Raw genomic sequence first — 67,086 nt, 5'->3', positions numbered from 1 at the left:
CAAAAAATTGCCAAGCATATATTTAATAATAGTTTAACATCAAGAATACATAAAGAACTCTACAAAGTACTGATCACCAATTCCACCACAGGGGTGGGGGAGCTTTCTTAACCAACCATCCCACATATGACAAATAAAATACAAAGAGTAACATAAAATAGAAACAATGGCAAATATAAAAGACAATCATTTATAATGCATACAAATATTAAAAAAAGGAAAGTAGCTATGCCTTGAAAAAACACAAATGATGGTTCATCACTGAAGTTGTCACTCCACTACATAAGCTCTGTCATTAAGTTGCTACAAAATTAAGTGTGGAGGCAGAATGATCAATAGCACCCAGGTGACAAGCATGTAGCATCAGCAACAGTTTAGTCAACAGCCTCACGAATATGAGGCTGTGAACCTGGACAGTACCCTTGTCAGGAGAAGTTCCTACACCTCTTGGTGAGGCTCAAAGGGCATGGTGATAGTACACGTGAACACCACTATCACGGTGCCCTTCACGCAGGCTTCTCTGACATCACTCAAAGCCAGGAAAAGATGTACAGGTCAAGGTCTTCAGATACTTTCTCATATCACAGAACACGCTGACCTCTATACTAAGTAGCTTCAAGTGGTAATTCTGTATGCAGCAGGAAAATATTACAACCAATAAGGGAAAGTATTCTCCTTTAAAAATTTTCTCTTACCCAGTAAACCCGCACCACAGAGTCCATGAGGAGCTACCCCGTAAACACAGGCAGATTACCACAGCAAAGAAACTGGACATGACTTCAGACCCTAGAGCCACATACTTCCAAATCAAATTTAAAAGGAAAAATTATACAAACTAAGGAGAAGGCAAAGTCAGGAAGAGTCTACACTCCCAGACTAGATAGACCAGGACAAGAGGGGAAAACTATGAGATGTGGGGGTCTCATAGCCTAAGACCTTGAGATGGGACTATTTGGTCCACCCAGAGATGCCAAGCTAAGAGCCTGAAAGATTCACACATATTCCCTTTGTTGGACTGCTGTCCTTACAGTTTTCCCAAGCAACAGGCACAGAAGATCCAATCCACCAGCTTATTCCACACACCCTGACATGTATGGCAGCAAAAGGAGAACAGCAGAAACGGCTGAGCGATCTCAAGAGGCCGACAGGGACTAAGACAGTTCATTACAGGTTCTGAGGTGCCAGATAAAATTAAAGAGCAGCCAGTACTTTCCCATTTGCCGATTCTATCTTCCAAATATGACAACTGTGATGAAAGCAGCACCGGATCAGGCATTAGACACTTGGGGCATCAGCTCTGATCTATATGGACTAAGAATTGAGTAACCAATACATCCAACCCCACAAAGAGAGAAGAGGGGGCAAGGCAGCCCACCTTATGCTCCTCACACTCAAGAACAACCAGCTCATGGCAGGGAGATGCCGAGTGTTGTGGATACAAACCTTGCCTTTGTGTCTGATGGAGCTGCAGCACCACTGGCGGGTGAAAGAACACATGATACATGTTGAAGGACAGGCTGAGGACTCGGGGAAAGGTTAAGCTTCCTCTGGGACTTTAATAAACAAACTTCTCTGTGGCCAAAGAGCTGAGAGAGTCAATTCTGAGGTAGGTTGAGAAGTCCGGGGTACCCGAGGAGGAGAAAGAGGTCTGGGGCTCTCGGAGAGGATAGAAAGTGGTCTGGAATTATCAAGGAGGAGAAAAGGACAAACTTTTTTCTTTAAGCCCAGAGCTGATGATTACACAACAAGACAACTCCACTGAAACTCTGTACTAAGCAGAGACATTACTTTGCCAAATAAGGTCCGTCTAGTCAAGGCTATGGTTTTTCCAGTGGTCATGTATGGATGTGAGAGTTGGAATGTGAAGAAAGCTGAGCCCTGAAGAATTGATGCTTTTGAACTGTGGCATTGGAGAAGACTCTTGAGAGTCCCTTGGACTGCAAGGAGATTCAACCAGTCCATTCTAAAGGAGATCAGTCCTGGGTGTTCTTTGGAAGGAACGATGCTAAAGCTGAAACTCCAATACTTTGGCCACCTCATGTGAAGAGCTGACTCATTGGAAAAGACTCTAATGCTGGGAGAGATTGGGGGCAGGAGGAGAAGGGGACGACAGAGGATGAGATGGCTGGATGGCATCACCGACTCAATGGACATGAGTTTGAGTGAACTCCGAGAGATGGTGATGGACATGGAGGCCTGGCGTGCTGCAATTCATGGGGTCACAAAGAGTCGGACATGACTGAGCCACTGCACTGAACTGTAGATATTATAACAGCAATGTTTCCTGCTTGAGAACAGGTTTCTCCTTCTTGAGAACCTTCTGACTAATCCTGTCATCTTGAAATGTAAATTCAGGGCATGGGTCTTGTAAGACCTTTATGACCTTGAGACAGTGTTTTGACTTACTGTAATAACTAATTGAGAAAGTATATAGCTCCCTTGCTAAGACTAGCGAGGGGGGGCATTCTCCATCCCCCTTCTGATGTCTATGTCAGAAGCTTTCTCTGTCCCATTTCATACTTTAATAAAACTCTGCTGCACAAAAGCTCTTGAGTGATCAAGTCTGGTCCCTGATCCCAAAACTATATCTTATTCTTCAGAGATCATGAATTTGATGTTGTTCACCATAAGCTCTCATCTCTATGTACCATTACAAGAGGTTTCCAACCACTATTAATGTTGTGCTTTCCTCTCTGCCCTGAGAGCTCATCTCTGTTCACACTTTTGATACATTCCCGTCCATTTGGAGGTTTTGTTTTGTTTTCAAAACAAGTATCTCAAACTAAAATATATGATGTATGAAAAGAGCACACCTAACATTGTTTTCAACGGTGAAAGACTGAAAACTTTTCCTCTGAGATCAGGAAGAAGGCAAGGACATGCACTCTGCATCAGTGTTCAACAAAGGACTGAAACCGCTAACCAGAGCAATTAGACAAGAAAAAGAAATCAAAGCTTCCCAAAGTGAAAAATTAGAAAGTTATCTTCTTTCCCAGAGGACAAGGTCTTTTGTGTATAAACTGTAGATTCCACACAGACACAAAAAACCTCCTGCCACATCAAATAGCAATTGTAGCAATCTGCAGGATACAAAAGTCAACGTGCAAATCAGCTGCATTTCTATACACAATGAACAATGTTAAAAGAAAATCACATAATTTTATTTACTATTGTATTAAAAATGGATGAAATATTTAGGAATAATTCACCAAGGAGGTGAAACATATAACTGAAAACTACTTAACCATTTCTAAAGGAAATCCACAATAAACAAATAAATCTAGTAGTCATGGACGGAAATCTCAGCACTCTATATTTCCAAGTTACTCAAAGTGTCCCACAGATTTAATGAATTCATTATGAAACGTACAACAGAAATGTTTATAATGCCCAAGAAGAAGCCTTTGAAGCCAGCCGCAAGGCAAGGCTTAAACAAAAAGCCAAACTCCAGGTTAACCCCCTTGACAGACACACCCAGGCACTGGTAGCAGCCCTGCGGCTGGCCACAGGACAAAAGGTGGGTCCCCAGAAGTCACCACCGGGAGCCTGCTTCAAATGCGGTCATGAGGGCCCCTGGGCCCGCCAATGCCCAAACCCCAGGCCCCCGACAAAGCCATGCCCTTGTTGCAAACAACCGGGACATTGGGCGAGTGATTGTCCCTGGGCAACTCAGGCCCTGGCCTTACTGGGCCGAAGTCTGGGCTCCCAAAAGGACATTTCCTCCCCGCACCCCGCCTTGGAACTTCTCTCCTTTGATGAAGATTGATGGCGCCCAGACTCGGGGACCCCCATAACCCAAGCCGAGCCCAGGGTAATGCTTCAAGTGGCAGGTAAGTCTATCAATTTCTTGATAGATATGGGGGCTACTTACTCAGTTCTTCCCTCCTTCGGGGACACCTTACATCCTTCCCAGGTCTTCACGACCCTTACAGACTGGGCCACAGCCCTGTCAGCTTGACCACTTCCTGTTCACACACTCTTTTCTGATAATCCCTTCGTGCCCCACTCCCCTGCTGGGGCGGGACATTTTAGCTAAGCTTAGGGCCACCATTCACCTACCTCTCTCATTTTCCCAATCTCTCACCTTGCCCCTACTCTTCCTTTGCTCCCCTGAGGCTCCAACTGTCAACCCTACCATCTAGGACAGTGAAATCCCTCTGGTAGCAAACCATCACACCTCCATCGTGATTAAACTACATGATCCTTCCCACTTCCCAAGCCACCCTCAATTCCCCATCTCTCAGACTCACCTACACGGTTTTAAACCAATCATAGACCGTCTCTTGGGCCAGGGCCTCCTAGTCCCCACGGCCTCACCCTGCAATAGCCCCATTCTCCCGGTGCAGAAAACTTCTGGCAGCTACCGATTGGTCCAGGACCTTCAACTGATAAACGAGGCCGTAATCCCTGCTCATCTGATTGTCCCCAATCCCTACGCCTTGCTTTCTGACATCCCTAGCAGTACGGCTCACTTTACTGTCGTAGACCTCAAAGATGCCTTTTTCACTATCCCCTGACACCCAGACCGCCAGTTCCTCTTTTCTTTTACACGGACCGACCCAGAAACCCGACAGTCCTCCCAGCTAACGTGGACAGTCCTCCCCCAAGGGTTTTGAGATAGCCCCCCCCCCTTTTTTTTTTTGGCAGGCTCTGGCCCAGGATCTGGCTACGTGCCCTTTGGCCCCTAGTGTCCTCTTACAGTATGTGGATGACTTTCTGCTCTGCAGCCCCTCACAAGCTCTCTCTCTGATGCATACCACTACTCTTCTTAACTTCCTTAGCTCTAAAGGATACCGAGCATCTCAACAAAAAGCCCAACTCACCCAGACCTCTGTAACTTACCTAGGTCTAACAATTACCCCAAGAACTAAGGCTCTAACTACTGACAGACTCAGCCTTCTCCGAGACCTCTGCCCCCCTTCCACTGGGGAACAAATCTTGTTCTTTTTGGGGTTAACAGGATTCTTCTGGCACTGGGTACCCAACTATGCTTCACTGGCTAAACCCCTCTACACAGCCACAAAAGACACCCCTACTGGACCGCTCTCTCAGAAACAGAGGTCCAAAAGGCTTTCTACAACCTCTGCTCAGCTTTGCTGTCCTCTTCCCCACTCTTCCTGCCCAATCCAACCTCCCCTATCACCTATATACTGATGAAAAATGGGGCATAGCCTTTGGAGCCCTCGCACAGCCTGCAGGCCCTGAAATGCTGCCAGTGGCATTTATCTCCAAACAGTTAGACCCCACCACCCAGGGATGGTTCCCCTGCCTACGTGCCCTGGTGGCAGCAGCTTCTCTATACGCAGATGCAAAAAAAAAAAAAAAAAAGGCGAATTTTAGATCAACCCCTAACTATATTCTCACCACACTGCCTGGCCAACCTCCTGACTTCCAAATTCCTGTCAGATCTTAGTGACTCTCGGCTCCAGCAATTCACCATTACTAAGACACCCCTGCCTCCTGCCAGTGAGTGACACGCCCTGTCCAATGCTTGTCTGGCCTCATCCCCTGTGGCTGTTGCCAATCACAACTTTGGCTATACTCTTCTCCATTGGACTGGCTGTCATGGCTCCCGCCCCCCCAGGACTCGCCAACCACACTCTGACTTTCACTGGCCCTTATTTACCTTATCATCTGTTCACTACTCCTGGGGTGCTATTCCTTTGGAACGGCCTGACCTGGCCGTAAGTCTCTAGCCTGCCTTGAGGACTTAATCTTGACCCTACTACAAGACCTCTGGCTGGCTACCCTGATTATTGACTGTGACTCTTTCATCCAGCAATTTCTGATCTGCACTTACAGGAGACCTTCCTCCTTTTCACAAAAGCTCAAATTGATTTTTTCTCCTTTATCACTCTCCTCCTAATATCATAGCTAAACATGCTCTTGTCACTATTCCTCCAGGCCGAGATAACATGGGTGGGACAACCTACGCCCTGCCCCCGGGGCTACACCAAACAAGACCACTAAAAAACTGGGTTCACAGCCTACATTTATGTCCACCAAGACTCTTATGTCCCACCTGCCCAGCCATGCTCCCATGGGGGTAAATGGTATTGGACGGCCAAGAGTCTTGGGACTGCCAAATCAAACTCAGCCTCTAACTGCTATAAAGCTAGAGACAAAGACCTCTGTTTCACCATACAAACCTACTACAGAATGACAGACGGAAATGGGGCCCAAGATCAGAGACAAAAACAAATCCAAAATAAGCTCCAACAGGACTTAATAAAGTTGACAACTAAAGCCTCTAATCCACACCATGAGCCCAATAAACTCATACCCTGAGTTGTACATACAGCAAGGTGAAAAATGCAGAGTCAACTCAACATTCCATCAGTATTAACTTTTATCGATATCAGGTTCCTTCCTACAAGAGTCTTATTTTTTGTACATTATCTTCTGGCCCGGAGGCCTGTTGATATTTTATGACCGCTTTTTGATAAAGGTTGGTCAGACAGAACAATAATTTTCCCTTAAAGTGTTTCTTCTTAAATTCCTAGCCTGCGTCACCCTTAAAGTACAGAGTTACATTTTTATGGAGCAAAGATTCAGTGGGTTACAGCAAAGAAAGAACTTATTAACTCAAAGTCAAATGTTGCTAATGCTAAAGCTGCTGCTTGTTTTTTCTACACCCTGACTATATGCACTCCCAGGAACACAATGGATAAGGGATGTGAGAACTTGGCAGCAAGCATTGGCTCAACAATGTGGCAAGAGTCTGGATAAACCTGCCAAGTAAGCTAGAGTGCTAACACGGGGTTTGAAACACTCTTTTCATGCCCAGGAGATTTATCAACTAGAGCCCTAAGTTAACTCTTTCCAGAGAAAGGTGGTCGGGAACAGCCCCCTGTTAATGTCAGAAGAGTTGGTGAAAGGCATAAAATAGTAAGACAGACAGATTCTGGTTTGGGGGTAGATGTTTGAGAAGGTCCAGGGGGTCCATCGAGTCCTGAGGCCTTGTTTATCAGGACTCTTCCTGCATGACCTTGTCATGGGTGGGATCTCCCGTGCTGGCTCCCGGCATCTCCCCCTTTTTAGAGCAGCCACAACAGCATAGCTAAAAATAGTAGACAGAATGTTTCTTCCTAAAATAAAGTTAGAGAATGTATGGAAAAAATCACCTGCTACTCCTGCGGCAGCAAAGTCTAAGCGGGAGTGTTCCATGGGCTCTGTCTTCCCTTGAGACCCCGACCATTCCTCACCCAACTGATCCCCCAAAAATAGATAGAGGCCCAAAATCTCACTCAAAATGCCACTGAAGTAACCTGGCCAATGGGGCCCTTGACCACCGAGGTACTGTACCTCCCAGCCAACGCCTCTTGTGTCCTGGCCAATGACACCTCATTAACCACAGTGGCCTGCGTAGGCTCGAGACGAGACCCCCTATCCCCAAACCCTCTGGTAGGCAGAAAGCCTGGGATATTCTTTCTCTGCAATCAAACCACCTTATTACAATGCTTCCCGCCCAACTGGACTCAGCCTTACACCCCAATCTTCCTTACTCCCTACCTGACCATTCTGACACCCCAGGCAATGGAGGACCAAACCCAGTCAACCCGCCACCGGAGGGCGCTAACTGCAGCTCCCCTGCTCCTCGAGGGAGGTTTATTCACAGCCTTAGGACTCGGGGCAGGAGGATTGGGATCAGCCACGCACTTTTACTATAGGCTGTCCGCAGACCTCAATCGAGACCTAGACAAGGTGGCAGACTCCCTGATGGCATTACAGACCCAGATAACCTCTCTGGCAGCAGTGGCTCTCCAAAATCGAAGGGCCCTAGACCTGCTAATGGCTGAAAAAGGGGGAACCTGTCAGTTCCTAAGGGAAGACTGTTGGTTTTTCATTAATGCCTCGGGGATAGTTCGGAACAAGGTCCGAGAGCTGAGAGAGAACATCAGACTTAGACAGGCCGAGTCCAGCGGTTCCGGTTTCTTGGGATGGTGGAAGTCATCTTGGGCAAAATGGCTTCTCCCACTTCTCGGACCCCTCACAGCCTTGTTCCTCATCCTGTCGATAGGACCTTGTGTTTTTCAGATCATCCTCCGGAGGTTCAGGGATCTGACCCAGAAGCTACTGGACAGATGTTGATGGTGGCCGCATACTCCAAACTCCCGTCCAGAGACCCTGAGGCCCACTAAAGGTCACTGGGATCCGGCCATGACCCTCAGCCCCAACGATGCCCCAGTTCAGCAGGAAGTAGGCAGAAACGATAACGGCGCCCCTTATCATATTAAAAGGGTCAGAATGTAAGGTCAGACCCCGGGGGCCATGATGGGCCGCCCTCCTCTCCCCCACCAGAGGGGGAAGTCCCTAACGGAAGGCGCCTCCCAGATCCCAGGGACCAATGACAGCAACTTCGCCAGCTAAAGCCGCCCCACTCCAGCCACGTAGAAGGACCTATCAGCCCGCGACACCTTGGCCTGGCGACTTATCCGAACCCCTGTCCATTGACCTGACCATCCCTCGCAACAAACTTCTATAAGCCGCCTCTAACACAGTCCAGGTGTGGACTTCCTCGACCTGCCTCATTCGGTCCGGGAACCCCGCCCGGGAGCACTTCCCCATTAAAGCCCGTTAGACACTCTTTTGGTGTCCTGGTCGTCCTTACCTAACAACTATGTGGAACAGTCCTTTGGTGTCCACTGCCTCAGGTGGGATGCTCTTTCTGCCCTCCTATTTCTTCCCTCACACCTGTCCTGCCCCCCTCGGCAACTTGTTTCTCCTCTTGCTGCTCTTCTCCCCACCCCCACCCTTCTAATTGTCCTAAACATCTATACATCTGTCTCTTTCTTTCTCCAATTCTGCTCCCTCTCTGCTTTCTAGTCACACCCCTTCTCTCCCTGTTACACTCCCACTCTGGGGCACTCCAGGTGTCTAGGCTTACCTCCTTCTCTTCTCTTCTAGTCAACACCTATCCCTGTTTCTCTCCTAGGATCACCCCTGTCAGCCCTCCTACCGCAGACGCGGGGGCCCCTGTCTCCTTGTCTCCAACTCCTGGAGATCCCACGCCTTTGTCCATTATTCTTTCACCCACCCGCTACTTTAAGGGCTAACTCTATTTCATTTTACCATCCCTTTGCAACTGCCTCAGCCATCCTGGGCGACCCCGTCCGTTCTCTCATTGTTTTCCACTTCTGAGTTCGCCTTTCACTCTCAGTCACTGCTTCTTCTGATCCCCCTCGCCCACGTATCTACAGAAATAAGTAAATGAAACGCCCGCCTATCAAAAGAGCACCTTTTCCAACGAGACGGACTCATGACGTAAAAACACTGGGTGTCACACGGCCAGACCAGGGGTGAGGAAAAGGGACTGACCAGGAAGGGAGGCCTTCAGGGCAGAACGATCGGCCTGAGGAGACGCGAAGGCAGAGAGGCTGGGAGCCAGTGGGGGTCTCGGGCCGGGCGGGCTCTCCAGAATCCCAGGACCGGGGAGAGGACGCGGCTTCTCCGGGAGCGGGGCTGCTGACGCGACCTCCAGGGGCCGACAGGGTGAGGCGGTGGAGGTGGGCGTGCCCGAATCCCCCTCGCGCCCGAGGACCTTACAGGGCACAGGCGTAGGTACTAACGGTTAAGTTTTAAGCAGGAAAATATCCCGAAAGGCGGTGTCTCTGGGGCCGAAGGCCGAAAAGCAAACTGCAAGGACAAGCCTCAGAGCGATTTCGAACACTCGACCTGCAACCGCGGCCTCTGGGTTTATTTGGGGCGGACGGCGGGGTATCGGGATATTACTGCCGCAGAACCAGCGGGACGCTGAAGATGGAACTAGGAAGCGCGGGTTGCACGGCTAAGCGCGCAGCACACCTTTACAATACGAGAAAAAAAAAGGGCCGCCCGGCGACCTTCTCTCGCGGCCTTCCGCGGCCGCAGGAAACTGCGCACGCGCGGACTCCGAGGCGGAGCTTCCGGGTCGGGGGCAGGGCGGACCGCTGCAGGCGAGGGGCGGGGCGAGGAGCGTCCAGGTCTCCAGAGCCAGAGCAAGGCGCTTGCAAGGGGCTGGGAGGTGTGAAACAGTCCTGTGATGCCCAATAAATTACAGCTGTTTGTTTGTTTTTTTAATCTGTTGCCTTTAACATCTAAATAGCATATTCTTCTATAATTACAGTATAAAAATGTCTATGAACAAAATAAACTTTTTGTCATATGTTGAGGAAAGAATGGTGCTAGTAGTGAAAATCGCTCAGTCGTGTCCGACTCTGCGACCCCATGTCTATACAGTCCATGGAATTCTCCAGGCCAGAATACTGGAGTGGGTAGTCTTTCCCTTCTGCGTGGGATCTTCCCAAGCCAGGGATCTAACCCAGATCTCCTGCAATGCAGGCAGATTCTTTACCAGCTGAGCCACAAGGGAAGCCCCTGTTAATAAGATTCATCCAGTGTTTTAGCAACAATATCTAAGCAGCCAGGGTATGGTCAGTGTTTGGGGACAGACTTAAAAATCTGCAATCCGTGCCTACCTTTGATTTCTTCTTTTAGTGCCTGTTGGCTGCTAGACAGTTCTCTTCTCCTTAAATTCTTCCGATTTAATTTGAATTTTATACATTCCACCACAACCTCTTGGAAATTTGGAGGATTTCGGTCACTTTCAGCTCCCCCCTCAGGATGCCAGGAAAACATGCACTGGGCACAGTGGAGAGGAGGAAGCTGGTGGATTCCGCGGACCAGAGGCACTGTTACGGCGGGGCTCCACGCTTCCATGCAGGCAGAGGCGGCCAGCCGTCCCAGGTCTCTGTGTCAACCCGTTACACTATTAAGGCAAAAGCTTATAACTTTGGAGACTAGTATGTTGGAAACTGGGATATGTCCTCCTAACAAGTAGAAAAGTTTCAATAAAGATTTTATTTTCCTTTTTAAAATTTTTTGAAATTACGAAAGCATGACATTTACATGAGGCTTTGAAGGTAGTTACAGACAGTTCCACTATATATTACAATTTTTTAAGTAGACAAATGAAGATTTTTAGTTGGAATTTCAATATTAAACTCTCAAAAATTAATAGAATGGACAGGAAAGTAGGATATACTAGACCTGAAAAGAATTGTGAACCAATTCAACATAATTAAGACTTACACAATTTTCACACAAGAGCAGGATACAAACTTTATTCAAGTTCCCATAGACTATTAACCAGGAGACACTGGAACATGACATAAAACAAGGTGCAAAAGTTTCACGGCCTAAATAAAGAGTATTGAAATCATACAGGGCCTGCTCTCTTCTTACTGTGAAACTATGTGAGAATCAATACCAAAGGTATTTGGAAATAACCCACATAGTTTCAAGTGCAATAAATAAATAAATAAATGGTTTGTCAGCAGGTTCTTGCCTATCCTGCTCCTGGCAATTCAGGGGTTGGGAACCTGGGTCTCCAGAGAGTTCCTATAGGGTGGTAATTGGATGCAGAACATTTCCTGCCATTAGAATAATTTAACCATCTTAAGAAAACAATAAATTTTTCTGGATTTTTCTCTGTACTGCAAACTAAAATAAGAAATACAAAACTATCCCTGGGGAAAACATGTCATTTTACAGTGACATCCTGTATCACAACTTTTCCTCTTTCCACATGGCTCAGTTCCAGAGACACAAGGTCAAAACATACAGTCTGAGACTGGAGGACTAAGGTATGTGATGGGAACTTCTGTCAGTATCTTTTTTTTTTTATTTTGAAATTGATAAGAGTTTACTAACCATTGCTTTAAAAAGAGCAATTTTCGTTAATCAGTTGCTAAGTCGAATCTGACTCTTTCCAACTCCATGAACTGCAACACACCAGGCTTCCCTGTCCTTCACTATCTCCCAGGGTTTTCTCAAACTTGTGTTCATTGAGTGGGTAATGCCATCCAACCATCTCATCCTCTGTTGCCCTCTTCTCCTCCCCACAATCTTTCCCATCATCAGGGTCTTTTCCGTTGAGTCCGCTCTTTGCATCATGTGGCCAAAAAGAGCAATACATCTTTAAAAATTGATGAAAACTGCATTATTCCTTTAGTACACATTCTAAGCTTCTACTGCTCTCCACACAACAGGCCAATAATTGAGAGACAAGTTGCTGGGGCAGGAATAATGGCTTTATTCAGAAAGTCAGCAAACCGAAAATATGGTGGACTGTACCCATAAAACCATCTTATGCGAGTTAGAACTCAGTGACCTTTTATACTAAAAGAGGAGGGAATCAAGTCAAGTCAAATTCCTTTGAACCTAAGGAATCAAACAGTTATGTAACAGAGCATAAAAGTCCATCCATAAGAGTTCCCTGAGAAACTTCAAATGACATCAAGGAATTCGAAGAGCAACGGAAGGCCATAAAAGGTCATTGTATAAGGTCACTCCTCAACCCCTCCCCCACACACAATATCAGTAATCTTGTTACTATTTAAATCATTCCTGTGCTGGGGTAGAAAAAATTTAAGGCTACGTAATATATTTAAGATATAATTTCAACTGTTAAAAAGTACAAAGCTTATTTATGAGATGATGCTTTGTAATAAAACCACGGAGTTGCATATCCATGCACACATGCATGCACATGTAAACACACAACTGACTGAAATGAAGAGTTGCCTCTTGACACATTTTTAAATCATTTTCTCATTATCACTTTTAGTCATATGTATTTCAGCATCTCTGGGGCCATGAAAATGAATCAACTGTACTTAAGTGTGTCAATATTATCTTTTTTAAAAAGCTTGTTTTATTTATTTAGGTTGTGCTGGTCTTTGTTACTTTGTGTGGCTTTTTCTAGTTGCACTGAGCGGGAGATACTCTGTAGTTGTGGTGAGTGGGCTTCTCGCTGCAATGGCATCTTTTGTTACAGAGAACAGGTTGTAGGTGAACTGCAGGCACAAGGCTTCTGTAGTTGCAGCACATGGGGTCTGCAGTTTTGGCTCACAGGCTCTCGAGCATGGGCTCAGTAGTTGCGGTGGATGGGCTTAGTTACTTCCGGGCATGCGGAATCTTCTCGGACCAGGGAGATCCAACCCATATCCCCTGCATTGGCAGGCACATTCTTACCCACTGTACCAACAGGGACGTCTCAACTCTAATACTGTATTAGTTTAAAAGAAAAAGTAGTAGACACATAAAAAACATATATAGAATACTTTGAGTCCAATCTCTATAAAATACCTGTCTTCAAAAATAATATGAGGGCATCTCTCCTGGCGCCATGGTAAAGAATCCACCCGCAAATGCGGAAGACATGGGTTCTGCTCCAGGATAATGCCACATGCCTCAGGGCAACCAAGACCAAGTGACACAACTACTGAGCCTGTGCTGTAACGCCCAAGAGCCCAAACTACAAGGCCCATGTGCTGAAACTACTGAAGCCCAAGCATCATACAACCCATGCTCTGCAACAAGACACCACAATGGGAATCGCATGCACCACGACTAGAGAACAGCCCCCCCCTGCTGGCAACTAGAGAAAAGACCAAGCAGCAACAAAGGTCCAGAACACACAAATAAATAATTTTTCTAAAAAAATGATTTTATCTGCAGTTAATTTTAGGTATGTGGTTATTAACAAAAACCAAAGTTTATTTGTTAATTCCACAATGAAACAATGAACCAAGGTTAATAAAGTGGGGACTTCCCTGGCAGTCCCGTAGTTAAGACCTCGCACTTCCATTTCCAGAGAGTTTCAGGTTCAATCCATACTCAGGGAACTAAGATTTTGCAAGCTGCACCATGTGACAAAAAAGACAAAAAAATATCAGTAAACTTGGATTTCATAGTGAAAAATAGATGATGGAATGAAAAGCCCTCTAGCCCTGAGGTCTCTTTAACTTTCCATTCCATTCTCAAACACTAAGATTTTCAAGGAGGTCCTCATTTAGCTTTAAATGTACCGTAAATAGTCAGGACTGATTTCCCCTTATTGGCCTCTTTTCCAGATTTTACCACATATTGTTAGTGTTAATACCTGATGTCCACATGCAGCTTCTTTATTATGGTTGACAGAGAGCAGACAGTGCATCCAGATGGGCCCTAAGCAAACTTGCTGCCTAACAGCCCTGAGACCCCATCTCCAACCCATTGGTGAGAAGCCCTGCCCAGGACGGTGCCCAGGGGAGCCTGCTCACAAGGGCCAGGTCACCAGGTCATGGGGAGACGGGATCTAAGTGGTGATAACAGGCCCTCAGAGAAGGCCCCGGTGAGTGTGCATGTACAGGAGACAGACAGGATACTCCAGAGTCAGGCACGATTAGCGAGTCCAGAGAAGGGCACTTCAGGAAGGACAGACTGAGAACCAACTCAGAATATGACACCTGAGAAAGAGCCATTCCTGCCTCTTTTTCTCCCCTCTTCCAGGTTTTTTCTCAGGCACCCTACACAGGTTGATACTGAAAGTTGAAAATATGCTGTTTAACACCTAAAATCAATATTCCCCCTTCCTGAGCCCCAACTACACATGCAGGGAAGCCCTCCATGGGGAACAGACAGTCCTCTGTGCCCACTATCTCAGGAGGGACTCAGGACAGTCAATTCCGGCACAGAGACCGACACAGGCGCTTTCCCACACTTTCCCTTGGATCGCAGTCCCCTCCTGGTGAGGCCTCACGTACCCAGCAGCAGGGGGCACCTCCGCTGACCCCAGGATCCCCTTCAGGTCACACAGCAGGCCCGGGTCCATCCCCACTCAGAGCAGAGTGTCCTCCTCATCCCTGGGGCTGTTCTCAGTCTCAGAAGTGGAGCCTAAGAGCCTTGGTTCTCAATGTAGGATCCAGATCAGATTTGCTGCACTGTGAACATACCTGGGACTAGGACCGACACAAGTATCTGAGGACATCTGATAAGGCAGGGGGTACCATACATGGTTTTGCAAAATACTTCATGGATCTCATGGGAAACATGGGTTGAACACCATTAAAGGTGGCAAACCCAGCCCACCTCCTACTTTCTCCTTTTCCGGCCTTACTGAGATAGAACTAATGAAATGGATATGCATATACTTATCATGCATGATGTGACCATTTGACAGAGATACACACTGTGAAATACTTATCACAATCCAGTCATCAACACATCCATAAATTCCCAGTTACCATGTTTCGTATGGTGAGAACACTTAAGATTTACTCTATTGGCAAATTTCTTCTCTCACTGCTAGGACTTCCAAAACTATGTTGAATAGTTGTGGTGAGAGTGGGCACCCTTGTCTTCTTCCTGATTTCAGAGGAAATAGCATACACAACTTCCGTGTGGTTTCTTTGAAAGACATATATTTTTAAGTCTAATACACTCTGATGTCTTGAGAAAGCCCTTGGCTACACAGTTCATGACTTCTCTTCAATATGGACTCTTACTGCATAATACACTTCAACTCAAGGTGAAACTTTTTCCACTCTGATTGCATCTGTAAGGCATTGCTCTAGTATCGTCCCCAAACTTTGCTGTTTCAGAAAATTCCTTCCTACAAACACATTTGTGTGGCTTGTCTCCAGGATATATATTCCTACATACCTAGAGAGTGAGTAGTAACTGTAAAAACTGCCACAGTCATTGCATTTCTAAGTATAAAGTATTTGATAAATCCTGAGTTTAAGGCAGCACCTAAAAGCCTTGCCACATTACATACACTTGTAAGGATCTCCCTAGTATGGATCATCTGACGATTGGTGAGATAAGAGCCCCATTATCACTTGTAAGCTTTTCCTTTAGAATGACTTTACGGAATCATAATTTGAGACTGTTGTCTATAAGCTCTCTATAATACTGTTGTCAAGACACACTCATTACATCAACATAGCTTCTATGTATTAGAGTATGAATTTTCTCATGAAGCCTAAATGGAAACACCTGACAAAAGCCTCTCCACAGTGAATACATTTGTAAGGTCTCTTGCGTATGGATCACCTGATGTCTTCTTAGGCCTGAATGCTACCTGGTGCATTTGCCCCACTTATTACATTTCCTTTCTCTGGACTATGAATTCCCTGATGATGTGACTAATGAGACTTGTATTGAAGCAGGGGTCACATATTCCATTTACATTCTTTCTCTCATGTACAGGTTACCTTATGGTCCCCTTAAGATTTACTGCACGCTAAATGTATGGCTTCTTTCCAGTATGATTTTTTTTTCACGACTTGTAAGGTTTGAATGCCTTCTAAAACATTTGCCACAATCACTACATGGGCAAGATCTCAGAATTCACACATGACAGTTAGTTCTGAACTCAGAATCCAAAGCTCTGCCACACCCACTGTATTTGTGCAGTTTTCCTACAGTTTGACTTTTCTGAAGGTCAAAAGGATGATATACTTTACTGCATTTATCACATCTGTAAGGTTTCCCTCCATATGGATTCACTGATTATCTGCAAAACGATTCCTGTGACTGAAGACTTTGACATATAAATTACATTTATATCGCTTTCCCTAATGGTCAGTTACAGATGAATGTGCAATGAAAGCTCTGCCACACTAATTATATTTGTATGATTTCTCTTTAGTATGAGTTCTCTGATGAACTATAAGGCCAGAAATCTGACTAAAGCCTTTGTCACACACGTTACATTTGTAAGGTTTCTCTTGAGTACGAATTCTCTGATGACTTCCAATGTTTGCATTTTGAGTAAAGCACCAGCCACAAATATCACATTTATATGGTTTCTTGCCAGTAGATAGACAGAGTGCCTGATGAACTACGGATGGAGGTTCGTGACACTGTACAGGAGACAGAAAACAAGACTATCCCCAGGAAAAGGAAATGCAAAAAAGCAAAATGGCTGTCTGAGAAGGACTTACAAATAGCTGTGCCAAGAAGGGAAGCAAAATGCAAAGGAGAAAAGGAAAGATATACCCATTTGAATGCAGAGTTCCAAAGAATAGTAAGGAGAGATAAGAAAGCCTTCCTCAGCGGTGAGTACAAAGAAATAAAGGAAAAGAATAGAATGGAAAGGACTAGAGATCTCTTCAAGAAAATTAGAGATACCAAGGGACTATTTCATGCAAAGATGGGCTCAATAAAGGACAGAAATGGCAGCGACCTAACAGAAGCAGAAGAAATTAAGAAGAGGTGGCAAGAATACACAGAAGTGTACAAAAAAGATCTTCATGACCCAGATAATCATGATGGTGTGATCACTCACCTAGAGCCAGAAATCCTGGAATGTGAAGTTCAGTGGGCCTTAGAAGCATCACTACAAACAAAGCTAGTGAAGGTGACAGAATTCCAGTTGAGCTATTTCAAATCCTAAGAGATAATGCTGTGAAAGTGCTGCACTCAATATGCCAGCAAATTTGGAAAACTCAGCAGTGGCCACAGGACTGGAAAAGGTCAGTTTTCATTCCAATCCCAAAGAATGCTCAAACTACCACACAATTGCACTCATCTCACATACTAGTAAAGTAATGTTTAAAATTCTTCTAGCCAAGCTTCAGAAATATGTGAACTGTGAACTTCCAGATGTTCGAGCTGGGTTTAGAAAAGGCAGAGGAACCAGAGATCAAATTGGCAACATCTGCCGGATCATCGAAAAAGCAAGAGTTCCAAAAAAACATCTATTTCTGCTTTATTGACTATGCCAAACCCTTTGACTGGGTGAATCACAATCAACTGTGGAAAATTCTGAAAGAGACTGGAATACCAGACCACCTGACGTGGCTCTTGAGAAACCTGTATGCAGGTCAGGAAGCAACAGTTAGAACTGGACATGGAACAAGAGATTGGTTCCAAAGAGGAAAAGGAGTGTGTCAAGGCTGTATATTGTTACCCTGCTTATTTAACTTCTATGCAGAGTACATCATGAGAAACGCTGGACTGGAAGAAGCACAAGCTGGAATCAAGATTGCTCGGAGAAATATCAATAACCTCAGATATGCAGATGACACCACCCTTATGGCAGATAGTGAAGAAGAACTAAAGAGCCTCTTGATGAAAATGAAAGAGGAGAGTGAAAAAGTTGGCTTAAAGCTCAACATTCAGAAAACGAAGATCATGGCATCTGGTTCCATCACTTCATGGCAAATAGATGGGGAACCAGTGGAAACAGTGGCTGACCTTATTTTTCTGGGCTCCAAAATCACTGAAGATGGTGACTGCAGCCATGAAATTAAAAGACGTTTACTCCTTGGAAGGAAAGTCCAATGACCAATCGAGACAGCATATTTAAAAGCAGAGACATTACTTTGCCAACAAAAGTTCGTCAAGTCAACGCTATCGTTTTTCCAGTGGTCATGTATGGATGTCAGAGTTGGACTATTCAGAAAGCTGAGTACTGAAGAATTGATGCTTTTGAACTGTGGTGTTGGAGAAGACTCTTGAGAGTCCCTTGGACTGCAAGGAGATCCAACCAGTCCATCCTAAAGGAGATCAGTCCTGGGTGTTCACTGGAGGGACTGATGTTGAAGCTGAAACTCCAATACTTTGGCCACCTGATGTGAAGAGCTGACTCATTTGAAAAGCTGATGTTGGGGAAAATTGAGGGCAGGAAGAGAAGGGGATGACAGAATATGAGATGGTTAGATGGCATCACCAACTTGATGGACATGGGTCTGGGTGGACTCTGGGAGTTGGTGATGAACAGGACGGCCTGGCGTGCTGTGGTTCATGGGTTCGCAAAGAGTCAAACACGACTGAGCAACTGAACTGAACTGAACTCCAGTATGAATTCTCTGATGAACTGTAAGGTGTGCATTTTGACTAAAGGCTTTGCCACATACATCACGTTTATACAGTTTCTCTCCAGCATGAAGTCCCAGATGAATTCCAAGGTGTGCATTTTGAGTAAAGCACCGGCCATACCTCACATTTATATGGTTTCCCTCTAGTATGAATTCTCCAATGACCCATAATATAAAACCTGTAACAGAAGGCTTTGCCACATAAATTACATTTATACGATTTCTTTCCTGTATGAACTGCTTGATGGTTGGTTAGAGGTCAACAGGCATTGAAATCTTGGTCACACTCATTACATTTCTAAGTTTTCTCTCTAGTATGAATTCTCTGAAGAATTCCAAGCCTCGCCTTTTGAGTAAGGCACTGGCCACAAACATCACATTTATATGGTTTCTCTCCAGTATGAATTCTCCGATGAACTGTAAAATAAGATCTGTAACTAAAGCCTTTGCCACATACATTTCAAGAGCTTCTCTCCTATATGTCTTAACTGCTTGATGCTCAGTTAAGGCTAAACGTACACTAAAGGTTTCCCACCCTCATTACATTTCTATGGTTTCTGTCCATTACGTATTGATGAATTATAAGGCCCCAACTCCAACTAAAGACTTTGACACACTTCTTACATTTGTAACGTTTCTTTCCAGTATGAATTCTCTGATGAATTCCAAGGTGTGAATATTGATTAAAGCATTAAAGATGGAAAGAACAACACTTCAAAAATTCATTCCCTCTCTACCTCCTTGTGAATGCATGAGGAATAGTACAATATGCAAATATCTATTACTTTTAAAGAACCGCTAAACCAAGATGGCAACCCACTCCAGTACTCTTGCCTGGAGAATCCCATGGAGGGAGGAGCCTGGTAGGCTACAGTCCATGGGGTCACAAAGAGCCGGACACGACTGAGCGACTTCACTCACTCAGAAACCAAGACCATAGGGGTAGAAAATAGGAAATTGGATATTTCAAAAGGTTGAAATCAACTTTATAAATACTTAAGCTCTGGAAAAACTCCTTGTGTATCATGTAGTGGGCAGATCACCACAGAGAAAATGCAGAGACACACCCCCAGGGCAGATCCCAAACTTCAGAGGCAAGTTATCCTTACCCACAGAGAGCACGTTTCTGAGGGTCTCTATCATCACATCCCTGTACAAGGCCCTCTCAACAGGGTTCAGGCATTCCCATGCCTCAGGAGTGAATTTGATGGCCACATCTTTGAAGGTCAACTGTCCCTGATATGAAAATACATTTTACCAATAGGCCCTGAGCAGAGTTTTTATTGTCACACAAAAGGAGAAGAAGAAAAAGAGGTAAGGATCATTTCAGAAGAAATAATATTCTGATAAATCAATGGAAAGCTATTTGGAGCCAATTCTTGGTCTCTAATTGCCTAGATTATGTATTGTTTCTGAAATAAATAATGAATCAAAATTAGTAAAGTTGGGACTTTCCTGGTGGTCCAGTGCTTAAGACCCTGCATTTCTACTGCAGGGGTTTTAGGTTCAATTCCTCCTCTGGAACTAAGATCCTGCAAGATGCAACTTGCAACCAAGAAGAATAGACAAAAAATATTAGTAAACTTGATTTCATGGTTTAAATAGACAAGAGAAACTAGAAAAAATGAAAAGAATATTAAAAAGAAAAAAAAAAGAAAGAAACCGAAGAAAAAAGATAAAACAGACAATGAAAAGAAACACCAGCTTGTCCTGGGATCTGTTTCTGAACTTTCCATTCCATTCCCAAAGACTTAAGTTTTCAAGGAGGTGCTCATTTAGTTTTAAATATACTATAAAAAGTCAGACCTGATTTCCACTCATTGGCCTCTTTTGCAGATTTTACCGTGTTCTGTACATGTCAATACCTGAGGTCCACATACAGCTTCTTTACCCTGGTTGGCTGAGGACAGCACACCCAGATGGGACCTAAACAGTCCCTGCTGGCCAACAGCACCGAGACCCCGTCTCCAACCCGTGGGTAAGAAGCCCTGCCCAGGATGATGCCCAGGGGAGCCTCCTCACAGGGGCCAGGTCACCAGGTCATAAGGAAACGGGATCTAAGTGGAGACGACAGGCCCTGAGGGAAGGCCCTAGGTGAGTGTGCATGTACAGTAGTCAGACAGGACACTCCAGAGTCAGACATGATTAGCGAGTCCTGAGAAGGGCATTTCAGGAAGGCAGTGTGAGAATCCACTGAGAATATGACCCTATCTGAGAAAGAGACATGCCTGACTCCTGCTTTTTCCTCTTCTGGGCTTCTTCGTCCAAGAGTCTTCACAGTTCTATCATGAAAGTTGAAAACACACTCTTTAATCCTTAGAGTCAACACATCCCTTTCCTGAGCCTCAACCACACACACACAGGAAAGCCCTCACTGTGTGGAAAAGACAAGTCTTCTGTGGCCACTGTCTCAGGAGGGACTCAGGACAGTCAATTCTCACATAGGGTCCAACACGGGACCTTCCCATACTTAGCTTGGATGACACTCCCCTTCTGGTGAGGCCTCGTGTACACAGTGGCAGGGGGCACCTCCGCTGACCCCAAGATGCCCTTCAGGTCACACAGCAGGCCCTGACCCCAAGATGCCCTTCAGGTCACACAGCAGGCCCTGGTCCATCCCCACTCAGAGCAGAGCACCCTCCCACCCCCAGGGCCTGATCTCAGTCTCAGAAGGGGAGGCTAAGAGCCCTGGTGTGCAATGTAGGATCCAGATTTGAATCATCTGCAGCTCTGTGCACATTCCTGGGGCGAGGCCCCATACAAGATCCTGAGGAGCATGTCTGAGGGGAGAGAAGCGACTAACCAAAGGAGTATGTGTATACATACCATACACCCTGTGACCATGTGACACATGTACACTGTGAAATATTTATCACAACCCACTAATGAACACATCCATCACCTCCAAATTCCCATGTTCTGTGTGTGGTGAAAACACTGACGACGCACTCTCCTGACAAATTCCCAGCATGCAGTAACATAACAGGATTAACTACCGTCAGCATGCTGCACATACCTCTCCAGGAAGCACTCATTTTACAACTCAAAATCTGTACCTTTTGACCAACATCTGCCCATCTTCCCCACCTCCCAGCCCCAGATGACCACCATCCTACCCTCTGGTACTAGTGAGTTTCATTTTTTTTACATTCCATATAATGGAAGGACATATAATACCAGTCTTTCCCTGTCTGTCTTAATTCATTTACCATAATATTCTCTACATTCATCCAAGTTGTCCCAAGTGAGACAAATCTCCATAATTGTTTACAAGAAATTTGCTATTGAATGAACAAATCTTTATCCCAAGCTACAAAATTAATTAAATGTAAAGAAAGCAGAAAGCCAAAAGGAAAACCATCACAAAGAACATGTTTAAAGTTCTTTGAAAAGGCATCATGTAGTAAGAGTCAGTCAGTTCTTGCCCCATTTCTTCTCTCGCACAACCTCTACTCCTCATGAAGAATAGAGAGGGTGACCCACAGCTGAGAATGAAGTCACTGCCGCAGCCCCCACCTCAACAGGCTCTACACATGGATGATCTTTGAATACAAATTATTACAAAATACACATGCCTCACAGACAGAAGTTTTGCAATTCTCATTCTTATCTGTATAATTTAAAGAAGCAAGATTTGCATTAGATTTTAAAGCCAAGAATCAATGTATAACGACTTAATAATTCTTACCCAACTGACTCAGCACTCTTCTGGATCTAGTCCCCACCGTCACCTGCACACTAGCTGTTTCCACCCCATTTGGTTGATCTGTTTCCCTGCTTCTTTCTCTGTCTCTCTTTCTCTGCTCTCCTGCTGTGCCTGTCCTCCTCTCTACTTCTTCCCTGTCTCCCATCCCACCTCTCTCTGCCATCTGTTCGCCTTCAAGTTGCTTTCTCTCAACCTCCCTGGTGATCCTCAGTCTCCCTGTATTTCTGCCTTTCTTCTTCCACCTCTGCCCTCCCTTCCTCCCAACTCTCTGGCACTCCCAAGTGGCTATGCTTCCTTTCAGCTCGCTTTTTTCTCATATCCCCCAATCTCTAGGAGTCCCCTTTCTCTCCCAGCAGGATATTGTGGCTCTGGTCCCAACTCTTGTATCCCCTTTGCGCGCTGTCTGTGTAAACTGCCTCTCCACTGTCGCCCTCTTTGGGACACCTGATTTACAGGCGCTCTCCCTTGAAGGCTATAGAAGAGGGCGGCAGAGGATGAGATGGTTGGATACCATCCCTGGACTCAACGGACATGGATTTGAGAAAACTCTGGGAGATACAGGGCTCGCAGAGTCGGAAAGAACCACCACACCTCCCTATGTTGCTCACCTTTAACGCTCCGGAGACCCTGCTTTTCTCTGAATTTCTCTCCTTTCCCCAATCGCTCCCTTCAACGCTGATTCTTTCATGAAGCTGTCTCTTTCAAGTTCCTCACAATCCTCTTCACTGCCATCGCTTGTCCCACATGCTTTTCTCAATTTTCCATTTCTCTAGGAGTCGCTGTCTCTGCTTCTGCTTCTTCTGATCCCGCCTTCCGCCCACTATTAACAGGGTACGAGACTGAATAAGAAAGGCCCTCCCGCAAGAGCCAAATTCCAGCGGGTGGTATCTGGGGCCGAACAGGGTGTCACGTGGCTGGTTCAGGATTCCCGTACCAGGGATCAGGGGAAAGGTCACTCTGAAGCGCAGAAGGACCGGCCTGAGGAGACCTGAGAACAGAGGGGCTGGGAGGGAGAGGGGTTTCAGAGCGGGGTGGGCTCTCCAGAATCCCAGGACCGGGGAGAGAACGCGGCCTCTCCGGGAGTGGGGCGGCCGGCGAGGCCTCCAGGGCCCAAGGAGAGGCTGAAGAACGTGGAGCGAATAAACCACCTCGCCTAATAGAATTGTATGTAGTGCAGAAAGGGTAGAGGGGTCAGTGAGGTCAGTAAACAGCTTTATGCCAGAAAAAGTGCGAAACGCAGGGTTTCGGTGTTCCAAAAGCAGGAACCGACTTCAGTGCGGACTTTAAACCAAAAGGCAGGCGCCCCTTCGCCGCTTAAGGAGACGTCTGAATTTGCTGAGCGTGATGGGGCGGGAGCGGGGATTTAGAGTCAGTACCGACCCTCAGAGCCGGGGTACAAAGAAAGGAGACTGCGAGAGGCAGGTTTGACATCAAAGACGGAAACTCACGCTGCGGTGGGACCTCCACTCGCCGTTCTCCGCTTCCGCGTGTGTCACGGTGCCCGCACGCGCAGAAAGATAGATGAACAGCCTGCAGGGAGGGCCAGGCCTTCGAGGGGTGCGTGGTGGAGGGAGGTCTGACCGACATAGGGCCTTTGAAAGGTGAGGCGGCACTTCTATGAGCGGAGGTGCGGGTCCTCTCCGATAGGCTTGAGGGGCGGAGCCGAGCGTCCTGGCGCGGCTGGGCGGAGCGACTCGGCGGGGCGTGGCCTGGTGGAGCGTTTGGACCGGGTGCTGCGGGGCGCGGGGGGGGGGGGGAGCGCGCGATTCGGCGCAGTGGGGCAAAGCGTCCTGGCACAGCTGGCGGTTCAGTTCAGCGTCCTGTCCGACTCTTTATGACCCCATGAACCGAGGCATGCCACGCATCCGTGTCCATCACCAACTCCCAGAGTCCATCCAAACCCATGTCCATCGAGTCGGTGATGCCATCCAACCATTTCATCCTCTGTCGTCCCCTTCTTCTCCTGCCCTCAATACCTCCTAGCATCAAGGTCTTTTCGAATGAGTCAGCTCTTCACATCAGTTGGCCAAAATACTGGAGTTTCAGCTTTAGCATCATTCCCTCCAAACAAATCCCAGGGATGATCTCCTTCAGAATGGACTGGTTGGATCTCCTTGCAGTCCAAGGGACTCTCAAGAGTCTTCTCCAACACCACAGTTCAAAAGCATAGATACTTCGGCGCTCAGCTTTCTTCACAGTCCAACTCTCACATCCATACATGACCACTGGAGAAACCATAGCCTTGACTAGATGGACCTTTGTTGGCAAAGTAACGTCTCTGCTTTTGAATATGCTATCTAGGTCGGTAATAGCTTTTCTTCCAAGGAGTAGGCGTCTTTTAATTTCATGGCTGCAATCACCATCTGCAGTGACTTTGAGGCTACAACAAATTGAGAAAGTAGCACTGACATATATACACTATCCTGTGTAAAATACATAGCTAGTGGGAACATCCTCAGCCATCTTGCATCTTCCACTTGGTTCTCCCTTTTTCTCAGTTGTTCTACTTCTATCTCGGTCGCTCTGTCTCTGCTTCTTTGGAACCTCCTGGCCCACATTGAGTCGGTGATGCCATCGAACCAGTTCCTTGTCTGTCTTCTCTGTAAATAGGTTCATCAGAAAAAAATAGTACTGATGAATCTATTCACAGTGAAGAGATGGAGACCCAGACTTGGAGAATGGACTTGTGGACACCAGCAGTGGAAGGAGTTCAGTTCAGTCGCTCAGTCATGTCCGACTCTTTGCAACCACATGAATCGCAGCACGCCAGGCCTCCCTGTCCATCACCAACTCCCAGACTTCACTCAGACTCACATCCATCAAGTCAGTGACTAAATGGTCACAGGAATGGTGACTAAAAAAGATGCCCGCGGATGGGAACAGACCATCTGCAATTGAGAACCGAAGAAGAGTGGGTAGTAAAAGGTTGGCCCAAGTCACCTGCCCCTATGCAGGGTGAGGGAACGGGAAAGGCCTGCGAGGCAGAAGGTGCCTGAGACTGAAGAACAGAGGGGGACGGGGTCTCAGGAGCCGGGCGGGCTCTCCAGAATCCCAGGACCGGGTAGAGGATGCGGCCTTTCCGGGAGCGGGGCGGCCGGCGAGACCTCCAGGGCGACGCTGAGGGCCACGAATCCATCTGGCGGACGAGGGCTTTATATGGGGCGGAGGACAGAGGTAGTAAAGGATTTTAAGCAGAAAATGCAGTGAAAGGCGGTGTCTATGTGTAACGATCGCAGAAATGTCAAGAGAACTGGAGAGCCTCACACCATCAAACCAAAATGAACACATACCCGACGAGTAACAGCGATGTCTGGGCGTACTCAGGTTAAGTGCCGGCTGCTGGGCTGTAAGGTCGAGAGTCACTCCCAAGACCTTAAAGAAAGCACAGGGCGGACAGTGCGGCACAGATTTACACTCGAAAGTTGAAACAACGGCTTCACACAAGTCAATCACCGTTTGGTACTCCGTTTGCGTACTGCATTTGGGTTCCCAGGGATAGTGTCAGAAAGGAAGAGGCGGGACTTCCAGAGGCGGGGACTGAGCAGAGCGTTACTGCTGGGAGCGGGGCGAGGAGGGAGCCCAGAAGAGCTGGGAAGTGAAGGCGCTTCACCTTACTTTCACCTGCTTACTCTATCTGTAACAGTTTTAAGGTAAAAGCATATTTTATAAGCCAGTTACTTTACAAATGAAAACTAATATGCATGAGACTTATGATATATTCTGAATAAAGTAGCTAAACATAATGGCAGCAATTAAATATGAAACAGACACACACACATACCTCTCTAGGTCTTTTGATTACTTAAGAAAATTGCCCTCTACAATTTCCAAGAATAAGACTAAGTTTCCATTGATATACAATAGCTATTGCCAATTAAAGGAGAAAGTGATCACAATTTTTGTACTAGTTCCACCACATTCTCAGTCATAACCTGTCAGTCTCCTCCCATGAAAAGCCCATGTCCTTTCAGCCTTCTCTATTCAAGGTCAATTTATACAACATTCTTTCCTATAACCCACAGTTGCCTATCTATGGAAGGGCAGCCTGAACATAATGGGCATGATGAGTCATCACAGTTGTACATTATTCTCTTTCCCTCCCTGACTAATTCACACTACTGAAGTTGATAATTTTGTGTCCTTGTTTCTCCAGGGAACACAAATGTGAACAAACCACACCTAATGAAGTCAACTCCCTCATCTGATTCCTTCATGAAACCATCATGAGACTGTAACAGAGCAAGTGGAGCACAACCCTTAGCAGGTAGCCACTGTTGCGTCTCATTACTCTGCACCCTGTTACCAGGCAACAGGTCTTGCTCAGTCATTGCTTGCTGCCTCAGTGGGCCCCACCAACTATCAATGAGTGACCCGTTAGTTGTCCTGCTTGGTTACTGGCCAGCACCGCAGTGGGCCCTGCCCACTGGTAACTGTCAATGAAGAACCACTGGGGAAGTGATTAAGACAAGGGTCAGTCGTGGTCATCAGGTGGAGAGTGAGGTAAGAGGCAGATTCAGGGCTTCTCCTCGAGGCCCTGCAGGTTACCCAGCCTTGGGCCAGTGGGTGAGCTGGAGGGCCCAGGGAATAGCCTGGGGACTATATTCTGCAGGGCTCCAGAGCCCTCACTAAGACCTTCCACTAGCCTTGGCCCAGGCCTTAAGGCTGCAGTGAACCTTTCCTCCGTTCCTGTCTCTGCGACCTAATAGCAGTGGCCGTCTGCATGGGTCACAGTCTGTGAGACCTGGTCTCCTCCTTTGGGTGGCCTAAGGAGACTGAGGGCCAGTTGGGTTGGATGCTGGCTCCCTAAGGGATGACAGCTGGGAAGGATGTGGGAACATGGCCCTGAAGGAACTGCCAACTGAGATCTGCCTCCTCTTGGTCAGGATTGGGACCTTGAAGAGTGAAAGTTGTGCATTGGGACTTTGTCCTTTTTGTTCAGGATAGAGAATAACATTCATCTGATAGGGAGGTACAGGAACACCATTACCTGACCATGACCAGACCTCAAGAACAAAGGCTCTGACAGTGAGAAGTCTCCAACAACTAACCATGCCCATCCCTTACCTTTTGCTTTAACGGGATCTGCTGAAAGTTTGCAGTAACTCTGGGGTTCTTAGGGCATGAGCCACCCATCTCCTTGTACGAATCTGTAATAAACCTTTCTCTGGTCCAAACTCTTAATGTTTAGTATTGATGAGCTTCACTGTACGTTGGGCACACGGACTTATGATTTTTGTAACAAGACCATTGTGAAAGGCCTGTTTTGAATGAATAAGATCAAAAGATTTCAAACTTCAAGTTTAAAGCCATAGATAGTAGTCTTTTCAAGAAAATTTAAATATTTAAATATACACTGGAGATAATGAACCATTTCCACACAAGTAAGTCCTTGTTCCTAGGATAATTGTGTCATGAGTTTTAATATATTTTGACTTTGAATTATTCTGCAGTATATAGTATCTCAGATGAATCTCAAAAAATTGAAGACTTAGTTATTCCCAGTATAGTTTCCTCTGAGGTGTGGTCCATTGGGAAAACTGGTTAAGAAATTTAAGAATACTTTTTAAAATATTCTCCCCAATATGAATTATTTGGTGAGTCCTGAGAACACACTGTTTCTTAAAGGTATTTCCACATTAAGTATATCTGTGTATTTTCTGTCCTGCATTAATTCTCTCATTATGCAAAAGGCATGGACATTTGAAGCTTTACAACATTCATTATAGTTGTAAGGGTGCTCTCAAATATAAATCCTCTGATGCTCCATAGTTTTCATCTTTGGGTAATAGGGAAACAGTGTCAGACTTTATATTTTTGGGCTCCAAAATCACTGCAGATGGTGACTGCAGCCATGAAATTAAAAGACACTTACTCCTTGGAAGAAAAGTTATGACCAACCTAGATAGCATATTCAAAAGCAGAGACATTACTTTGCCGACTAAGGTCCGTCTAGTCAAGGCTATGGTTTTCCCTGTGGTCATGTATGGAAGTGAGAGTTGGACTGTGAAGAAGGCTGAGCGCCAAAGAATTGATGCTTTTGAACTGTGGTGTTGGAGAAGACTCTTGAGAGTCCCTTGGACTGCAAGGAGATCCAACCAGTCCATTCTGAAGGAGATCAACCCTGGGATTCCTTTGGAAGGAATGATGCTAAAGCTTAAACTCCAGTACTTTGGCCACCTGATGCGAAGAGTTGACTCATTGGAAAAGACTCTGATGCTGGGAGGGATTGGGGACAGGAGGAGAAAGGGACGCCGAGGATGAGATGGCTGGATGGCATCACGGACTCGATGGACGTGAGTCTGAGTGAACTCTGGGAGATGGTGATGAACAGGGAGGCCTGGCGTTGTGCGATTCATGGGGTCGCAAAGAGTCAGACACGACTGAGCGACTGAACTGAACTGAACTGGTGTTGCACCCTTTTTTCCCATAGAGTCCAGTTGTTTTTAAACATGGCTGTTCATTAGAAATACATCTGGAGCTTTGGAGAAAAAAGGCTATACCTGGACATTTGTATTTTTCAAAAAATTCCAAGATAATTCTGGTATGTATCTGGATTTTAAAAAGTGATTACAGGTTTTTCCATTAAATGGCAATTTTGGTGATATAGAATTCTATTATTTTCTGTTGACCAATCATGATAGAATGGTATTAAGTGAATAACAGTTACATAATCACAATAGTAAAAAATGTTTATCAGTTTTCACAATCAATAGCCATCCAAGATTCATAGATAATTATAACTGCAAGCCATAAAAGGAACATGATTAACCTAACAACATAAAATAATTACCTACAATTTGGGGGATTAAGGAGAGTGATGTGGTAAGCCAAAGTGCATACATGCACATGTTTTTATTGCTCCACCCAGTCTGTCTTTTGGTTGGTACATTTAATCCATTTACATTTAAGGTAATTATTGATATGTATTACCATTTTCTTAATTGTTTTGGGTTTATTTCGTGAAGGTCTTTTCTTTCTCCTGTGTTTCCTTCCTAGAGAAGTTCCTTTAACATTTGTTGTAAAAGTGGTCTGGTGATGCTGAATTCTCTTAACCTTTGCTTGTCTGGAAAGTTTTTGCTTTCTCCATCATATCTCATTGAGTCTTGCTGGTCAGAGTATTCTTGGTTTGTAGGTTCTTCCTTTCCATCACTTTAAATATATAGTGCCATTCCCTTCTGGCTTGTATAGTTTCTGTTGAGAAATCAAGTTTTTAACCTTATGGGAGTTTCCATTTATGTTGCCATTTTTCCCTTGTTGCTTTTCATATTTTATCTTTGTCTTAATTTTTGTCAGTTTGATTACTGTGTGTCTCAGTGTGTTCCTCCTTAGATTTATCTTGCCTGGGACTCTGCACTTCCTGGACTTAGTTGACTATATCCTTTCGCATGTTAGGGAAGTTTTCAGCTATTATCTCTTCAAATATTTTCTCTGGTCCTTTCTCTCTCTCTCTTCTTCTGGGAACCCATATCATGCAAATGTTAATGCATTTAGTGTTGTCCCAGAGGTCCTTTTCATTCCCTTCCCCCTATATTCTGTTCTGCAGAAGTGATTTCCACCATTCTGTCTTCCAGGTCATTTATCCGTTCTTCTGCCTCAGTTACTCTGCTATTGATTCTTTCTACTGTATTGTTCATCTCTGTTGGTTTATTCTTTAGTTCTTCTAGGTCTTTGGCAAACATTTTTTTTGCATCTTCTCCATTCTATTCTGAGATCCTGGATCATCTTCATGATTATTCTGAATCATGAATAATCTGGAAGGTTGCCTATCTCCACTTCATTTAGTTGTTTTTTTTGGGTTTTATCTTGTCCCTTCATCTGTGATATAACTCTTCTTTTTCATCCTAATTAACTTAGAGTAATGTGGCTTTTGTTCTAGCTGCTGTGGAATTGTGGTTCTTCTTATTTCTTGTATATGCCCTCTGGTAGATGAGGCTAAAAGGCTTATGTAAGATTCTTGATGGGAGAGACTGGGTGGGAAAAACTGGGTCCCACTCTGGTGGGCAGGGGCTCACCAAGTAAAACTTAAATCCAATTATCTGCTGATGCGTGGGTGGGGCTGTGCTCCCTTCCTGTTGGTTGTTTGGCCTGAGGCAACCCAGCTCTGGGGTTTATGGTCAGGTTAATGGCGACCTCCAAGAGGACTAACACCAAGGAGGACCTTCCCAGGCTGCTGCTATCAGTGCCCCTGCCCCCATGGCGAGCCATTTCTGACCCATGCCTCCAGAGAAGACCCTCCAACACCAGCAGGTAGGTCTGGTTCAGTCTCCTGTGGGGTCACTGCTCCTTTCCCTTGGGTCTTGGTGCATGCCAAGATTTTATTTGTGCCCTACAAGAGTGGAATCTGTTTTCCCCAGTTCTGTGGAAGTTCTATAATCAAATCCCGCTGGCCTTCAAAGTCAGATTCCCTGGGTATTCCCAGTTCCTTTGTTAGATCCCCAGGCTGTGAAGCCTCAGGTGGGGCTCAGAACTTTCCCTACAGTGGGAGAACTTCTTTGGCATTATTGTTCTCCAGTTTGTATGTGGCCCACCCAGCCAGTATGGGATTTGATTTTATAGTGTTTGCGCCCCTCCTACCATCTTGTGGCTTCTTGGTCTTTGGACCAATGTCCTCTTGTTGATGATTGTTCAACAGCTAGTTGTGATTTTGGTGCTCTTGCATAAGATGAACACTTGTCTTTCTACTCCATCATCTTGAACCGTAACTAGCATGCACATTATTTTTTTGTGGCTTCTCTCAAGGATGTATAGTCTAAAGTTTAGTGATTTCTCTCCAATATACTCTGTCGTTGCACAATATTTGAATTCAAGGAAAAGTCTTTACCATGTTTATTGTATTTTGAAGGTGTCAACTCTATATCTTCCCCCAATGTTTGCTATATGGGTAAAATCCTTACCACACACTACACTTGTGTGCTTTAACTCCAGAATACAGATCCCTTTATCTAGTGAAAAGTGACCAATAATTTGAAACGTTGCCACATTCATTACATTTGTTTTGTATGGACTACTCGGTGAACCCGGAGTTTAAGGCAATAGCTAAAAGCCTTGCAAAACACAGTACATCTGCAAGCCTATATGGATTATGGATTATCTGATGATTAGGGAGGTGTAAACCCTGAACAAAAGTTTTCCCACACTCATGGAACTGGTAAGGTTTCTCTCCGGAATGAATTCTTTGGTGAATCCTGAGGTAGGACTATTGTCTAAAGGCTGTGCCATACTCAGTACATTGGTATGGTTTCTCTACAGTATGAATCCTCTCATGAAGCCTAACGTGTGAACACCTGCTAAAAGCCTTGCCACATTCATTGTTTGTAAAGTTTCTTTCCAGTAGGGGTCACCTGGTGTTTACTGAGGCTTCAAAGGCTAACGGATTTGCCACACTACACTTACGTTTCTAAGATCTATCTCGAGCATGAATTCTTTGGTGAATAGTGATGTCAGACCATTGCTGAAAGGCCTTGTCACATTCAGTACACTTGTATGGTTTCTTTACAGTATGAATCCTCTCATGATACCTAAGATGCGAAAGCTTGTATGGCCTCTCTCCAGTATGAATCCTCTCATGATGCCTAAGATATGAAGGCTTAATAAAAGCTTTGCCACAGTCATTACATTTGTAAGACTTCTCTCCAGTATGAATTACCTGATGGTAAGTTAGGCTTGAACGATCACTAAAGGCTCTGCCACACTCATTACATTTGTAAGGTTTTTCCCCTGTATGAGTTCTCCAATGACCTGCAAGATGTGAATTCTGACTGAAGACCTTGTCACAGACCTCACATTTATATGGTTTCTCTCCAGTATGGATGATTTGATGTCTAGTGAGGTGTGAACTCCGAGTAAAGGATTTGCCGCACTTGCTACATTTGAAAGGTTTCTCTCCAGCATGGATTCTTTGGTGAATTTTGATATCAGACCATTGCCTGAAGCCCTTGCCACATTCAGTACACTTGTATGGCTTCTGTCCAGTATGAATTCTCTCATGAAGCCTAAGGTGTGAACTTTTGATGAACGTCTGGCCACATTCATTACATGGCTAAGACTTCCCTCTAGTATGGACTACCTGATGGTTGATTAGGCTTGAACACAAAATAAAGGCTTTGTCGCATGCATCACATTTGTAGGGCTGCCCTCGAGTATGAATTCTTTGATGTTTTAGAAGCTTGGAATTACGGGAAAAAGCCTTGTTACATTTACTACAATGGTAACGCTTCTCTCCAGTATGGATTACTTGATGGCTCCTGAGGCTTGAACACACCCTAAAGGCTTTGCCACACACATTACATTTGTATGGTTTCTCTCCAGTGTGAATTCTTTGATGAGTTTCAACGTTTGATTTTCTATTAAAAACCTTGCCACACTCATTACATTTGTAAGGTTTCTCTCCAGTATGAATTCTCTGATGAGTTGCAAGGTTCGAACTCTGACTGAAGTCCTTGCCACATGTATCACATTTGTATGGCCTGTCTCTTGTATGGACTACCCGATGTTTAGTGAGATGTGAGGCATGAGTAAAGGTTTTGTCACAGTCATTACACCTGTAAGGTTTTTCCCTATGTGCTTTACGGTCTTTTGTCAGTATTGAAGAATGGATAAAATCATTCCCATACATGTTAGAAATGTTGGTTTGAACACTCGGAGGAATTCTTTGGAGAGCTGAAATTGAGGAACTATTGTTGATAACCTTCTCAACTTGATTACATTCAAAAATTTTCCTTTCCATTCGAAATATCTGCAATTCATCCTGAAAGCTTAATGCAAGTTTATTTTCAATTGCATTGTTTCCTGCATTGCTTCTACCACATTGATTTTTTCTATCGGTGAGCTTTTCATTATGGGTTACAAGCACTCCTTTGTAATTTCTTTCATCATCTCTCCACTGACACTCAAACTCAAGCATATTGCCTCGGATTTCCCTTAAGTAGAAATCTTTGACTCCAGGGCTTTCATGTCTTCCCAAAATCACTGTTTGGAATGTATCTGTTGAGTTAGTGTTCTCCTTTGGTTGTAATTTCTTGATAATATGTATGGGAGAGATATCTACAAAATACAAAAAATCATAGGTATGTTATTAATTATAACTCATAAATAAATATTTTATGTTGAAAACATATACCAAAAATAACACTTACACTGAATGTAGTTATGAAACTTCCCAACCACGATCTTCAAATTTTGAGAAACATTAAAGAAATAGGATTCTTTAATAAAGAAAGTATGTTCACATAAAATTCAAACTGATTTTAGGGTAGCCTCATTTCAAACAGTGTATGACAAAACCACTCAGGTTGTGTAAACTTAAGTTAGCTCTTAAAACATAGCTAATCTCATGACCATGAACCCAAAGCATATACATACTGACTGTAACTGAAGAGAAACATATCAGACATATTTTCCACATACTTATTACACATAATCTACATACAGTATCTATATCATTACTGTATATAAATTAATACTTAAGTAATATAATGGTAAATAATCCAAAACAAGCTTATCTAACAAATAACCTAAATAAACGGCAGTTTAGAATTGCAAAACAAATACAGCACTGAGAAAATAAAGAATTTACTAAGGATATTTAAAAAATGAAATATTTTCCTGAATTATATGTTATAAAAGCATCAATATCCATGAAAAACAGGCATTTTATAACATTAACAAGTAAATGTCAGTTATATTGCATAATATGTTCTGAAAGACCGTCAACTGTAAATCACAATAAAAATTAACAAACACACTATTCTAGTAACCCTTTCTATTCTAGTAAAGTAACCCTTTACTATTGTAGTAAAACAACCAGTAATAAGTAACCATGTTGTACATTATATTCTATGGAATTCTAAACACTCTTCCTTAAGAATAAAGAAGAGAATTTTACCCTGGAAAGGGCACACAATATGAAAACTGTAAAAGGTATTGACATAACTGACTTCTAAAATATTAGGTGGGGAAAATATATAACATTATGGGAAAGACTGGAAAAGGAAAAGGCAACCCACTCCAGTATTCTTGCCTGGAGAATCCCATGGATGGAGGAGCCAAGTAGGCTGCAGTCCATGGGGTCGCAAAGAGTCGGACACGACTGAGCGACTTCACTTTCACATGGGAAAAATGGAAGGCAAAAGGAGAAGGGGGTGGCAGAGGATGAGATGGTTAGATAGCATCACTGACTCAGTGGACATGAATTTGAGCAAACTCCAGAAGATATGAAAGACAGAGGAAGCTGGCATGGGGTCACAAAGAGTTGGACACGACTTTGTGAATGAACAACAAAGGAACAGAAACTGAAGAAAGAAGTCGAAAGTCACATGATTTCATGATTGCCATTATATAATAACCAAGCAGAGCAATTTCTTATCTATGCAGTGCCCTTTAATTCTCCAGCTTATTGTCCCCAGATATGTAGTATGAAGTGTGTGCTTAAAATATATATTAACTAAGGTCACAGACTGCATTGTTGAGGACAAACTGCAAAATAAAAGCATATAAAATATGATGCACACAAAGGGATATGGCATAACAAAACATGACAAAGTAGATATATATCATTAAACAACAGTAACAGAGTTTTTCTATAAAATGTGCAATATTATTATATCTAAGCTATCTAACAGTACTTATTTGTTTTAAAAGTCTGAGGTAAACTACCATTATTTTTCAAATGAGGGCACAAGACTTAGAAGGCTATGTACACAACCGCAAATTACAAAGAAAGTGAAAGAAGCAGGAGCTTGATGCTTGGAGTCCCTGGTGGTCTAGTGTTTAGGATTTGGCACTGTCACTGCTATGGCCTGGGTTTGATCCCTGGTCAGGGGACTGAGTTCCCACAAGTTCTGAGGTGTGGCAAAAATAAAAAAATTTTTAAAAGAAAAATAAGTAAAAAAGACTCTTTTCAATATGCATGTACCCCTATGTTCACAGCAGCGCTATTTATAATAGCCAAACATGCAAACAATCTAAATGACCATCAACAGATAAATGGATAAAGATGTTGTGTGTCTACACATAAATACACACACACACTGGAATATTACTCATCCATAAAAAAAGAATGAAATAGTACCATTTGCAGCACCATGGATGGACCTAGAGATTATCATACTAAGCAAAATAAGTCAGAAGGAGAAAGACAAACATCATATGATACCACTTGTATGTCCAATCTGAAATGCAGCACAAATGAACTTATCTATGAACAGAAACAGACTCACAGACATACAGAAGAGACTTCTGGTGGCCAAGTGTGCATGCACAGGGACAGGTTGGGAGTTTGCAAATAGCAGATGCAAGCTATTATACATAGGACAGATAAACAACAAGGTCCTACTGTACAGCACAGGGAATTATATTCAATATCCTGTGATAAAAACAATAAAAAAAAGAATGTATACATATGTATTACTGAATTACCTTGCCTTACATCAGAAGACAATACAACATTGTATATCAATTATACTTCAATTAAAAAAAAAAATCTCGGGGTGGGGGGGTAATTTTCTGTCACCAAATAACCCTACTCCATAGGGAGAGTCCCTAGAAGTTGTCTATCCCTTAAAAGTGTTATTATCACAGCAAAAAATATATAGGATAAAATCTCAGATCCTAGGAATGTGTATTTCAAAGGCAATCATCAGAGGCAACTTAGGACAACAGGCAATTAGGAAAAGTCTACATTCCCAGACCAGGTAGAGCATTGGAAGAGTGATGAAAATACAAGACAGGAGGGGGGATCCTGCAGGATCTTGAGATGTGTGCTCTCCTCACAGACACTGAGTTAAGAATCTCAAAGGCCGACATATGCTCCCCATGTAGGATCTAGGATCAAAGAGAAGATCTGTCTACTGTCTTTACAGTTCTCCTAAGTAACAACCCCAGAAGGAAGGGCTGAGGGATCTGAACAGGCAGACGGGGCTTGAGACAGCTCCGTGCAGGTTCTGGGGTAAGAGATGGAATCAGAGAGCACCAGTGGTTTCCTACCTCCTTGACTACATCTTCCTAGAACAGCGAGTAGGGATGGAACTAGGACAGCGTGGTGCTAAAGAGCAGTTCAGCTCTTACTTGCAGGGACCAAGAACTGAGCAGCCAATGAAAGCACACACAGAAGTGGAGACGCAGGGGCAAGAGACCCTTCTGAAAGGGCCCATCCCACCTTCTTCAAAGTCAAGTGACAAAGCTGAAAGGAGTCAAATGACAGGCTGTTGTAGATCATACAAAGACCTTGCCTTTGTCTTTGTAGGAGCTGTGGTACCACTGGAGGACGAGATACATTTTACATACTAAAGAACAGAGTGAAACAATGGGGAGAACAACAATTTCCTCTGAGAGTTTACCAAAAAATAAATTCTTTTCCCACAGAACTCTACCACTTGGGGAAAGATTCCCTGAAACTATTAATGGTGCAGTTTCTTCTCTGTTCATCTGAGATCTGACCTGTGTCTACACCTGGTACTTTCCACCCCTCTAGTGGTTTTTTTTCTTTCTTTCTTTTTTAATTTTTATTTTTTGCTATTTTCACTTCCCTCTCCAGGGTCCAGTGCTCTCTTTTCTTTACTCCAAAATGGACATAAGAATATTCAGGTCAGAAACAGAAATTATTGCTAATTGCAAGAAAGAAACATCACATGCTATATTGTTTCCAGAACCCCAGCTCTTTGTTCAGCTGAAGAGTGAGGACAATATGAAGTGGTTGTGGAAAACACTTCAATGCACAGCTTGCCTCCTTCTGAATGCACAGGGGAATCACTTCTTAGCCTTTTGGCTAAGATCAAGTGAATGCACAGGGAAGAGTGTAATATGCAGACATCTTGCTTATAGTAAAAAGGTAAGTGGGACTTCCCTGGTGGCTCAGTGGTTAAGAATCTGCCTGCCCGTGCAGGGGTCACAGGTTCAATTCTTCGTTCGGGAAGATCCCACATGCCGCAGAACAACTAAGCCTGTGCACTACAACTGTGGGGCCCCTGCACCCTAGAGCCCGCCTACCGCAGCAAGAGAAGTCACCACAATGAGAAGCCCAAGCACCGCAACTGGTGAGTAGCCTCTGATCACAGCAACTAAGAAAGACCCAGCACAGCCAAAAATAATAAATAAAATTTTCAAAACAGGGAAGTGTAGGTTTTAAGTTTGCTACAGGCTTTATGCACTTTTAAGCTCTGGACCCACCCTCGAGGTATCATAACATGGGCAGATAAAATGAGGAAAGGGAAATTTCAAAGTCCTCATGCCACATTATGAGGCTTTGGCCTCTGATTCAATAGGGCTTCAAGCTCAGCCAAGCAAGGTAGGGGCTCCCAAAAGGCATGTGAAGGAAAATGTAAAGATACCCAAGGACAGAACCCAACTTGAGAGGGAAGTGATCCTTACCCACAGAGAGCAGGTTCCTGTAGGTCTCCAGCATCACGTCCCGGTACAAAGTCCTCTGTGCAGGGGCCAGGCATTCCCACTCCTCAGGAGTGAATTTGATGGCCACATCCTCAATGGTCAGCTGCTGCTGAAATGAAAACACATATCATTAATGGGGTCATAAGGAGAGTTCTTATCTTCATACAAAATGAGAAGATTGATTCAGTTGAAGTGTATATTCTGACAGATTCATGTAAAGGTATTTAGAGCAAATTATGCATCTCTAATTGCTTTCCCATAAGAGATTACAATGGCCTCCAAATCAATGTGGATTTCTCATTTTTCTGTATGACACGTGAAATACACAAACAGAAATTCAACACTGGGTCATCTATACAAAGGTGTTAAAGAAAGCTCAGAATCTAAAAACTGTGATGATGATTAACAGCAATGACTAAAAGTATTTGAACACTTCCTGTATGTTATGAATTACTCTAGTAGTAGTAGTGGGAGTAGTAGCAGTCGTTTCTGACTCTTTTGTGATCCCATGGACTGTAGCCCGCCAGACTCCTCTGTCCATGGGATTCTCCAGATAAGAATACTGGAGTGGGTTGCCATTTCCTTCTCCAGAGGATCTTCCCAACCCAAGGATCAAACACGGGTCTGCAGTATTGCAGGCAGATTCTTTACCATCTGAGCTACCATGGAAGCATTACTTTAGATGCTTTTCATGAATTAACTTGTTGTCAATGTAGTAACTCATCAGAGAAAGATCCATTTCCATTTTACAGAGTAGAAAACTGAGTCACAGATGGAATCTAAGGGTATGTGTTAGTGACTGAGAGAAGGTCCTGGGTGAGTGTGAATGAACAGGAATCAAGCAGGCTACTTCTTGAGTCAGAGATTAGCAACTGCAAAGAAGGAAGGAGAATAGCAGAGACTAACACAACATTGCAAAGTAGCTCTACGCCAAAAAAAAAAAAATTAATTAAAAAAGAAAAGAAAGGAGAAACAGAATAATCAACCAAGAATATAAGTTCACCTGAGAAAGAGCCATTCCAGACTCTTCCTTCTTTCACCTTCCTCCTCTTCTGGGCTTCCTCAGGCAACATGAGTCTTCAGAGGTCTATCCTTAAAATTGAAAACATGCTGTTTAATGTTTAGAGTCAACACACCCCCTTCCTGAGCCCCAACCACACACACAGGGAAGCCCTCACCATAAGGAACAGACAGTCCCCTGTGGCCACTGTCTCAGGAGGGATGCAGGACAGTCAACTCCCGCACAGAGCCCAACACAGGACTTTCCCACACTTTCCCTCAGATCACACTCCCCTCCTGGTGAGGCCTCATGCACACAGCAGCAGGGCGCACCTCCGCTCACACCATGATCCCCTTCAGGTCACACAGCAGGCCCTGGTCCAGCCCCACTCAGGGCAAAGCAGCCTTACCCTCAGCCCAGATCTCATCCCTCAGGATGGACGGACTTAAGAGTCCTGATGCTCAATGCCAGATGCACCAGTTCAGTTCAGTTCAGTTCGGTCGCTCAGTCGTGTCCGACTCTTTGCGACTCCATGAATCGCAGCACACCAGGCCTCCCTGTCCATCACCAACTCCCAGAGTTCACTCAGACTCACGTCCATCGAGTCAGTGATGCCATTCAGCCATCTCATCCTCTGTCGTCCCCTTCTCCTCCTGCCCCTAATCCCTCCCAGCATCAGAGTCTTTTCCAATGAGTCAACTCTTCGCATGAGGTGGCCAAAGTAGGTGGCCAAAGTACTGGAGTTTCAGCTTTAGCATCATTCCTTCCAAAGAAATCCCAGGGCTGATCTTCAGAATGGACTGGTTGGATCTTGCAGTCCAAGGGCCTCTCAAGAGTCTTCTCCAACACCACAGTTCAAAAGCATCAATTCTTCGGCACTCAGCCTTCTTCACAGTCCAACTCTCACATCCGTACATGACTACTGGAAAAACCATAGCCTTGACTAGATGGACCTTAGTCGGCAAAGTAATGTCTCTGCTTTGGAATATGCTATCTAGGTTGGTCATAACTTTTCTTCCAAGGAGTAAGCGTCTTTTAATTTCATGGCTACAATCACCATCTGCAGTGATTCTGGAGCCCCCAAAAATAAAGTCTGACACTGTTTCCACTGTTTTCCCATCTATTTCCCGTGAAGTGATAGGACCAGATGCCATGATCTTCATTTTCTGAATGTTGAGCTTTAAGCCAGCTTTTTCACTCTCCCCTTTCACTTACATCAAGGGGCTTTTTAGTTCCTCTTCACTTTCTGCCAGAAGGGTGGTGTCATCTGTATATCTGAGGTTATTGATATTTCTCCCAGCAATCTTGATTCCAGCTTGTTTCTTCTAGTCCAGCATTTCTCATGATGTACTCTGCATATAAGTTAAATAAGCAGGGTGACAACATACAGACGTGACGTACCAAGGCCCCTTAAATACCATTGAGGCTGAGCCCCATTTGGACTTTTCGAAGGGGAATCTCTGGTCAGGGCACAAATGTATTTGTAAAATGCCTCATGGATGTAATGTGTAGCCTGGATGTGCACCACTCAGTGGAGGCAAGCACAGCTTACCTTGCACCTTTTTCTTTTAAAGTTTTACTGAGGTATAATTGACAAATAAATATCTTGCATATTTAAGACATACAATATGACATTCGAAATATGTATATACACATATATTGTGAAATAACTACCAAAATCAACTTCTGCATTTTCCTCCAAATAGCTGGAAAAATCCTCCTACACGTTAATGCATGAATTACTCAGCTCATAAAAACTAAGTATGCCCACAGCCCAGGGTCATTCTCCCCTTCAGAGACAACCATATTCTGCCTATGGAATGTGTATTTCTCTCAATAAACCTGCTTTATCATTCTTGGGGTTCTCGAGGCGAAAATACTGGAGTCTGCCATTCCCTTCTGTAGTGGACCACGTTTCATGAGCACTCTCCACCAAGACCCGGGCATCTTAGGCAGCCCGGCACAGCATGGCTCACTCTACTATGTCTCCCTCTTGAATTCCTTCCTGCAGGAAGCCAGGAACCCTTACTTGGAGACCTATCCCAAGATTTCCCCTGGGACGCGACCATTCTCTCGCACCCCCATTCTTTTGCAATAGTACATCGTGGCATTTAATAGTAGAGGAAAATGTAGCTAATTGAGAACACTGTATTTTAAAGAGGAAAGAACTGAGGGTATAAAAAGGTGTGGGGTGTATGTGAGTGCCCATCTTTGTGTTTCAGAGAGACAATGCCACCATGTTGATCAAAGCAACTTTCGAGAAGTAAAAATACATGATGCCACATGGCCCTGACCCAGACAGTGGAGCTGGCAACCGGGGCACAATTTTAGGGCCAGCAACAGCCAGAGGCACTTTCAGACTATTCGCAGTCAATTATTAAGGACAGACAGAGCACAGGCCCTGAGGCCGACAGTTGAGGCAGTTAGAGGAGATCTCTTCCCTTTGCTCCAGGAGCTCAATGGTGAAGAAACAGGGTCTTTGAGAAAAAAAGATGGGAGAGGCGGAGGTAGACTTTTGAGGAGCTCCATAGGAAAGGTATGGAGCAAACACACAGGGAATGTGAGGGAACAGAGGAATCTGAAGCAAGACCAGTCAGTTCAGGGGCGTGTTTTTCTCCAGCTGTGGTGAACCACACAGGGACAAGGTAGAGCTGGTATGATGGGGGTGTCGGAAGAGCAATGGGTGTTGGGGAGAATCCACGTCCACACACCAGGGCCTCGCTTTGGGGCATTTGACTTGCATGACTGTAAGTGACAAGGTGGGTTTGTCTCCATCTGGGGGGACTGGGGGTGAGGCACCAGGCAGCATGCAAGATGTTAAGTTCCCTGACGAGGGATCAAACCTGTGGCCCTGAAGTGGAAGCACTGAGTCCTAACCACAGGGAAGTCCCAGGAAGTACAAAGTCTTAAAGACTCTTAAACACTAAAACACTCTGCAGAGCCAGGGAAGTCCCTGTTTCCATCATTTATGGAATATTACTCAGTCATTAAAAAAAATAAGAATGCTATTTGCAGCAGCACAGATGGACCTAGAGATTCTCACACTGAGTGAAGTAAGTCAGACAGAGAAAGACAAATATTGGATGATATCAATCATACATGGAATCTAAAAAAAAAAAAAAAGCTACAAATGAACTTATCTACACAACTGAAATAGTTACAGATGTAAAATATAAGCTTATAATTATCAAAGGGTAAGAGGTGGAGGGATAAACCAGGAGATTGGGACTGACACATACACACTACTATATATAAAATAGATAACTAATTAAGCCTTAACTGTGTAGCACAGGGAATTAAACTCAGTCCTCTGTGATGACCTACATGGGAAAAGAATCTAAAAGAGTGGATGTATGTGTTTGACAATTTACTTTGCTAAACACCTGAAACTAATGCAACAATGAAAATCAACCATACCCCAATAAATATTAAAAAACCAGCCTCCGTTGTGGCTCAGGTGATAAAGAATCCATGTGCAATGCAGGAGACCAGGGTTTGATCCCTCGGTTGGGAAGATCCCCTGGAGGAGAGCATGGCAACCCACTCCAGTATTCTTGCCTGAAGAATTCCACAGACAGAGGAGCCTGGAGGGCTACCGTCCACATGGTTGCAAAGAGTTGGACATGACTGAGCAACTAAGCACACACACACAGAAATTAAAAATATGGTACTCTTTATGTAGTGAATAAGTGAATGAGATGGACACAAAGTTACACTAGTTTCCACTCTGCCATCGTCTTCACGTTGGGGGACAGACGTGGGCAGGGGACCTTTGCCCTGGAGGAGTGAGGACAGGCCAAACAGGAACAGCTGAGGACGGTGGAGCCAAGGGTCCTCCATTTAGAGGTGCAAAGGTCATGTGCAAGTCCAACTAGGATGGCAGTGAGCTCATCCCAGCAGTAGCTGCTTGAGGCTGAGCAGACCCAGTCTGGCAATAGAGAGTCGAAAACTGGGACTTCCCTGGCAGTCCAGTGATTAGGACTCATCAGCTTTCACTGCTGTGGGCCCGGGTTCAGTCCCTGGTAGGGGAACTAAGGAGCCCACAAGCTGTGCAGTCAAACATAATATAAAACAATCCACAGAAAAAGGAGGAGGCTCTTGACTGCCTTGACACTTAATCAGGAAAAAGGTTCCTGGAATCTAAGGTTTCTCACTCTGCATTGATATTGTCTGTGTGCTTAGTCGTGTCTGACTCTTACGACCCCATAGACTGTAGCCTACCAGGCTCCTCTGTCCATGGGATTCTCCAGGCCAGAATATCGGAGTGGGTTGCCATTTCCTTCTCCAGGAGATCTTCCTGACCCAGGAACTGAAACCAGGTCTCCAGTATTGCAGGCAGACTCTTTTACCGACTGAGCTACATTGATATTAGCTGAAGAAAAATCACAGCCTGAAATGCTGACTTGACTGGCTTCATTGGGATTGTGCAAACCAACAGTGAGAAGAATGAGAGGGTAACAGGCAGGAAGGCCAGGAGTCTCCAAGTGGAGGAAATAGCCTGCAAATCTCAGACATTTTTATCTCCCTTAAGCGGCAGGAAGAAACAATTCAGCGATATTTTTTTTTCCTTCTCTATACAAATTTAAAAGGAGGTTTCTCTTAAAATTCTGTGTTGCCATAATGACACCTGGTTTCACTTGAAGTTAACCATTGCCTTTTTCTTATGGAACTGTTTATCTTAAGCTATGCTAATGTACTATGCATTTACCCCAAACTCTTTTTTAAGTCGGTTCCACCTTTTGGGCTCAGAACCTACTTGATAAACCAGTATGTAATACTCTGATATCTTTCCTCTAATCTATGTAAATGACACTATTTGTATGGTGCTCTGCCCTTCTTCAAGATTCAAGTTAATAATTTTATGGCCCAAGATGAACCATTTGGAGCCAAGATTATCCCAAAATACATCTTATGGGTGAGGGGCCTGGTGCCATTCTAAGTTTTGAGACATTCCTTTCTTTCATTAACAGACTGCTGGTGACTATATAACCTCCAGCTAAAGACTAGCAGGGGGGTACTCTTTCTGCCCCCTTCTGATGCCTATGTCAGAAGCTTTCTCTCTCTCCTTTATACTTTAATAAAACTTTGTTATACAAAAGCTCTGAGCGATCAAGCCTCGTCTCTGGCCCCGGATTGAATTCTTCTCCTCCGGGGGCCAAAAATCCCGGCGTCGTAATTCAACAACAACCTTTCAAGAACAGCAGGGAAGTGGGTGTCTCATAGAACAGTGGAGGAGAAGCTGAGGCCGCCAGGGCACAAAGAGAGAAAACACTTTACTTTCTCAGGTCATCTACTGGGGACACCACCATGAGTGCCATTCTAGAGAAGACAATGAAGACATGTACACAGAGGGTGAGTGGGTGTTGAGTAGAAAGACAAGATCCTTTCTCTAAATGGGGCCCTGATACCTCACCCCCTTCTATTGGGCTAGCTGCTGAGCACTGGTGAGTAGGAACAGAGCTTTTCCTTCACCTCTTTCCTGAGCTTTCCTGCTATCGCCAGGGCTCTGAGTTCCCAAACACTGTCCCCCTTCCTGTTTCCTCCCCAGAACACAGCAGCCCTCCTTCTCAAAGAAATACCCTTGTTCCACATTTAGTTTAAAACACCTTGCCCCTCCGCACCACAGCTTCCTTATGACTGTACTGCGTGTGTGTGAGTTCCGGGACGGGCAGGCAGAGGCAGCAGAGTGACCACCACTGGTCTGGCAGAAAGACAAAAGCAGCTGGGTCTTCCCAAGGCTGACGTCTCTCCGCTGTGACTGCCCCTGATCAGCTGAACAATCTTTCCTCGAGTCATGAGTTCTCACAGCCCTTCTCCCGTTGGTCCCATCCCCAGCAGGCCCTCGCTGATAACTCTCTGCCATGTGAGTCTTAACACCCATCATTTCCCTTCTGGACTCAAACAAACCTATAGTCTTCCCTGGGGTCTGACACACTCCCCAGAAACAGCAGAGCCATCCCCTTACCTGCTACACAACTCCATCAAACACTCTAAGGCCCCATGACTCATGCATTCACGATGGAATGATTACTCATGAAGACCACTAGACGTGACACCACGTTTTCATTCACAGTGACCCCAGTCTGAGCACTGTCACCTCCAAAATCTACTAACAAAACAGAGCTTTGGCCCGTGATGCCAATGAGACCTCAGCGTCTTCCCAGGAAACATTCCAAATTCTCCTTTGTGTCTTCCAAAATGCACCTGAAACTTTGCTGCAACTTTGCCCAAATATCCCAAAATACCAAAGATAACCCACAAAATGGCCTCTGAGATGTTCTCTGTAACTACACTATGGGTTGCACAATGATTTCTGCCACCCACAAAGATCCCACACTTCGCTGGTGGCTCAGTGGTAAAGAAGTCACCTGCCAATGCAAGAGATGTAGGTTCGATCCCTGGGTCGGGAAGATCCCCTGAAGAAGGATATAGCAACCCACACCAGTATTTTTGTCTGGGAAATCCCATGGACAGAGGAGCCTGGTGGGCTACAGTCTATGGGGTCACAAGAGTCAGATATGAGTTAGGGACTAAACCAGCACCAAAAGACCCCACAAAATCCACGGTGTGGAGTGAGTGCTGTGGGGCACCTCTTGAATCCACCCCCTGTCCCAAGGCAGTCATCCTCCTGCTCCCAGAGCTTCCGGTGGGCTCCTCTCAGGCTCTGGTTAACAATACAGGATAACATTCCTTTTCCTAATTCTACTTCCTCATTCCTTTTCAGGTGTGATCATGGCTTTTATGAAACCCATGCCTGAAAATCTCAACCTCAAAAAACAAAATAACTCAATCTCAGCTTCTGCGTCCCAGGGAACCTGAGAAAAGACACTATGGCACCAAGCCCGATCCATACAGCCCCACAGCTCCCTGTGAATCCATGTCTAGATGCTCCAGCCAGAACTAAGATGCCCCTTTCCAAAAGTTCCACACACCCCTTGAACCCCAAGCCATGCATGGGACAGGCGCTCATACAGCTCACTGGGCTCCTCTAGAGGCCCACACTTGCTGCCATATCCCTCCTGCAAACCCCTAAAGTCTTTCCTCCACTTTTGTGCAGGTCTTGACATTTCCTCCAGGCTTCGCAGGTGGCACTAGTGGTAACAAATCTGCCTGCCGATGCCAGAGATGCAAGAGATGTGGGTTCGATCCCTGGGTGGGGAAGATCCCTTGGAGAACAAAAAGGCAACCCACTCCAGTATTCTTGCCTGGAAAATTCCATGGACAGAGGAGCCTGGTGGGCTACAGTCCGTGGGGCTGCAAAAGAGTTGGACATGACTGAGTGACTGAGTACAGACACACACCTCAAGCGCGTACGAACAAATCAGGCTAAAACAAACCCATATGCAGAGGCATTGCAACAGGAGTGGACAGTGCTGCAAACAGCGGGACACTGGGCATTCAGTATGGAGATCAAGAAGCGGGCCCTCCCTGGAAAAGGAGGCCCTCACCAGCAATTGGGGACATGATGGAGTCTAGTTTTAAAGGTGTTTGAGGATTGGCTGGATTGTGTTTGGTGAGGATGTCACTGAGAGAGAGAGAGAAAGACAGCCCCGCTCTCACTGTCTCCTGTCCTCCCCACTCAGAGAAAACTGCAAGGTACCCCAGCTCCAAGGCGGGGCCCTCCTTCATGCCCATCCCCACACTCCTAAGCTTCTCTGCATCCTTGGCAAAGTGTAGTCAGTATCCCTGACTCTGAGCAGATGAACTGCTGTAAGGCAAGGCTCCCATTCAAGATGGCAGCTCACCCCAGAAGCACACAATTTGGAAGACCTGGAGGCTATAGTGGAGCAGAGACACAGTGGAATGAACACAGGACACCTTAGCACACTGCATGGGGGACACTGGTTCTGTAGGGCTAAGCCTCAGTGCATGTAATTTTGCTCTTATTTTGAGTAAATAAGTAGTCATAGCAGGTTTAGTTCAAGTTGAAATTTCCAGAAAAAATATGGGAACTAACCTCATCACCTGCCCAAGCTCCTCGTTCTTCCCTGAGGAGTATTCCATTCAATTACAGTCCCCAGCATCTAAATCTTCCCAAAGGAAAGTGTCACAGGTGTCCTGGAAAGAAGACAGAGACCAGGCACCCTCCAATGGAGGGGAAACAGGAAAGACCCAAAATAATCGATGAAAAACACTTCTGATAGAGGAGACCAATGTGGGAGCAATAAAACCTGGGTCATGAGACAGAGAATGGCAGGTGAAGGGAACTTCAGAAGATGAGCAGGAGAAGGTGGGGAGACAACTCTGGCCAAGACCTGAGGAGGAGAAAGGGCCAGAGCAGCGATGCTTTTGAGACAAAGGGTTAAGCAGGAGGTGAGATCTGAGACAGAAAGGGTGTTGATGTTTGGGAGCAGAGAAAAGGTGAATGTGACCAGGGCAGAGGGAACTGTGAGAAAAGGGTCAGCTCCCAGGATGCGACTGGAGACATCTGCTTAGGAGCTCATGGCTCATGTTGTAGTAGATTATGTGAAACCAAAGAAAACGGAGTATCAGACTCACTAGGTAAAATCAGCTTCCAACACTTAAAATAAAAGACCATGGACATCTTTATCCAGTATCCATTAGGAGACAGTCTAAAATTCTTTACTAGTTACCAAAGAATATTTCCAATATATAAGATAAAAGAAGAAAGTCACAGGCTTTCTCTAAACCAGAAACAAATTTAAAAGGGAAACAATTTGTAATTTAAAAAAAACCCAAAACCCTACAAAGGGACGTCCATGGTGGTCCAGTGGCTAAGACTTGGAGTTCCCAATTCAGGGAGCCTGGATTCAAACCCTGGTGGGGGAATTAGATCTCATGTGCTGCAACTAAGAGTTTACATACCGCAACGAAGACCAGGCACAACCAAATATATACATATACATACACACACACACACACCCTACACACACACACACACACACACACACACACCCTACACACACATATATATATATCATACACAAATTTGTATATATATATACATATATATACATGACCTTGTATATAAGACCTTATATATATATATGATCTTATATGTAAGACCTTATATATATATGTGTGTGTGTATATATATATGTATGTATACAGGTGTGTATATATATGTATACACTACACTCTGTGGGGTCGCTGGGTCCTGGTGTGCACAAGGTTTGGTTTGAGCTCTCGAAGCGTCTCTGGTGGGTATGGTGTTTGATTCTAAATGTGATTTCGCCCTCCTACTGTCTTGCTGGGGCTTCTCCTTTGCCCTTGGATGTGCAGTATTTCTTTTTGGTGGGATCTAACATTCTCCTGTCGATGGCTGTTCAGCAGTGAGTTGTAATTCTGGAGTTCTCCAAAGAGAAGATGAGTACACGTCCTTCTACTCTGCCATCTTTAAGCAGTTTTGCATAGGAACCTTGAATGTTAGGTCCATGAATCAAGGTAAATTGGAAATGGTCAAACAGGATACAGCAAGACATTTTAGGAATCAGTGAACTCAAATGGACTGGAACAGGCAAATTTAATTCAGATGACCATTATATCTACTACTGTGAGCAAGATTCCCTTAGAAGAAATGAAGTAGCCCTCATGGTCAACAAAGGAATCCAAAATGCAGTACTTGGGTACAATATAAAAAATGACAGAATGACCTTGGTTCGTTTGCAAGGCAAACCATTCAATATCACAGTAATTTAAGTCTATGCCCCAATCAGTAATGCTGAAGAAACTAAAGTTGAAAGGTTCTATGAAGATCTACAAGACCTTTTGGAACTAACACCCCAAAACTATATTCTTTTCATCATAGGGGACTGAAATGCAAAAGTAGGAAGTCAAGAGATACCTGGAGTAACAGGCAAATTTGGCCTTGGAGTACAGAAGGATGCAGAGCAAAGGCTAACAGTTTTGCCAAGACAACACACTGGTCATGGCAAACACTCTCTTCCAGCAACACAAGAGAAGACTCTACATGTGGACATCACCAGATGGTCAACACCGAAATCAGATTGATTATATTCTCTGCAGCCAAAGATGGAGAAGCTCTATACAGTCAGCAAAAACAAGACGGGGAGCTGACTGTGGCTCAGATCATGAACTCCTTATTGCCAAATTCAGACTCAAACTGAAGAAAGTGGGGAAAACTACTAGACCATTCAGGTATGATCTAAATCAAATCCCTTATGATTATACAGTGGAAGTGACAAACAGATTCAAGGGACTGATAGAGTGCCTGAAGAACTATGGATGGAGGTTCCTGACATTGTACAGGAGGCAGTGTTCAAGACCACCCCCAAGAAAAAGAAATGCACAAAGGCAAAATGGTTGTCTGAGGAGGCCTTACAAATAGCTGAGAAAAGAAGAGAAGCTAAATGAAAAGGAGAAAAAGAAAGATATACTCATCTGAATGCAGAGTTCCAAAGAATAGCAAGGATACATAAGAAAGCTTTCCTCAGTGATCAAGGCAAAGAAATAGAGTAAAAGAACAAAATGGGAAAGACTAGAGATCTCTTCAAGAAAATTAGAGATACCAAGGGAACATTTCATGCAAAGATGGGCTCAATAAAGGACAGAAATGGTATGGACCTAACAGAAGCACAAGATATTAAGAAGAGGTGGCAAGAATACACAGAAAAACTATACAAAAAAGATCTTCATGACCCAGATAATCATGATGGTGTGATCACCACCTAGAGCCAGACATCCTAGAATATGAAGTCAAGTGGACTTTGGAAGCATCACTATGAACAAAGCTAGTGGAGGTGATGGAATTCCAGTTGAACTATTTTAAATCCTAAAAGATGATGTTGTGAAAGTGCTGCACTCAATATGCCAGCAAATTTGGGAAACTCAGCAGTGGCCACAGGACTGGAAAAGGTCAGTTTTCATTCCAATCCCAAAGAAAGGCAATGCCAAAGAAAGTTCAAAACCATACAATTGCACTCATCTCACATGCTAGCAAAGTAATGCTCAAAATTCTCCAAGCCAGGCTTCAACAGTATGTGAACTGTGAACTTTTAGATTTTCCAGCTGGTTTTAGAAAAGGCAGAGGAACCAGAGGTCAAACTACCAACATCCTTCGGATCATTGACAAAGCAAGAGAATACCAGAAAAATATCTACTTCTGCTTTATTGATTATGCCAACACCTCTGACAGTGTAGATAACAACACTCTTAAAGAGATGGGAACACCAGATCACCTCACCTGCCTCCTGAGAAACCTGTATGCAGGTCAAGAAACAAGTTAGAACTGGACATGGAACAACAGACTGGTTCCAAATTGCAAAAGGAGTACGTCAAGGCTGTATATTGTCACCCTACTTATTTAACTTATATGCAGAGTACAGCATGAGAAGTGCTAGCCTATATGAAGCACAAACCGGAATCAAGATTGCCAGGAGAAATATCAATAACCTCAGATACGCAGATGACACTACCCTTATGGCAGAAAGCGAAGAAGAACTCAAGAGCCTCTTGATGAAAGTGAAAGAGGAGAGTGAAAAAGTTGGCTTAAAGTTCAACATTAAAAAACAAACATCATGGCATCCAGTCCCATCACTTCATGGCAAATAGATGGGGAAACAGTAACAGACTTTTTATTGTGGGGGGCTCCAAAATCACTGTAGATGGTGACTGCAACCATGAAATTAAAAGATGCTTGCTCCCTGGAAGAAAAGCTATGACCAACCTAGACAGCATATTAAAATGCAGAGACATTACTTTGCCGACAAAGGTCCATCTAGTCAAAGCTATGGTTTTTCCAGTAGTCATGTATGGATGTGAGAGTTGGATTATAAAGAAAGCTGAGCACAGAAGAACTGATGCTTTTGAACTGTGGTGTTGGAGAAAACTCTTTAGAGTGTCTTGGACTGCAAGGAAATCCAACCAGTCAATTTTAAAGGAAATCAGTCCTAAATATTCACTGGAAGGACTGATGCTGAAGCTGAAACTCCAATACTTTGGCCACCTGATGCGAAGAACTGACTCATTAAAAAGACTCTGATGCTGGGAAAGATTGAAGGCAGGAGGAGAAGGGGACAAAGTTTGAGCGAGCTCCAGGAGTTGGTGACAGACAGGGAAGCCTGGTGTGCTGCAGTCCATGGGGTGGCAAAGAGTTGGACTGACTGAGTGACTGAACTGAACTGATAGCCTATATATATAGCCTACACCATTATATACACACATACATATATAGCCTACACAATTATATATATTACATATATATATATCCTACACAATTCTGGTGTCAAAGTCAGAAAATATCATGAATATAAATTTAGAAAATCACATGAGTTGATTACAGGATGCCCAGCAATTTCAGCAAAGCAATTCAGAAGCTATTATTTATAGGAAAGTAGAAATTGAATGATAAGATTTAGTTCAAGCTACAAAAAGAACAATGAAAAAAATTACCAGAAAAAGGAGTTGTAATTTTCCTTTAAATAGGCACCATGAAGTGACAATTTTCTCTTGCTCCAAACACACACACACACCCTATTCCATGTCTCTGGCTGAAGGATTGCAAATGAAAGTCATCTTCTGATAAAAATAAATATAAAACAACACAAGCATTAGAGAGTAGAATTTTGCAATTCTCATCATCTATTCCAACTTTTAAATTTATTAGACTACAAAGTCATGATATCACAACAATAGTTTATACCCATTTATATCCAAATTCATATCCAACTGACTCACATGGGTCCAGGTCACTCTTTCTTCACTAATACGCGTTCTCCTCTGTCATTCTGTTTATCTCCCTGTTTCTTTTTTCCCTCTCTCTCTCTCTCTGTCTTTTTGTTCCCCTCTGCTCTGTGCTGTTACTGCCCTTCTATTTCTCCTCTCAAACCAGCCCTGCCCACTCTGCCACTCAGTACTTCTCTGTTGCTCTTCTTTTCTCCAACCTGACTGTCCTAAATCTCCAAGTATTAATATTTCTGCCTCTTTCTTCTCCCATCTGAGCTTCCTCTCCTCTCCCTCCCTCTTATCCCTGTGACATTCCCCTCGACCCCCTCCACAACCACTCCCCCCCCACCCGTCCCGCCCCGCCTCCTTGGGGGCAGATTTTCGTTCAGGTCTCCTGTTCCAGCACCACCAAGGCTCCAAGTCTCACCCTCTCGCCTGCCCCATCAGAAAGATGCGCTTCACCACTCTTTCCCCGCTGCTACCGCTGAGCAAGGGCCCCTCTCCTATTCTGCTCACCTTCATTTCTCCGGAGATCCTGCTTTTCTCTAAACTTCTCTCCTTTCCCCACCCGCTACCTTCAAGGCTTATTCTCTTTCATGAAGGTGTCTCTTCCAAGTGCCTCACCGATCCTCTTCATTGCCATCGCTTCTCCCTCATGCTTTTCTTAACTTTCTATTTCTCTCGGAGTCGCTGTCTCTGCTTCTCCTGAACCCCACTCGCCCACTATTTACAGGGCTGGCGACTGAATAAGAAGCACCCCCTTCCGCAAGAGCCTGTTTTCCAGAGGGTGGAATTTGGAACCGAAGACCATGGGTGTCACATGGCTGACCCAGGTCACCTCTGCCAACACGGGTTTAGAGAAGAGGTCACTATGAAGGGAACGCCTGCGGGGCAGAAGGACCGGCCTGAGGAGACTCGAGGACAGCGGGGCTGGGAGGGTGGGGGGTCTCAAGACGGGGAGAGGACGCGGCCTCTCCGAGAGTGGGGTGGCCGGAGCTGACCTCAGGGGCCGAGAGGGCGAGGCTAGGGGCGGTAGTGCGAATAAATCCACCGCATGGGAGAGAATTTTATGCGGTGCAGGAGGGGCAGAGGGGTCAGTGAGGTCAGTGAAAGGTTGTAAGCTGGAAAGGGGTGCGAAAGGCAGCGTCTAAGCGGACCGAAGGCAGGAACCGGCTCCAGAGCGACTTTAAACCGAAAGGTAAGTACCTGGGGAGACGCCTGAATTTGCTGAGGGGTGGTGGGGCGGGGGCGGCGATTCATGATCTGTAGCGACCCTGAGACCCCGGGTACAGAAGAAAGGAAACTGCGAGGCTCAGATTTGACTAAAAAGACAGAAACTCACGCTGCGCAGCGAGACCTTTCCTCTCAGCTTTCAGCTTCCGGGTGTGTGAGAAACTGAAAAGGCTGAGCGGCCTAGAGGGCAGGGCCTAGACGGGGCGAGGTCGTAAGGGGGCGGGTCGTGGAGAGAATCGGGCCTGCGTGGGGACCCCGAGCACGGAGGGCGGGGCTTGCGTGAGGACCTTGGGTTGGGAGGCGGGGCCCCCGGGCCGCGGTGGGCGGTGGCCTCGGGGCGCGGTGGGCGGTGGCCTCGGGGCGCGGTGGGCGGGGCCAGCGGCAGGTAATAATTGATAGGCCAAAGAATGGAATTTTGGACAATCTGACTTTTCCCCATGTAAACAAGGGACCAAACGGGAGTCTTAAATCAGTGATAATGGGGAAGGGTGGGTCTTGACAGTAAGCCATTTCCTGGAACTTGAAATCTTTAACCTTTGCTATTTTCCACAATTAGAGGGTCTGAAGTAAGCTTCAACTCTGTCACCATGAACTGTAACAACAGGCAAAAGTCAAAAATGATAAATACACATGCTATAGTTGAAAATGGAACGTTAGGAATATTAAACTAATAATAATAAAGACAATAACAAAGGCCCAAGAACCTTGGCATATATACCTTTGAATGCTGGGGAAGGGTCCTGCGTGTCCATATGTGGCTGTGTTGTGTATGGTCTTGTCACATCCTAGAGACATCGGTACGTGTTGAAGGAATGTTGCTCTAAATCATTAAGTCAAGTCAGAGGTCTGGGTTGCTCTTAAACTGAACAAGAACCCAGAGGTTATATTGATGCCAAAATCTTGGCTCTCAGTGCCCTAAGGCCAAACTGAAATGTGGAGACAAGAGTTATGGAGGAGAAGAAACAGTAGCTTTACAACTTTTCCAGACAAAGTGGGGATACAGTAGCCTAGCACCTCAAGAACTGCCTGGTGAGCAGGGAGCAGGGAGCAGGGAGAGTTTATATAGTCAGGGGAGGATATGTGATAAGGATCAGCAGTAATAGTCTTGCTGTCTTCTTCTTCAGAGTTTCAAAACAGTAGGGTTGTTGACAAGATCAGGGTGTTAATAGTGAAAGTCGCTCAGTTGTGTCCAACTGTTTGCACCCCATGAACTATGCAGTCCATGGAATTCTCCAGGCCAAAACACTGGAGTGGGTATCCGTTCCTTTCTCCAGGGGATCTTCCCAACCCAGGGATGGAACTCAGGTCTCCCACGTTGCAGGCGGATTCTTTACCAGCTGAGCCACAAGGGAAGCCCAAGGGTGTGAATATATATATGTAAAACTGAATCACTGTGCTATACCCCTGAACCTAAAAGAACACTGTAAATCAACTATATTTCAATAATTAAAAACATGAAAAAAGAAAGAAAATACAAATGAAAACCAACCTCTGGACCGAGAAATTCTCTCCACAAAGGTAGCAGAGAAAAAAATGCAGAGCTGCATTTAGTTTTTTAAATTGAAGTACAGTTGATTTACAATGTTAATCTTTGCTATACAGTAGTGATTCAGTTATACATACATGTACTTTTTTTTGTACTTTCCATTATGTTTTAACACAAGGTATTGAATATAGCTCCCTCTGCTATACAGCAGGACCTTGTTCATCTATTTTATTTATAGTCCAGACCATAGTTTAAAAGCAAGTAATTAATGCAGGCAACACTGAAGAGAGTTGGGAATTATAGTCCACCTCTTTGAGTATATAGTACAAAAATGATTTATAATTATGCTGTTATTCTCTACATGCTCCTCACACAGCTTCAGAAAACCTCAAGTTAACTTAGTGCCTACCATGCTGTTAAGGAAATTAAAATGAAGGAAGTCTTGTTCAGGGTTCAGTAGCAGGAGAGCAGGCTTCTGACCTGCTCCTGACCTGCTCAGACACAGCCCAGATTCCATGCCTGCCCCCAAGCACAGCAAGTCAGGTAGCGCTTTAGATAAGGTAGTACGTCTTGGAATTCTTGAGCCTCTGGGGCCCTGGCCAGCTTCCTACCCAGCCTCCACAGAGCTGCATTTTTGCACACAGACTGATGATCCCATTTTGTGGCCTGGGATTATAAGCTGGAGTCCTCAAACTGCAATTTGAAGTCTCATCTGTGGGGTGGACACACTGCCTGGGACCCCTTTCCCAACTGGGACTCTAGATTGCTGTCATTCATAACTTCCCAGCACTGTTCAAGTCTGAATGTAGGGTCAGCCCAACTTGGTGATATATATGTTGTTACTTCTCTTGTTTTTAACTTCTTTTCTTCTAATGAAGTTAATTAAGTTGAATAATCTATTAACAATTGAAACTTTATTTGTGTGTAATGAGTGGTTTTGTTGTTGCTGTTAACAAATCCTTTGAACCTAAAACAAATTGAGAGAGTAGTATTGAAACATATACATTACCATATGTAAAATTAGAAAGCCAGGGGAACTTTGCTGTATGACACAGGGAGCTCAAATCTGGTGCTCTGTGACAAGCTAGAGGGGTGGCAAGTGGTGGGAGGTTCAAGAGAAGTGGACGTATGTATACTTATGGCTGATTCATGATATATGGCAGAAACCAACACAATATTGTAAAGCAATTATCCTCCAAATAAAAATAAATTTGAAATAAAAAAAGAAAATGAAAGTAAAACTTTTGGCAAAATAGCTGTATGGGTTATCTGTCTTGTCTCAATCATTTATTTTAAACACAATATGCTATCTCATTTGTTTTGGATAGAAGAGTTGATGTACCATATTATATATTTCAAGTGTACAATATAGTGATTCACAATTTTTAAAGGTTATACTCTACTTAGAGTTATTATAACATATTGAATGTATTCCCCATGTTGTACAATAGACCTTGTAGCTGATTTTACACCTAGTAGTTTGTACCTCTCACTCCCCTGCTCCTATCTTGCCCCTCCCCTTCCCTCTCCCCACTGGTAACCCCTAGCTTGTTCAGCTTGTTCTCTATATCTGTAAGTCTGCTTCCTTTTTTGTTATATTCACTGTTATACTTTTTACATTCTACCAATAAGCAATATCATACAGTATTTGTCTTTCTTATTTCACCCAGCACAATGCCCTCTAAGTCCATTCATATCCATGTTGCTGCAAATGTCAAATGTCATTCTTTTTTACGCCTGAGTAGTATTCCTGCATCTTCTTTACCCAGTCATCTGTTGCTGGCCGGCTATCTAATGTTTTTATATTTCAATTCTTGACATCATCTCTCCTTTCACTTTTACCCCATTCGCTAGTCCTTCTCAGTTTCTTTTGTGTCATCCCATTTCTCTTCCTGTAACTTAGAAGGGGTCTGGAAGCTTGAGAGGGGTCTGAGCGAGAGGAAAGAACAAGAGTCTTCAATAGAACTTCTCAGGAAGTTTTTGCTTTGCTGAAAGTCCCTCATGGCTCTGCCCTCAGGGTTTCCTGATCTTTATCTGTAGGATATTCAATCCTCCAGAGACACAGCCATGAAAAAGACTCTTCTTACATACCCTAATGGCCTTTTGGGAGATACTCACTAGACATGTTGTTTTTGGTACTCAAGAACTGGGATGAATGGCTTCAAAACATTATCAGCTCCCCTAGCGTGTACTGCCATTGCTGCTACAGGTGAAATAATAATTGTAGTTCTGTGGGGAGGTGAGGTCATAGCATCACAAGGTTTTATTCCAGTGCCTGGCTGTCTCCCTCTCACATATACTGGCTGTGGGGACTCTGGCACCGAGCCCACCCATCCTGGCAGCCAGAGGACTCTGGTGAGTATCTTCTTTTTTATTCTGAATATTTTCTGTTTTATTCTGAGCCCTCTCCCACCCATAAGGGCAGGAGTGTATCAAGAATCTGGAGAGGTGCTCATTTCAGAAACAGGATTTTCCCAGGTAGAAAGCAGTCCAGTGTACAGAGTCCTTGGGATGAAGAAATAATTCCTGGAGTATGTGCTGAACTCATGGAGAGAGATGGATAATTCCTGACTCTATATATCAATTCCTGATGCCTTTTAATCCACCCCAAGGAGGATGACTGCTGTTTTACTCTAGTATATTTTAAAATATATATTTTATATATTTATTTAGGCTGAGCTAGGTCTTAAGTTATGGCATGCGGGATCTAGCTCCCTGACTAGGGATCGAACCTGGGCCCCCTGCATTAAGAGTGCAGAGTCTTATCCATTGTACCACCAGGAAAGTCCCCATGTAACTTTTTAGAACAAGGGTCCCCAACCTCTGGGATCTAATGCCTGATGATCTGATATGGAGCTGATGTAATAATAATAGAAAGAAAGTGCACAATAAATGTAATGCATTTGAATCATCCTGAAACCATCTCCACCCCCTACCTTCTCCCCCAGGTCTGTGGAAACCACTGTCTTCCATGAAACTGGTCCCTGGTGCCAAAAAGGTTGAGGACCACTGCCTTGGAACATAAGGTTCCTTTCTCAGTCCTGTGAGGGACCGTGGTGACTCGCCATTCACCTCGTGCGTACAGGCATCTTTGGTGAAAACTTATGTACAATAATGTTATATCGTTTCCCTTAAAGATAACAATTGGTACAGAACAGACTGGTCAGACAACTGGGGAGATAATGGGACACACTTAAGGGAAGTTTAGTTTAAACATGCATCACCTTCCTTAGAAATGTTACTAGCTACACTGCCTGTGTCCTGCCTATTTCACAAGATGACAGTTTCCTGCATACTAGATATATGTCTTACTTAGCCTCTGAGCAAACTGATTAGATAACTTGAAACCACTGTCCAAATACCTAGTCTTTTAAGATCAATGACTGTAGTTGTGTAACTCCAGATATGGAAAGAAATAACCAAGGGCCATCATTTCCTGGCTTGTAACAAACTAGCGAGACAGAAGGTCCAGAAACCTTTGGCTACTGTTACAGGGTCTAGACTAGTGATGGCACATTGAGTAGCCCGCTAACAAAATCCTTGGCGGACCTAGGAATGAGCATTCTCAGCTCCTAGCACTGGGGGACAAATTGGTCACAAATGCCTCCCAAACCTTGAAATTAAGACGGAAGGAGAAGGGACTGTAAAAATAAAGAATGTTGCCCACCAGCCAGTTTTACAAGAACCACGTCAGTCACCGCGGTCACTGACCTACAGCTGCCCTGAGAGGATGAAGCGCACTCTATTCTGGTAAAACTGGCAGAACTGGCCTTCAGAGACAGAGATATTTCCAGGAGAAATGTTTTCATGAACCTGGGTCCTTGTATCTTCCTATACTTAGAAAAGCACTGAAACCATTCCCTGGGATGTCTGCTCCTGGTGACCAGCAGCAACCTTCCACTAAGAGGCATACTTGACCAGGGATTTCAGAGGGGATTTCACAGCCCCTTCCCGCAAATCACATGTAAACTGACCTCATCCAGAACAGTTTTCAAAACTCTCAGTTTGGCTGGTAAAGTTGTCATTGGTTAATTCTTCTTTAACACTGCAACATAAAGATCTTCTTTCTTCCCTCTTAAGCTGAGCACATTAATTTTATCTCCATGTGGGTTTAAGACAACACCCAAACAGAAACCCCCTGTGCTCTGATTATGGAGAAACTGTTATCCCTCTTTAAATTAGGCCAGGACTGACAATCTAGGGCTGCCTGGGAGATGCCCGGCTTAGGGCGCCCTGCAGCCAACAGCCACTGGTAGGCGTGGGTTTTTTTCTGCTTTGTTCTTCCTGAGGCTGGACACCCACACGCCTCATCCGTCCTCCTGCCCTTCTCTGCTCCTCATCTCTTCCCAGGGCACATGCTCCCTGGCTCCCACTGCACCTCTCCCCTCCTATCCTCGCCCCTCCCCTCTCCCTCGCGGACCCTTGTTTTCCGGGCGGAGATTCGCAGGGGATTTCAAAGCACCTTACTGCCGTGGTAGGGCGCAGTAGTCTCTTGATTAATGGGCGAATGGGCCCGACCGCTCCCCATTTTCCAGGAGCACTAAGGATGAGGGAGCTTACTTCAGTCATATTTCCAGAGGAAGGGAGAGTCCCAGTTCAGTTCCTTGGTATCCTAGGTCGGTTTGAGACACATACCTCAGTCCTCATGCCTTCAGGCTCCTCTCCGGGTTCCAAGGAGGCGGCCCCAGAGTTTTCCTCTCTGGGTTTTCTCAGGACCCACCTACGCGTCTTGCCTGAGTCAGAAAGATAAACTCAGTCTCGTGTGGAATTTTTTCTCTCTGCTCTTAGAGCAAGTGGAAGGCATCAGCAAAGACTCATTATTATCCACCTTAGCAGTCTTTCTTGTGGATTTTTGTGTAGAAAATTGGAAAACCAATGAGAGATCACACTTAACCCACCCCTCCACCCCCCAAAAAAGAAATTAGTCAAAGACTATTTCAGAAAAAACATTGTTTGTGGGTTTCAGAGCAAAATGATCTTGGTAGTTTGAAGCTTCAGATGTGTTCTCCTGGTACTTCTCTGTTAAATGTTTTTAGGGATTTCCCTGGTTGTCCAGTGGTTAGGACTCTGTGCTTTCAAAGAAGGGGGCACAGGTTCTAGCTCTGGTCAGGGAACTAAGATCGAACATGCCACAGGGTCTGGGGGAAAAAAAAAAACTTTTAATGTCAATCCTAAATTCATACCAAATCTCCAATTTAAATTTATTTACTGCACTTGTTTCCCTGCCTCCTGCATGTCATTTGAAATACTTGTATATGTCTATTTCAATAATTATTACATTGTTCCTCATAGAGTTTCATTTAATCCTTTCATTATTAATCAATTATGCCCTATGTAATCAATAATAATTTGGTCTTTTACAGTGTTTTGTCTCATATCTATTTCAAAGCCTAGAGTTTAGCCCATCATATTACAGTACAAAGATTTTGGTGGTTACTCTCATTTTATGCTTCTTCTTGGAATAAGGACAAATGCATCTCTGTTACATCATGTTTAGACATTCTTGCCCCTATAAACCCAACACTTCATCTGGGATAATCATTCTTACAGGGTTTTATGGTAGTTGGTGCTTTATCATCTGATTTTCATTTTAAATATTTATTCATAGGCAACACTGACCTATAAAAAAATAAACTTATAGACATAATTATAAAATTGCTACCATAACAATTATTAATGAAGATAAAAACATTTAAGAATAGCAAAGGACATCAGTAAAAAAAAAAAAAAACCAAAAAAATAACAAAGTACAGGTTTTGAGGACTCAAAGAGTAAAACTGACAGCCTTTCTTCACGTAGGATTGTGGTGAAGAGGCTTGTCTGCAGCAAGAAAACACAGGTTCCATTTCTCACTCGGTCACCTAGGGGGCTGCGAGTTAGCATGGTTCTTACAATCTGTACTTAGGGACTCCTCCTCTGAAAGATAATAACATCTCAGAGTTGAGTCGATGTTGTTACATACAAAACAATACCACTTACGCAACCAGTTGTTAATGGAACCTATGAATGAGTATTGCTGAATGAAGAACTGTTGTTTAGTCGTTAAGTCCTGTAGGCCGCGAGACTCCTCTTCCATGGGACTTCCCAGGCAAGAATATTGGGGTGGGTTGCCATCTCCTATTCCAGGGGATCTTCCTGACTCAGGGATCGAAGCCAGGTCTCCTGCTTGGCAGGCGAATTCTTTACTACTGAGCCACCTGGGAAGCCCAAGTGAAGAAAAGCAGATTTCAATTGCCATGTCACCAAGTAACACAAAGCTCACATACTCCTGCAATGTCATCTTACTCTGAACACAAACCCTGGGGTCTGGGAGGTGGCGGAGTGGCCTCCAGGGATCTTGCAGTAGGGGTCATCTCCTTATCACAGACTGTAGTCGGAATCTTAGGGAATTTCTTGTTTCTTTATCAGAATGTCACCATTCACCTCAGGGGACACAGGTTAAAACCCCTTGATTTCATTCTCAGGCACCTGATCTTCGCCAACATCTTGGTCCTCCTTTCTAAAGGACTTCCCCAGATGGTGGCAGCCTTTGGGTTGAGACATTTCCTCAGTGACCCTGGATGCAAACTCATTTTCTACGTTCACAGGGTGGCTGCGGGGGTATCTTTCAGCACCACATGCCTCTTAAGTGTCTTACAGGCCATCATGATCAGCCCCAGGAACTCCACATGGACAAGTCTTAAAGGAAAAGCTCCCAAGTACACCAGCTTCATTCTTTACCTATGCTGGGTTTTGCACTTGCTTGTAAATACATTTGTGTTCACGTATGTGTCTGGGAAATGGAGCAGCATGAACACTACAAAGCAAAAAGATGTGGGATACTGCTCTATTACTCGTCTTGATACAATAACATCCACACTATTGGCAGCTTTCTTAAGCCCTCCTAGCACTCTGTCTTTTGGATTCATGACCCTGGCCAGCGGATACATGGTTTTCACCCTGTACAGACATCACCAGCAAGTCCGCCACATTCCTAGGACCAACCGTTCAGCCAGATCCCCACCTGAGACTAGAGCTGCCCAAAGAATCCTTGCCCTGGTGAGCACCTTTCTATCTTTCTACATGCTCTGCACCATTTTTGTGACTTATATGTTGGTTTTCAATCATCCCAGTTGGTGGCTGATTAACATCTCCTCACTAACACGTTCCTGTTTCCCCACTGTCAGTCCCTTTCTTCTCATGAGTCCAGACACCTATGTATCCAGGCTCTGCTCTGCCTGCTGCAGAAGGAATAACCCAGCCCCTAACTGGGTCAGAAAGCTCTAAATTTTCCACTTGTATCCACAGTGTAAAATCCTTTATTCATTCAGTTTTTGCTGTGTCCAGCCCCACAATGAGCTCTCACATCACAGAGTGGTGAGCAGCAGACTGTCTTCAGAAGTTAAAATCTACTGGTTGGTACAACCACTATGGAGAATGGTATGGAGGTTCCTTAAAAAAACTAAAGCTAGAACTGCCACATGACCTAGCAAGTCCACTCCTGGGCATGTATCTGGAGAAAACCATAATCTGAAAAGATACATGCGTACCCATGTTCACAGCGGCACTATTTATAATAGCCAGGACACAAGGCAACCTAAACGTCCAACAGAGGAATGGATAAAGATGTGGTACAATGGACTACTACTCAGTCCTGAAAAAGAACAAAATAACGCCATTACAGCAATATGGGGGGACCTAGAGATTATCATACAAAGTGAAGTGAACTCAGAGAAAGACAAATATCATGTATCAATTATATGTGGATTCTTTAAAAAATGAAACAAATGAATTTATTTACAGAACAGAAACAGACTCACAGACGTCAAAAAAAAACTTATGGTTACCAAAGGGGAAATGTGGCAGAGAGGATAAATTAAGTTTGGGATTAACATATACACACTACTATATATGAAATAGATCAACAAGGACCTACTGTATAGCACAGGGAACTCAATGTTCTGTAATAAGCTCTATGGGAAAAGAATCTGAAAAAGAATGGACATATGTATAATGAAGTGACTTTGCTGTACACCTGAAACTAACACACTGTAAATCAACTATACTCCAATATAAAAAATTAAGCCAAAAAAAAAAGTCTAAGTAACACACACAAAAAATAAAATATATTGAAGGCATTGAACTAGTTATTTACTAAGTAAGATGTCATTAATTTCGTTTTCATGAGTTGTTTCAATGTAAGACTTCAGAGACAAGGAATCTGTTGTAAAAAGTGTGGCCTGTGATTATTTGAAGATAATATAAAGTTTCTCTGAGTATGTGTATTTCAATCTAACAAAAATTTCCCTACAATTCAGGAGGCAGTGAAATGTGAGAAGAGTTATGGAAAGAAAGAGCCTTCGGTTTTGATTTACACACCTAGGATGGATCTGGATGGGGGAATAACGTGTCAGACACTGCATTGAAGGGCAGGTTTTTCCCAGGGTCAGGAAGATCCCCTAGAGAAAGAATAGTAACCCACTCCAGTATTTTTGCCTGGGAAATCCAATGGACAGAGGAGCCTGGAGGGCCACAATTCACTGGGTTGCAAAGAGTTGGACATGACTGAGCACACATACACGGTATTTTACTGTTGACCACACTGGGTTTCCTCTGTGTGCCAATGGACACTTGGTTGTGTCCACCTCTTGGCTACAGTAAATAATGTTGCTGTCAGCACGCTTGTACAAATTTCTTTCTGAGCAGTAGCAGAATTTTTGGATCATATGTTAATTCTGTGTTTAATTTTTTGAGGAACTGCCATGAGATTCCCATATTAGTTGTACCATTTCACATTCCAAACAGCAGTGATTAAGGTTTAGTTTTACTACATCCGTGCTAACACTTGTTATTAATATTTTATGGTTTTTGTTTTTTAGATAATAGTCATCTGAATGGATATGAGGTGGTATCTCATTGTAGAATATTTTTAAGATGGAAATTAACAAGCAAAAATACCAACTGGGAAGACTTCCCTGGTGGTCCATTGGCTAAGACTCTGTGCTCCCAATGCAGGGGCCCAGGCTCACATGCCACAACTAAAAATTCCACAACAAAGACTGAAGACACTATGTGCCACAATTAAGACGTGGTGCGGCCAAATAAATATTATAAAGAATAAAAATATCAATTGGATATTGGGATATTTAGAGGCTGAAATATTTTGTTAAATGCTATCTCAGTTAAGTTTGAGGGAAGACAGGAGTCAGTTTGAACTCCCATGTCCTCTATCAGGCTTCCCTGGTAGCTCAGTGGTAAAGAATGCACCCACCAACGCAGGAGTTGAGGTTCAATCCCTGGGTTGGGAAGATCCCCCAGAGAAGGAAATGGCAACCCAACCCAGTATTCTTGCCTGGGAAATCCCATGGACAGAGGAGCCTGGTGGGCTACAATCCATGGGGTTGCAAAAGAGCCAGACACTGCTTAGTTACTTAACAACAATGATCACTGAGCTCCTACTTTGTGCCAGGCAGTGTTCCAAATGCTTAATAGCTACCATTTCACGTGAACCTCGAAACAACCCGGCATTGTTCCTTCTGTCCTCCACTGAGGAAATATATCTACGGTGGAATCTTTACCATTTCTAGAAAAGCAGAGCAGGGTCGGGGCTCAGATAGTGAAGAGATCTGTCTGCAAAGCATGAGACCAGGGTTCGATCCCTAGGTTGGGAAGATCCCCTGAAGAAGGGAATCCCAACCCTCTCCAGTATTCTTGCTTGTAGAAACCCATGGACAGAGGAAGCTGGCGAGCTACAGTCCACGTGGCCACAAAGAGTCAGACATGAGCAACTAACATACACAGACGGGGTGGGGTGTATGGCCTTTTCATTTATATGGATTTTTCTTTAGGCAAAGATCCAAGGGAACAAAGCAGAAGAATAAAAAAGTGGGAGAAATGGACAATTTCTCAATCATACACAAAGATTAGATTATTTGTGATCGCTAGATTTGAGGATCCAAAAAATTTAAAGGAGCTTCAACAATGAACAATACATTCAAGCTTGTGTAACATATGATGTATATATAATATGTATGTGTGTATATATGAATTTATATATATATGAATTCCCTGGAGGTTCAGTGGTTGAGACTCCTTACTTCCTCTGCAGAGAGCACAGGTTCAATCCATGGTTGGGGAACTAAGATCCCAGATGCCACACAGTGAGGCCAAAGGCAATTAAAAAAAAAAAAAGGTACCTGGCTTATTTTGAAGTGGCAAAGCATGTAAGCAGCCCCCAGAACTTGGAAACAGCAAGGAAACAAATTTCTCCCCGTTCTGTTAAGATACTCATTTTAGACTTCTGACCTGAACTGGAAGACAATGTTTTAATCCACTTAGTTTGTGGTAATTTCTTACAGCCTGATGAAATACAACGTGTATTTTAAGACAAGAAAAAATTTAAACATTAAATATTGTTTGGGCCTCCTCCCTCCCTCTCTAATGTGCAGTGTGTACCTGTGTTATACATGAACCACAGTTCCTCAGGGATGGTCGCGCCTGCCCAACCAACAGAAAAGAACTAGCAATGTAACTTCTTAAAAGAATGGTGTCTTTTCCAAATTCTATATGAGGTCCTGGTGACCTGCTGTTCACTTCGAATGTACTTACCTGGACCATGTATCCTTGGTGAACTTCATGTAAAATATCAGTAGGTCTGGGCTTCTCTGGTGGTCCAGAGGTTAAGAATCCACCTGCCAATGCAAAGGACATGGGTTCAATTCCTGGTCCAGGAAGGTCCCACACACTGCAGGGTAAGCCACAACTACTGGAGCCCGCGTGCCCTAGAGCCTGCGCTCCACAACAAGAGAAGCCACCACAATGAGAAGCCTGAAACTAGAGAAAACCCTTTGTGCAGCAATGAAAATCCAGAGCAGTCAAAAATAAAATGTTAAAACAATTTTTTAAAATATGTCATTTTGACGTACAATCCTTTGTCTCAAAAATGTTTGTGACTGTACCTTGAACTCTTTAACAGTTGGAACAGGTGTCAGAGCTTTTTGAGAATCTACTTCCTGGATTATAATCTGCAGTTTGGCTCGAATAAATTCCCTTTTCTTCTTGATAACTCATTTGTCAGCAAGCTGCACTAGGAAACTACTGAAATGATTACAGATACCCAAGTCCAAAGAATCTACAAAAATCTCTAGAATAAGTAAGATCAGTAAATTCTGAGGATACAAGATCAACATTAAAAAGTCTACTGTATTTCTATATAGTAGCAATTAACACATGGAGACAAATTAAAAATAACATGTCCAATTATTCAAAAAGTATAGAAATGTGCTAAACAAAGTGTTGACAGGATTTTGATGCTGATATTTATAAAATACTGGTGAAAGAAACCAAAGAACAGACAAATAAAGACATACAACAGCCATTTATTGGAAGGCGTAACACAGAAACGCTGGCAAATGATTGCAAACTGATAAGACATTTTCTATCAAGATATTTTGTAGAAACAAACAGGATTTTTCTAAAACTTACATGGAAAGAACCAGAATAGCAAAAACATCTGAAGAAGAATAAATTGTTTGGAGTCACTCTCATTCAAGACTTCTAACATGGTAAAAAGTAATCAAGACTGTGATGTCTGTGGAGTAAGACATATGGGTCAAAGAAACAAAACAGAAAACCCAGAAGCAGCCCCCACACAAGTACTTCCAACTGAGTCTGACAAGGTACTAAGGAAACCAGATGGATAAAGAATTTGAAAAATGATACCCTAGCAACTGATTTCCCATACCAGGGGAAAAAATATGAAAGAACCTCCACCAAAACTTTACATTTGTACAAATATTGGTTTAAAATTGGTCATAGCTTTAAACATGAAATGTAAAACTGTCATACTTTACACTGTAAGAGATTCAGAAAGAAAACCATAGGATAATATCCTCAGGACCTATCTAAATTTGAACATATTTTTTCTGCAGTCTGAAATACTTCAGATTAAATTTGAGACTTAGTCATTCCTCATGTGAATGCTCTGAGGCAGATTGTTATGAAAAGTCATGAAGAAATTTAAAATATTCATTATGTTTATAAGGTTTCTGTCCATTAATGAATTCTTTGGTGAATTCTGATGGGATACTGTTGCTGAAAGGCCTTTCCACACTCAGTAAGTCTGTCTGGTTTCTCCCTAGTTTAAATACTCTCAGGACATCAAAGGCATAAATGCTTAATAAGAAACCTTCCCATATTCATTCCATTTGTAAGGCTGCTCTCCAGTAGGAATGTCATGATGTTCTTTAATTTTGATTTTTATACACACATTACATTTTTGTGGCTTCATCAAAGGTGTATGATTCTGGATGTCTAGTGAGCTATGAATCTGTATAAGTCCTCTGTCCTATATGTTATATTGATATAATTTCTCTTTAGTATGGACTCTCTGGTGTCAATTTATACTAGAACTTACAATAAGCACTTTGTGACGCTCATCACATTGGTCAGGCTACTCCCTAGCATGAATCCTCCGATGACTCACGAGGCTTGAGTTCTGAGTGAAGACCTTGCCACACTCGTCACATTTGTAAGGTTTCTCTCCAGTGTGGATTTTCTTATGTCTATTGAAGTTTGAACAGTGAATAAAGGATTTGCCACACTGATCACATTTGTAGGGTTTCTCTCCGGTATGAATTCTGCGATGACTGGGAAGGCTTGAACTCTGACTGAAGACCTTGCCACATTCATTACATTTGTAAGGTTTCTCTCTAGTGTGGGTTACCTGATGATAAGTCAGACTCGAATACACACCAAATGCCTTGCCACACTCATTACACTGGTAGGGTTTCTCCCCAGTGTGAATTCTCCGGTGACTTACGAGGCTGGAGTTCTGAGTGAAAACCTTGCCACACTCATCACACTTGTAAGGCTTCTCTCCGGTGTGCATGACCTGATGTCTGGTAAGATGCGAGCTCTGGTTAAAGGCTTTGCCACACTGATCACATTTGTAGGGTTTCTCTCCGGTATGGATTCTGCGATGATTGGTAAGGCTTGAACTCTGACTGAAGACTTTGTCGCACTC

The 67,086-nt window shown here is 44.0% G+C and overlaps 2 protein-coding genes across 2 annotated transcripts in view; both read right to left on the bottom strand.

Annotated features, from left to right (window-relative positions):
• Window positions 1–29,065: 29,065 nt before the first annotated feature.
• Window positions 29,066–52,730, bottom strand: LOC138095915 (zinc finger protein 480-like). The gene is made up of 7 exons (XM_068991874.1): window positions 52,707–52,730; window positions 38,723–38,811; window positions 37,662–37,828; window positions 32,606–33,134; window positions 32,402–32,521; window positions 31,854–32,317; window positions 29,066–31,658 (listed from the first exon to the last, which is right to left on the bottom strand). The coding sequence occupies exons 2-7, from the start codon at window positions 38,735–38,737 to the stop codon at window positions 31,532–31,534; spliced, it is 1,422 nt and encodes a 473-aa protein (XP_068847975.1). The 5' UTR covers window positions 38,738–38,811; window positions 52,707–52,730; the 3' UTR covers window positions 29,066–31,531.
• A 13,783-nt stretch (window positions 52,731–66,513) lies between these two features.
• The window catches only part of LOC138096899 (zinc finger protein 665-like), a 1,326-nt gene continuing 753 nt past the window's right edge, over window positions 66,514–67,086 (bottom strand). The window contains exon 1 of the mRNA XM_068993141.1: window positions 66,514–67,086. This exon is cut by the window's right edge and continues 753 nt beyond it. Coding sequence (XP_068849242.1) covers window positions 66,514–67,086 — 573 coding nt within the window.

Source organism: Capricornis sumatraensis, chromosome 20 (genome assembly GCF_032405125.1).
Source record: "Capricornis sumatraensis isolate serow.1 chromosome 20, serow.2, whole genome shotgun sequence".
NCBI classification, from domain to species: Eukaryota; Metazoa; Chordata; class Mammalia; order Artiodactyla; family Bovidae; genus Capricornis; species Capricornis sumatraensis.
The sequence above is the reverse complement of the archived record's forward strand: the minus strand, read 5'-3'. Positions and strand labels throughout refer to the sequence as shown.

What these genes read in the sequence shown, in the direction of transcription:
- LOC138095915 (XM_068991874.1), bottom strand. An exon ending in AAGTTGGGTTCTGTCCTTGG is followed by an intron (nt 33,135 to 37,661) that starts GTATCTTTACAT and finishes TCAATGTGGTAG; the next exon opens with AAGCAATGCAGGAAACAATG. An exon ending in CAAGCCTAATCAACCATCAG is followed by an intron (nt 32,318 to 32,401) that starts GTAGTCCATACT and finishes AGGCTTCATGAG; the next exon opens with AGAATTCATACTGGACAGAA.